This window comes from Pipra filicauda, unplaced genomic scaffold (assembly GCF_003945595.2).
Source record: "Pipra filicauda isolate LSUMZ 115617 unplaced genomic scaffold, ASM394559v2 scaffold313_size859762_pilon, whole genome shotgun sequence".
Lineage (NCBI taxonomy): Eukaryota > Metazoa > Chordata > Aves > Passeriformes > Pipridae > Pipra > Pipra filicauda.
In genome coordinates, this window is record NW_024104436.1 from 343627 (window position 1) to 415715 (window position 72089).

Here is a 72089-nt window from a genome sequence, read left to right on the forward strand (position 1 = left end):
TAACCTAGGAGACACTTCTCCTTCAGGTGACGGTCCAATGAGTTTAGGGGTATCCAAGAAATGGTGAAAAATCTTTGGGTGAAATACAGTAAGGGGCAGAAAGAATAATACAGGCGCTTCATCAAAGAAATGCACATGTTGTATGACTGTAGATTAAAATAAGAGACATCTAATGCCTGACATATGATTGTTTTATGAAATGCTAATAAGTAACCTGCCGGGCATAAAGGTTACCAGAAGTCAGAATATCACATTCTGAATCTGCAGGCTGGATCTGCAGGTAGAACTGTCAATTTAGTGTCAGAGGCAACACTTGCTCAGAGCCCTGCTTTTGTAGTCTTTACAACATCAATACAAATATCAGTGGCAACTGCACTTAATGTTGTCACTGTGTCTAAAGCCAGCACTTAGTCTAATATTTTTATCATGATGTCTCCAGAACCAGTCAGGCCCTGCACTCTTGTGTTTCCTTCTGAACAACAGAATTTAAAATTCCTACTGTCCTAACTCTGATCACTCCCTTTGATTCACCTTCCCTTTCATCTTTCTATGGCTGCTTGGGCTAAAACCACTGAATGATAAAGTCTAACATTTATATATAGCAGAACATACAATAAGTTCTACTAGAAGTCCACAAAAGTCTGCCAGAGTGATTATATCCTTTTGGACCTTCCTGTTTGCTGTTTGGGCTCTTTTTGTTCTGCATATACAGCACAGCACACAGGGGTCCTGATCCATAGCGAAGGCTACTGCAGACTACAGAGGCCCCAAACAGCTCTCCTGCTTGCTTCCCCCTTGAGCAGAGCCTGCCAACACTGCCCAAGGCAAAGACAGAGCAGGATGTGGTGGTGCAATAGGGCGTCATTTTGTATTTTTAGAAAAACAGCAGAAAACCCAGAGGATGATAAAGCAAGCAATAAGGAAACCAGGCAGCGCCCAAATGGGCACTGATACCACAATCTGTTTGTTTCCTGAAGGGGAGGGACTCCTCCTGGCAGGCTGCCAAGACAAAGTTGTGAGCACACGTATAAGAGCAAGTGCTGGCATAGAAGAAAAATACACAGCTGCACTGCTGCCCAGGCAGAAGGTTTGGACTACCCCAGTCTAGCTCGGCAGGAACTATCTCACCAAGCTCTGTGTTCCTCCACAGTGCTCAGATGCTTCCAGTGTCGCAAGATCAGATGTTTCCAATTTTTCTTTCTGTGGTGGCTACTTAGAAGTTCTTCTGCTGACTGGAGAAAGCCAAATACTGGAAGCCCTTTCCTGTCATATGACTGGACCTACTGCTGCAAATGAAGGGCTTGCCAGAAAGCTGGAATTCTGCAGCATGTGCAGTGTGACACTCCACCCAGCCTTGCTGCTGGAGGCAGGGTTGTTACCCTGGCATGCAGGTGACATTAGTAGCGACCAGTCAAGGGGAGCAGAGTTGAATCATTATAGGAGAGGTTGCAAGCCATGTGTTGCTATTGCCTTTCATAGCATTGTAGCTCTCAGAGTGTCTTTTCAGAGGTGTTCTGGTCTTACAACATGGGTGAGAACACAGCCCTCAGGAAGGCTGACACAGGGCCAGACTGCTGTTGTTAGCAAAATAATTCTTCCAGATGGCAAACCTCTCTCAGTGTTTTCCCAGGATAAAGACCACTGTGAGCCAAGGTACAAGCAAGGTGAACTATCTCAGCAGGCTGTGGGCAGCTTTCTGGCTATAAACTGCCCACCATATTTGACTGTTCAAGCACCTCAACTTCTGCAGAATTTACCTTGCAGCAGAGAAGCTGTCCTGCCCTTCTGCTTTCCACCATGTGATTTGCCATGCAGGCAGGTGTTTTGTAAGCCCTGTAGCAGTGCCCTATGTTACCTGTGCGCTTGACAACCCAGCTCTAGTCCTGCAAACATGGAAACTTGTGTTTAGCCTGTCAAATTCCTGGAGATTAATCAGGCATATAAATGTTGGCTGGATCAGTAAATAGTTTTCCAGTTCTTTCAAATTCACTTATGGTAACACATTGCTTTTCTTTGTTTTTCTTTTACTTTTTAAAAACAGAACATTTAATCCAAGGGTCACATACAGTCATTATCTTTAAACACTCTGTAAACATAAGTGCTGACAAGAGCCTAGGTCAGCAAGTATCTCTCAGTGAAAACCACCAAGCATGCAGACAGCGTGTACTGCAAACAGAGTCAAGAGGACCTAATAATATGCATAAGTCTTTTCTTAGATGGGACCAATCATTCCTAATTAGTTTTTCACCCTGATCTCAAATCAAACTTGTATGAAATAACAAAAAAGCCCCGAACAGAAGAGCAGTGTTGTATCTGTGACTGGGAGAACATGAATAATAATACAATTGAAAATGTTCTTGTCAGTGTTTAGCTTAACTGCTTTGAAAGAAATCTGTGACAAAAGAAAAGTCACCAGAGTTTTTCATCCCTTGCCTGAACAGAACTGCCTGTGCATACAGAAATTCAGAGGTTTTGTTACATTTGGTTTACACTACGTTTTGTAGCATTGCCAAATGGAGCAATGTTCAGTACTTTGAAAATTAAATCAAGAAACAGTGGCTTCATTTCAAATAAGCGCTCTGGTTATGGTTAGGTTTGAGTCCAGATCTCTTTTCATTTACACTGTTAGACATTTGGGTCTGTGAGGCCAGCACCTGTGGTTTCACCATATCACAGCCCTCTAGGGCAGGTTTGCTGTGAGGGGCTCCCAGGGCTGTCAGCTCCCCATCAGCACTATCTTGAGTGACATTTGCTTCTTATTATGAGATGAGACAGATTTTGGGTTGGTTGGAAAAGAACTAGTCCTTCTCTTTGTGGTGGAAAGAGAGGTGCAAGTCCTTGAAACCTAAATGCTCACTAATCAGACACCAAAAAATTAAATCTCCGCAGCAATTATTTTAATCCAAGTTCGTAATTTTTACACGATCCCATGCACAATTTTAGGAGCCCCAAGTCATGACTTTTGGACACATTTACAGATGCAGATACTAATAAACAAAATACCAGTGTTTTGGGAATAATTCCAGGGATACACTGAGGAACATCTGGTCTTGAGTTTTGGTGTGTTGCCTCCATTTTGCTGTTACATATGGAATGAATGAAACTAGATAAAGTATTTAAGGCAGAAATTCCCAAACTCTCCATTTCAATGTCTCTGTTTAACCTTTGCCTCTATTTGTGGATCCAGAAGCTGACACCGCATTTAACAGGTGTGTTAAAGGGTGAATTGCTTCATTTTTATTAATATAAATGAGAGAAGTTTGTCACCTCTATATAGGTGCTAAAAAAATGTCTCCTATGAGAACATCATGTAACTACTCTAATTGATTGTTTACAGTTTGTTTTATTTCATGGCTACAAATACTCTGCTCTTAAAAATATTTGACTTTAAGTATATAAGAGCCTTCTCCTCTAAGTGCTTAAAAATTTTATCTGTCAAAACCCACATTCTGATTAAAATTCTCTGTTAGAAACATATTTTTGCTCTTTATCAGTCAATGCAAAATAATATAATTGGTATGCATGTGTTTCTTTTTTGAATGACCTAACACACTGCTTCCATGTTGCTAACTGTATGAACGTCTGTTTACTGTATGCCTAATGTGACAGAAGTTTTGATTAATCGAAATTCTTAGCATCCTCTTGTATTAAATGCATATTTAGATAAAGAGATGCTGTTTTGATGGACATAAAGTATTTATCTTTTTTAACCTGGCTGGAACTTGCTGAAATAGAGTTCTATTTTTTCAATAAAATGTCACATGCAAGTTATGAAAGTCCCACCCAGTGTGAATTACATATAGGTGCTGTAGAAACACTGCCAAATTTTAGCCTCCCTAAGTTTTCAGAAGCTGAAGTGTTAATTAAGCAGAGGTGGATAAATATGCAGATTTGATGAAGATATTTTTGTCATGAGAATGTGTCTCCTGTTTCTAAAATCTGCAGGCATACTGCAAACAAAAACAAGACAGTGACTGTGCTATTTGGTGTTGTTACCAATATAAAGCAAAAGCAATTATTATGTGTGGAAAACTGTAATGGAAATCTATATCAACAACAGAGATAGAAATTACATCTGAAAAAGAGCATAAAAATAAAAAAAAAAAGCAGGGATGCCATCTTCCCACAATACTGAGCAAATAAGAGCTATGTGTGCAGAAGGGCCTCTCTTGAAATAAAAGTGTGGGACTCCATACAAAAGACCAGTATACTGTGCAAGGAGTCATAGAATCATAGAATCATAGAATCGATTGGGTTGGAAAAGACCTCCAAGATCATCGAGTCCAACCCTTGGTCCAAATCCAGTCCATTTACTAGATCATGGCACTCAGTGCCACATCCAATCTGCATTTAAAAATCTCCAGGGATGGTGAATCCACCACCTCTCTGGGCAGCCCATTCCAATGCCTGATTACTCTCTCTGTAAAGAATTTTCTCCTGATATCCAACTTAAATTTCCCCTGGCGGAGCTTAAGCCTGTGCCCCCTTGTCCTATTGCTGAGTGCCTGAGAGAAGAGACCAAGCCCCACCTGGCTAGAACTTCCCTTCAGGTAGTTATAGACGGCGATGAGGTCACCTCTGAGCCTCCTCTTCTCCAGGCTAAACAACCCCAGCTCCCTCAGCCTCTCCCCATAGGACTTATGCTCCAGTCCCTTCACCAGCCTTGTTGCTCTTCTCTGGACCCGCTCCAGCACCTCAATATCCTTTCTGAACTGAGGGGCCCAGAACTGAACACAATACTCAATGTGTGGCCTCACCAACGCAGAGTACAGGGGAAGGATCACTTCCCTGCTCCTGCTGGCCACGCTATTTTTGATACAGGACAAGATCCCATTGGCCTTCTTGGCCACCTGGGCACACTGTTGGCTCATGTTGCGCTTCCTGTCAATTAGTACCCCCAGGTCCCTTTCTGCCTGGCTGCTTTCCAGCCACTCTGTGCCCAGCCTGTAGCGCTGCAGGGGGTTGTTGTGGCCAAAGTGCAGGACCCGGCACTTGGCTTTATTGAACTTCATCCCATTGGAATCAGCCCATCTCTCAAGTCTATCCAGATCCCTCTGCATCTCCTGAGACACATGCCTTTCTCATATACTTTCCTGAGGCAAAGAGAGTTTTCTCTTGTGAATCTAGACCCAGTTGTCTTACACTACTCGAGTACTAATTTAGGCTTATCAAGTGGAGCAAGTGCGTGTTAGGTACATATATGCCTGAAGTGATGCTTTGTTTCAAAGGGATGCAGTGCTGCACCGACATCTTAATGACAATTCACTATAAAAATCCTTTTTCTACATTTTGCCATTTTTTCATCCTTTCATTTTGTGATCCTGTCTTTGTAAAAGCTGATTTAGCTGCCTCTTGCAAATTACTTTGAAAGTGAGAGATGGGGGAAAGAGATTACTTAGTCTGCATAGTATACTAAAATAAGAGAGTAAGATGCTTTTCTCCTCTGGAATAGGGCTTCAGGAGACTGTTATCAGAGATCGTAAAATGAAGCTTGAGTGATCTCAGAGATAAGAAGCACTGTTTCTTATCTCTTGTATTTTTGTAAAACCTCTACTAGAAGGATCTAATACATCATATATATCAACCTTTTGGGCACAGAAAGGATTCCAAACTGTTTCTGAATATCCACTGTAAGCATTTGGCCATTTGTTATTTTCAAGGGCACCTGAAAATAGCTCTGAAAGAAAAATCTATGTAGGGAGTGGATAACAGCTGAGCTCAGCAGCAAATTCTTCAGGTCTGTGTGCTAAAATCTAGAATTTTTAGGAACAGACATAGCACTGATGTGAACATGCTAGCATTGAATTATGACTTATTTCTTACCAATGAACTTGCCTTTGAAAATTTTAGTCTTGAACTCCATTTCTGTCTTGTGAATCAGCTAAGAATCATATGCTGGACTGTTAGCTTTTAAAAACAAAGGGGATTTCATGACTATGGACAATAATCACATTCAGAAATAATTATTGCAAAATTAATTACTATTTATTCTGCCAGACATTGGGGGGGGGGGTGTGAGGATTTTTTTGCAAAGCTGGCATACCCATAGATAGAATATTCGCGTTTCTTTGGCGGTTACTGGCCTTCTATATAGTGATATGATTGTGTTTCTCCCTGGCTGACCAGTGGGTTCCTTGTTAATTTCTTATCTGGTCTTTTAGGAGATGTCATTGATTTTGTCTCAGTTCATGTCTGATTTGGCCCAATAATGAGAATTTTATTTGTGACTTCCATGAGGAAAGGAACAGATAGATAAACGAAAATCTTCTTGACTTAGGATGAAAAAACCCCTTTGTCTTGGCAAATACTCTTTTATGCTTTAAACTGAGGTATTTAAATTATATTTTTAAGTCAGCTTCCATGGACCATTATAAAGCATCACATTCTACTGTTTTTTGGGGTTTGGTTTTTTTTTATTTTTTTCATTTAAAAGAAATATTCAAGTCAAATTTTCCACTATCACTGCTAGGAGGAAGACAAATTGCTTTTCCTCTTAAGTTCTTGCAGTTGATTCTGTTCCTTGCTGTGTTGCCGTGATTAAATAATGTTATGTGGAACCAGCTCAGAGCTCAGAGGAGTTTGGGGTTTTGTGCTGAGAAGCTCCCACAGTAAGCATGGAGTTCCCAGGCAGCCAGAAAAAGGAAGAGGGGAATGGTATAGAAAGCTCTTTATCACATTTTCTCGTTGCTAACAAGGAGTGCAAGGAGGGACTGTCTGCATGAATTATGATAAGGCTCTGGTAGGAAAAGCATGCAAGGGTCCCTGCACTGCTTCTTGCATAAACTTGGTGTTACTAGCAGAATCTAGCCTGTAGAAAGGGGTTTCTAAATCTTTTTGCAGAAAATCTCTCCCAGAGTATTTTAACTACCTATTGATCAACTGCCAGAAAATGACAACTCGCTATCACTGCTGCTAACTAAAGATTAGGATAGGGGACATGGCATATTGGTTCTTTGGTGTTTATTCCACTACGAAGAACAAAAATCATGAATGGTGTGAAGTGGGGAATTGATTCTTCGATGTTTATCCTGATACAAGGAACAAACCATCAACAGCTAGACTGGGCAAGAGCCAGGCTCAAAGCAAACAGAAGCAGGTTCTTCAAATCACATGTGGCTGAGAAGTGGAACACAGGATGCTTTGGGTGCCAGGGGCTTATGTGGGTTCAAAGGTGCGTGGGACAGGTTTATAGAAGACAAATGTGTTAAGGATTGCAACCATGTCTGTCTCAGGCAGACTATGATCTGCAAGTGCTGGAAGATGGGAGAGTTTGGGAGGGGGATTTACCATATGAGTTTCCTATGTTCTTTCAGATGCTGTCAGAGACAGGATCCTGAACAAGGTGAATCTTTCCTTTGACCTGATACAGCTCTTTTTTATGTTCTTGTTAGGCACATCCTTTTTTAAAATAGTAATGCTATCTCACTGCTTCCTACTTTGGCTTCTCTATTATCTCACCCATCAGCTATTTCTTGTCTTTCTGACTGCCAGCAAGGAAGAACATTCATTATACGTCCAGATGGTACCTTGCACAGTTGGGGTCAGACTGGTGTGATCAAGTGCTTTCACAATGTAAGTGTCACTAAGAAATACTGTAGAAGTAGGGGGGGTTGTACGTTTTTTCTCTTTTTTTGGCTTCTGGGTTTTGTTATAATTGTCATTTGGCTTCTGTATCCCAAGCCAAATTTGTTAACCCTTTTTATTAAGAATAAAATGTTCCCAGTGCCAAGTAGTGAGCAACTTTGAGGATTGTGAAATCATGATAGCTTTTACTAATAAATTCTTGATTCCCCCCCAATATCAATGAAAATAATTTAATATCTTGATATATCGGGCTTTGTTTCCTGATATGTAAAACCAAACAACCCCCAGCTGACCCAAGAGTGCTTTTTTTTTGTGTTAGAGTGGGGCTTGGACTACTGAATTTTTAAAGCAGAATGATCCCTGCAGGTTTACTGGGAAATTGAGTTGTAACTCTCTGTCCTTAAGCGATCACAACTGCTATCTATGCAGCGCTATGACATTTGAGCAAGTCAGTGAAAACTACAAGCTGAGGTTGCTAGCTATAAAACAACAGTGCTGTAGCAAGACTGTAACAGTCCAGGGAGAAACATAATACAAGGTAACCTGAGAACACTGAAATTAGAACATGAAAACACTGGAACTGAGAATCTACCATGAACAAGGTGGTTGCATTGTTTAACTCTGACCACAGATTTGTAGTGCAACTCTTAAAGAGGGCAGGTTTGGTCTACATGGAATTCCTGTTGTAAGTTTAATTAGGAAAAAATTTATCTCAGGATGCTAACTACTGATGAAGAACTGACCATTTTTTCAGGACATCTGTGGTTTTGAGAACATCCATATGTAAAAGACACTCTTCAAAAGAAGTCATGGTAATTAGAATAATATAGAATCATAGAGTATCCTGAGATGGAAGGGACCCACAAGGATTATCAAAGTCCAGCTCTTATACTTACATGGGCTGAGATCCAAGCCTTTGGAAGCAAATGTTTTGTTAGAAAAAAATGATGAGTGAATAAAATTTCTATATGGATACTTAGATAAAAAAGGATTGGGAAAAGTATATATTATTGCGCTAATAAGGGCTGTTCCCTAATACCAGGAAGTAACTATGGGGTTTAAAAATTCTTTTCCATAGACCTACATACCAGCTTGATGGACAGATTGTTTGGATTCCAAACACTCAGACTAGCAAAAATGTCCAAAACCAGAAAATCACTGGAATTTCAGATTTGGATAATTCCATTAACCAATCTGTTTTCCAAGCCGGGTAAAGTTTAGGGAGACAATAACAATTCTCACTACACCTTCTGAAATACTTGGATCCATACATCTCCCAGTCTTCCTCAGAGGAGATGAATTACGCAGAGTGTGTGATGGCAGACACTGAGAGTTTGCTGGTGCAGGGAACACACTGCTCCTTTCCTTTGATATAAAGTGTTCATTTAATTAACTTGCTTATGTGACTATATTTTGCTACCAGTTATTTTCAGTAATAAAGTGAAATGCTCTGTTTGTGTAAAACAAGTAAAGTTGAAACTAAAGCATGTCTTCTCATTTGAAGTAGGAGGCACCTACAATAGAGCTGTCAAGAGAGGGGCTGACTCATTACAGTCCCAGACAGTATATAGAGGAATACATCACATTTCCTTTGTCTTAAATCTCCTGGAAGTGCTACTAACTTCAGCTTTGGATGGGTGTGCTGGAAGTTTCTTGCCTTATTGAACTTCATGCAGCCCTTAGTTTGTGCGCACAGGGTGCTTGGCTTGTGCATGATGCACAAGAGGAGTGAGAGTGCTTAGAAGTTACAGTATCTTTCTCTCATCCTTAATACTACTGCAGGTTCCTGAATCAGTCTTATATCTTATCCTTGTGGCCAGGGCAATGGCTTGGGGTCAAGGCATCTCCAGGGGATTTTTGCCTCCTAGCTGCCTCTTCTAATGTGTGAGGACATGGCTCGGTTTCTGTGCTCACCACAACTACTTCCTCCAAGGTAAATTATATATTAAAAACGTGTTTATAGATACTTCAAGATGTGGCAAGTCTATGGTCAGTGTGGGTTGCTGGGATTTTTTGTTTGTTTTTATATTAGAAAACCACGTGATCTTAAGCAGCAGGTCTTTCAGCCTTGCTTTCAGAGCACCCTTTCTTCCTTCCTAACTCTGCCATTAAAAATTCACTTTGGGCTGATACTTGACGCTTGAAAGCTTGGCCTGAGGGTTTATTTTTCTATGTGCGAATTTCAGAAAACTGGCCATCAAAAAGAGGTCGCTGTGAACCTTTGTGTGCAAAATGCACACAATTGTTCTTGCTGTCTACTTGGAGGCTGGAGGTGGTGAAGTTGTGTGGCCATGCCTGTTAGTTCTGTCTTATTAAATTGTAAACTGATTGTTCAGATTCAGGCAATTTGTCAGAAAGGTATAGACAAAGACCCTGAAAATACTGACTTTCTACAAATGACATGAAAATAGGTGGCAAGCCAGAGGAGGGAGACCCTACAAATGCCCACCCTATTCCGAGGTGGACATCAGGGAGCCATATAGGTGTGCCTCCTCAGGGCAAAAATCCATAGGAGACTGGATGCTATTGACTCTGCTGCTTATGGAATTGCTTGGTTTTAACATGTGCTTTTTGGCAAGTCTGTAAGAGAGTTGTGATGTCTTTTTTTCCCCTTCTCTGAATAGACTGCAAGATCAGGCAGCAACACTTTATATCTGGTCCTTTTGTAGTGGACAATTATCAGTCATGTGCACTACTAAAGCATCTTTGTAAACCGTTGAACAAATTCATTGTAGCAGTAATATCTATCCATCCAGAGTATTTGTAGTTGTATCTGAACGTATCTGTTGGGTTTCAGCTCACTGGTCATTTAAGAGGACAGAGTAAGAGTATGCAAACCATCAAGGTTTTGAAGTATTTTACTTCTATGTCTGAAAGACAAGTTTGGGTTAGCAGAAAGTCAAATTCTTTTTGGTAAATTATGCAAATGTTCAATGAAAATGAACTTATATTGCACTTTTCTTGGTGCTGTTGATATTAATTGGGAAAAACAAATCTGCAGCCCCAACCCAGTGGGTCTCCAGTTTCGCCGTCCTGTTTCTTATAAGAAGAGAAATACTGAAACCAACCAACAAATATTTGCTTAAAATAGTGACTGGGATGTTATTGATAGCAGATGTAGGGTTCCCAGCCGGGACCTGTGGTCACGCTGGTGTTTCTCGTGGTGAATGAGGGGTGTCTCAAAGCTCCCATGAAACGCGTGAGCCAAGGAGCATCTCCACTGCCCAGGGTGGGCTCTGGGCGGGGATCGTTAGAAGTCCTGCAGGCTTGTGCTGCAATGAGCCATATCTCCCGCCTAACAGCTCCAGGCCGGCCGGACGAGGGGAAAGCCGGGGAGGCGGGGGGTGGTCTTTCTCGGGGACGAACAGGGGGTGTGGTGAGGGGATGCGGTGAGGGCATGCGGTGAGGGGCCGGGGCTGGTGCCGGGTGGCGGCGCCCGGGGCCGGCGGTTTCCCGGGCGATGGGTGGGGAATGGAGGAGGAGGAGGAGGAGGAGGAGGAGGAGGGGTCCCCGCGGCTTTATCTCCCACCCGGCTCCGCCCGCCGCCGGCTGCCTCCCGTCGCCGCACCGCACCGGCAGCGCACCGCACCGGCACCGCTCTGCTCCGCTCCCTGCGCACCGGCGGGCGCAGCGCCGGGCAGGGCAGCGCCCATGGGCTGCGGCAACTCCACGGCCGGCGGCGCGGGCGGGCGAGGTAGGGCGGCGGCGGCGGCGGTGGGAGGCGGGCGGGCGGCGCCGGCCGGGCAGGGCTGGGTGGGTGGGTGGGCAGCGGCGGGAGCATCCCCGCCTTGGGCAGCCCTGCGGGTCGGGAGGCTGCGGGTCGGGGGGCCGCGGCGGGCACACACCCACCCGCCGTGGGGCTACAGACGCTGTTTTGGGGGATGCCCGTCCGAGCCGCGGGTATCGCTGCCCGCCCTCTTGCAAGAGCATCTTCCTTTCCCGAACCTGATCCCTTTGCCCAGGGGACAGAGGATGATATGGCCTGCCGGGGGCACCGGCGGTTTTCTGGTGCCCAGTTGTCGCTAGAATCAGCACCTCCGACAGGAGCTGCCCAAGGCACAGAGAGCCCAGGCCGGGAACTGGACATAAGGATCCCGCTGAGGGTGTAAGCTCCATCCTCTTTGCTTCCCTATAAGGCCACGAATGCCACTTCTGAAATGAATTTGTGCCACATCTTCTCCTTGCTTGTCGGAGAAGTTGGAGGATATTCCATGATAGAGGTTTCATGCATATTAATATGTACGGCTGGCTGTTTCGTCCAGCCGGCCCCCTTATTTGTTCATTGTTGTTTTCAAAAGAGATAAGATCGGGGAAGATGGTGCTGTTGTGCTCTTCCTCCCCCCAGTCCCGGCAGAAAAGGAAAGTACATGGAAACTGATAAGTGGACCTTTGCCATGTAATTATAATATGAACATTTCTCAATCATTTTTCATCCTAAATGCACTTGACAAACATTGCCACCTGTTCCAGTATTAAGTCATTCAAATACACAGCAAAACAGTGGCCAGACCAGTTAGAATTACTGTGTCTGCATCTCTTACTGCTTTGACTTACTTTATCCAGAGCTTCAGTGGTGCCTTGGGTGGTGCTAGTCCTGACTTGGTCATGCCTGTGAATGATGATACCTTCTCCAAGTTGTACATATGTATACCTGTTAAACTCTGCACTTCATGCTCACAGAAGAATGGCTTTTCTGCCTTTATTGCTTACTTGATTTCTATTAAACAATTATAAATTAGGTTTTAGGTATCATGTGTATCTATCAGAGGCTTCTCTCATCCATAAAGAATGCACTATATGAATTTGCTTGAACTTTGTGCTCTTATTGGAGCTGTCCTGTTTGCACACATGAATTATCTCCCATTAGTTGATTCCTGCATTGTGGTGAGTGGAAGTTCTTTCTGTATGTGACAAGTCTAGCTTCATACCACTGGGGTGATCCTTGTTCACATCCCATTTCTGCTTCCTTGGTGAAAGCACCAGTGCAAGCTTCAGAGAAGTTCAGAGGAAAATTGTGAGTTCATTATTAGTCCCTTTGTGATAGTTTCTAAAGTAATGTTGATCTGGCCACCCTGTGGGACTTGTACCAGGATACAAATGGGTAAATGTCAAATAGACTTACTCTGACAGTGGTGTTATTTAGCAAAATATTTTGAACAAAAAGTTTGTTTAAATGTGTCCTGTTGCATTAAAGGCAGATATTTTCAGGTTTTGGCTTGTAGATTAATAAAGTATTTTCACTGAAGGTACGACCCCTTCAATAGTTAAACTTACACTGTCATTCATAAAATATTTGAACTGCTCTTTAGAAATAGCCTGCAGAACTCCAATGGCTTAGTGCACGTGAAAAAATAATGCCATGTAAAACACATCATTAGTATATGGGAATTATTCCTGTTGCACTGGTAGACTTTTCCAAAGCAAATGCAGCTCTGAAGGGTCCAGTTCTCTTCTCACTTTCACCACTGCCAGTCAGAAAGTACTCCATGCAGTCTATGGTCTTAAAACAACAAACAACTGGTAATAAAAATAAGATGTCAGATGTCTACTATTTATTTGCTTTATTTAGCATTCCTTACAAAGTGTGTCTAATAAAAATTATTTTATATAGGGGAAGGAGAAGATGTACCATTTTTATTTTGAATCCTTGAGCTTTTAATGAAAGTGCAACTCAGTATGTTACCAAAAGGTATGAATACTGTGTAAATGCAAATTAATTTTGTGGCATGCACAGCATGACTACATCTTTAGTGCTAAAGTTATGACTATTCTACAGTCAGTAATGTCAAAGCTACAGGTACATAACATGTAATTAACCTGTAACACTCTGTCATATCATAAGACTAAGGACAATATTGTAGTGTACTTCACAGAATACATTAAATGTGTTACGCCAGTCCCCATTTCTTACTTTGGTAAAATTCCTGTTGTAGCCTAGCTTGATTTTTCTTAAGTAGATGTATATAGTGATAGTTCATCTAATCATATTATCTTCTGTTGCGTGGCTAGAATGACATCAGAGAAGCTATCAGCCCTATGGTCTGTAAGATCTAAACTAATAGACATGATCTAGAATAACATTTCTGTCTGTGGTGCAGTACTCCAGAACACCAACATAACTCACAGAGTTTACATGTTCTTCCCAGAGCATCAGACAGTGGCAAAAAGCTCCTGAATTGAGAAATGGCAACTTCAGTTATCCAAGTAAACTGATGTATACACATCCTTCTTAAATCACCTGGCTAGTTTATGTGCTAACTATGGATTATACTTAGTTTTTTTTTAATTTTCCAACTTGCTATTTTCATTATGTTTTGTTGCCTCACTTTACATATCCTTCTTTCATGTTATTTCCTGGTGTTTTAGAAGCTCAAAAATAGCTTTCACACGAAGTTTAAACAGATTTATTAACTTCAAGTTTGGTGGAATGCCCAGGAAATTGTTCTGCCATTCTATTGATCAGGTCAAATCTGTGTACAGAACTCCCACCTGATGAGTTGAAGTAATCAATTTGAAGTAAATTGATATAATTCTGTCCTGAGTTAATGTGGGGTATAAATAGAATAAATTTATTGATGTTAGGACTTGATTCTGTATTGCTGACTTTTGGAGCATATCAGAAAAGAGCCTACAGTAGAAAATTCATTTCTAATCTTAACAGTTGCATAGATGTACGTGTAATTTTTTTTTTGGGGGGGGGTTATTTGCTTTTTGTAACGATTTGAATTACATACAAGAAAATTTTGTTCATTAAAAAATAATGGGAAAATGTTTCATAATCTGCTCTAAAGTCAGATATTGGCATTTTTTTGTATCCATGGTTTTTTTTCATATGAGTGGTTGCCTCTTATACTTTTTGTTTCTTCTAAAGCTTTTTTCTTTCACCTCCATTCATGATGCATTTCTCAGCCCAGAGGAATATCGTCTGTGGCTGTCAATGTCTTTCAACCACCTTTTGCACTTGGCCTGCATTTACTGAAATCCCGCAGTGTCACAAACAGCAGCTGCTGTTGTTTGGAAAGTTCAGAACTCTCTCTCACCAAATGGAAGATGCTTTGGAATACGTTCTTGTTCTTCTTGATTTGTGACTGTTTAAATACTGTGGGGTCTTTTGAGGGATCACAGCTCTACTACTCTAGGCAGAATGTTTTTCTTCTGTAATCACTTGAGCTTAGAGCAATACGTGGCTGAATGGGCCTCGTTTATTCTGCAGGCTGTACTCCTCCTTCTGCAGCTCTAAAATTCCAAAATACATCCACGGTCCTGCTTTGTAGATGGTGTGAGCAGAGAGGTCATTGAGGACAATTCAGTACTGCCTATTTTTTTGTAGATGCAGCTTCCTGGCTGCTCTTCAATCTGTTGCTGAGGTTAGGCAGGTTTTGGGAAACCAAATGAACAAAAGCCTATCAAGACAAGGTTTGTAGGGTCAAGTACTGCCTTTTTTTAGGCCAAGCTGATACAGTGGGAAAAAATGGACAGGCTTTCAAATATGTGAGGCTTTTCTCAAGTCATATATCTAAAACATTATGTCTCTGAGAGCACTGAGTCCTGCTGCTGTGGAACAGCTATACAGTGTTTGTGGATTGATAGTAAACAAGATTCTTTGGCTGAACTTCTGGCAGAAGGAACCTGAGTAGCTGTAAAATTATGTGTTGCTCACTAAACATGCAAGAGTTAGACAAATATGTCAGTGAAGTAATGGGGTGAGGGTGAACAGATTGAACTTTATAAACAAACGTGTCTGTATAAACTGAGATGTTATTGGGTTCCTTGTGAAGTAATATCTGTGTATAAGTAGGGTTCAGACTCCTTAGTGAAGAAAACCTTTAAGTTTTTACACAGATATTTTTTTATGGGCCACCTCCATAAAATTATGTTCATTTGCAAGCTCAGAACTCTTGCAGGAAGAAAACTCTTTTCTGAACTGGAAATACTTTCAAATGTATAGTCAAACACTTCAGTGGTATTTGAGTGAATTTGAACCAAACACTTGTTTCACTTTTGCTAGTGAAAATGAGAAATAACACCTCTGAAATCAGTGGAATCCCGTCAATGAAAGTGAGGATAACCTGTTTTGTTGTGCTTATAAAAAAGTAGAAAACAATGTATTTCTTATTATATGTAAAAGTGATCTCTTAAAAGTGGATTTGTTTTTGTTGTACTTGGTTCTCGGTGTTTTCGTGTGAAATGCATTTCAAAATGCTGCAGTGATTTTTTTTCAGCAGTGGTACCCTCACTCACGTTCAAAGGAAGCAAATGCTGCCACGTGCGAATGCAAGTGGCACATTTCCGAACACAGGTTCATAACTGTATAGGTCTGTCCAAAGCCCAGGTTGATGGGTCTGAGTGACATCTGCTGTCCCCAGAGTGAGAATGTACGTTACCGTAATGCATTGAAGACAGGTATGGCACTGAACATGGGCACGGCACTGGGCATGGGCAGTGCCTGGTGATTGACTGGAACTTGAGTATCACCTTTGGGAAACGTAGCAGTACTGTAGGCACACAGTTCTTCTCACTCATCTTAAGGTTTCAGTTTGTGTATTAAACACTTTTGGTATGCTTCCTGTAAGGAAGACATTAGTTTTTCAAGTGGGGATCTAAGTGCTGAGATTTTAGACTCGGAAAAGTCTTGGCAAAGGACTATGAACTTTTTTGGAGAAACTGAGTTTAACGCAGTGAGCTTAGATTAAGAAAATAAGAAAGTCATGGTTCTGGTGCAGAACAGGCACAGCACAGGAATAGCTTCTTCTGGAAAAAATTAAAAATCCTGCTAGCTCCAGCTATGGAGTTAGGCTTCTCAAAACCCATGTTGTCTGAAGTGTTGCTGATACCAAGGCTCTGTCTAGATGTGCAGGGGGGTGCCCTGAAGGTACATAGCTGAGCTGACTCTAGATGAAGTAGCCGTGGTAGCAGAAAATGCCTCCCTGCATCAGCTGAGATTGAGCTTGCATGGAGCATTGCAAGGCCAACTTTCCACCTGGACACAATTAATTTGAAAGGTTTCCATGTAGTGCTTTATAGACGTGCCTGTAAAGCCAGAAAGTCTCAGAAGGCTGCCTGGTAGAATAAAGTTTTAAAGCAAGGACCTGAGCTCATTGTGAATAGAGATCCTCTCTCCAAATTAATTAAGAGTTTCTGCTGATACATGTAGCTGTACTGAGATTTTACTGACTCTAGAAGCAAGACTAATGGAAGAAATGTGTACAGTCTTATACAAGTCTAGTCTATGTTGTTACTGGGAAAAGGAGGGATAGTCAGGTCATAGGAAATGAGAATGATATTATGTTCAGGAGTCAGCTGTAAAAGGCGATGTTTCCTGCCATTCAAGCAATCCGTTCAGGTAGACAGAGCTGGAAAGCCTTGCAGGACTGCTTCTTCTTCTTTCCTTTTAAAATAAGAATGCAGAAGACATATCCTTACACATCAGAGAGAAAAAAGATTTTGCTATTTATGTATATTTTTCAGCCCAGGAAAAATAAAAGTGTTTCAAGAAATGAAGTACCATGGCTGAAAAAAAACCCAACTTACTTCCAAAACTCATAAAATCTTTTGTATTGACAACTGGAGTTTCTTCAGAGTGAGCTCGGATCACCTATTGCTAAGTAGGAAAGGAGAAGTGAAAGGGTTTTCTAATGTCTGCCCTAGCTTGTGTAATTAATAGAAGGGATAATTTGCTGGTTACTCAGATGAATTATATACCAGAAAGGGCAACATGGCATTAATGACTTGGGAGGAACAGGAAAGAGTTTGTGCTTCAGTGAATGTTTCTCTCCCAGCAAGAAGCATCTGAGCTACCAAAAAAAAAAAAAGATAACTCACTGAGACCAGGCAGCCATGTGGTAGCTTTTTCTTTTTTTTTTATAAAACTTTGTTTATCTGGCAGGAAGAACAAAGCATCATTTTACACGTGTAATGCCAACTCTACAAATGGCAGAATAAGCAGGCATTTGGGAGTAACCACTTGGTTAATTGTGTCAACTTTGTAGCAGACCAAACCATCAGAAGACTAAGCAAAGCATATAAAATTCAGAAAGATTAGTTTTGTCTTATGTTGCTCTCATCTTGAGTGACTGTACCTGAGCACTGGTCCACTGCAGGATAATTTTCACACACTGAGATCTAAGCGTGATAGACTTAAGGGATAGTATGGATAAGCATTAAGGATAAACTGAACAATCATGAGAAATGTACTCTTTGACAATAGCAAAGTTCTGTTGCTCTTTCTGCATTGTTTAAGACAAAGAGAAATGCTTACTGTGCTGTTGTTTGCTTTAGAGGATTATGCCATTATCTGGTAAACATGTACTTTTTTTTTTCCTAGGTGCTACAGGGACTACTAAAGATGTGTAAGTACTTACTCTACTCTTCTCTTTCAAGTATGTTACCCTGGATTTATTTTCAGTCCTACTAGCCTTATACTTTAGTCATACATGATTCATCTGGCTCCTAACATATAATCAACACAAGCAGATGTTTACTGTCTTTAGTGACAGCTTCCATCTCCGCAAAACAACTCCTTGTCTTGTTTACTTTTCTACTGATTTCTTCCCTTGTTATTTCTCTAAAAAAAATGTCTTTTGTCTGCTTCTGTTGAGATAGTTGTTTAGCAAGGTGGTTGCTTCAGACCGCTTTTCGTCATCATGTGCCAGTACACCTTTTTCCCAAGGCCTTGTAATCGTGTGAAGCAACCACAGGAATTTCTACCAGACCCAGTGAGAGATTTAAAGAGCTACTGAGACAAATTTCTCCTTTTTGCATGAGACCCAGTAATCCATCCAATTTCCTTTTCAAAGTACCCACCTTCTCTAGATGTTCTCTGTATTAAAGATAGTATCTATCCTCTTGACACTGGGTAGCAGAGGGAGCCCTACCCATCCTGTTTTTCTCTAAATGTGCAAGGTCTGATCTTTATTGTCCTATTGCCTCGTGCCAACTTCAGGTTTTCAGAAAGGCAGCAGTGAAAAATCAACTTTTCTCAGCCCATTTTTCATTTGCTGATGCAGAACCATACAGGAACAGCTTTATTCAGCCATAAATTTATTTTTCTATCGAAGGAAACATTAAAGAACTCCTCCCGAGGTCTTGTGTTCTCTTTCATATAATTAGTATTTTCCACTAGAGTTTGCAACTGAGGGACCTGGGAAAGATTATGCAATAGGAACATTCTTCTGTTTTATTTACTTCGCTTAGAATAAGTACTCTAATTAGACAGAGGAATCCTGGTGTAGAAATGAGGGCTGTTGAGTCAGATAAACAAGTGGAGAGAAGAGCTTAACAACAGGCTTATCCTTGCTATTAGAGAGCATGGCAGAGAACTAACAGTGGGTGTCACTTGGCTGGTGAACACTGTTGTCAGAGATCCTCTTGAGATCTGTGTTACCTATGCAGTCTGTTTTCTGGGTTTGCAGCGCCAGACAATAAATAAATGACAGAAGGAAGTCTTGTGAGGAGCATCTTCTTGATGCAGCCTGCACCATCCATGCCCTCAGCACTTCTAAATATATAAACCTACTAATTTTATTTATATTAGGGCCTTTTTTATTGTTCAAGTTGGATGATTTAAGGACTGACTTAGAACTGCATCTCTCTCTTTGCTATCGATAGTTTTAAATTCCGAAATCACAAGCACTGTTAAATTATGAATTTAGTAGGCATGTTTCTGTGTTTTTAAGGTATAGGGATGTAGAGAACTGTGTTTTTATGTGTGTAAGCGTTTATAGGGCCAGGCTTCAGGGGTTAAAATGAGAGCATCCTACTTATTAGTGTGAGATCGTCTGTCATGCTTCAAATTAGTATTGAGATAACTTAGAAAAAAAATAATTACTAGTGCAGTTTTCAACAAAGTGAAAGGGTCAGTCCTGGAGCCATTACTCTCAGAACTCAGAAATTTCACAGAGTATTCTGAGTTGGAAGGGACCCATGTGGATTATCAAAGCCCAACTCAAGTAGCTGGCCCATACAGGAGCTGAACCCACAACCTTGGTCATTAGCAACATGCTCTAAGCAACTGAGCTAATCTCAGGGTTATCATTCAGATTAAGATTAGTAGAGCCAGCCAAACAACCCATGTGAGTAATAGTGTGGTTGAACCTTCTTGTCAGACATTAGAAACACAGATTTGCTAATCAGGAATGGTAGTGATGACCCAAAAGCCTTAAATTCTAATATTTAACAGCAGATTTTTGTGAAGGAAGAAAAATACCAGAAAAATTATTTTGGTTTCATAGTAATGACCAAGCAGATGTATATTAACTAACATTATAGATCCACAAAAGGTTTTATTTTACATCTTTTTACTGTCATCAGCTAAAAATGAAAAGTTTCTCTTTAAAAAAACTTATTTTTTTTTGCCATCGAATTTCAGTCATATCGATTCCGATTCAGAAAGGCATTTAGGTGTGTCCTTACTTACAGCATGCTTTTTGATACAGAATCTAGTTAAGAGATTTCTCATTTCATGACTGTGACTCATTGCCAAGGCACCAGTGTCTCTTGGAGTGAGCAGCCAGGTGGAAGGCGGGAGGGCTGGATCCTGCTCTGAGCCGTCCTGAGTGACTGTGGGGAAGCTGCTTTGCCCTCTGGGCCTTGAGTTTCTCCACCAATAGGATGGGGATGATGATATGATCTTCATATGGAAAGTTCTGCGAGGCTGAGGGCTGTGTGGCGACAAGAAGGACGTAGAGTCTGAGAATGTGTTTCCACTGCGTGCTCCAACCCAGAATCTGTCATCCAGCTCCAGCCTGTGCTCCTGCCCCACTAATAAGGAAAAGTACATTGCTGCTAACTGGAAGAGCTCAGATATAGCGAGGGTAAAGTATACGCCAGAAAGTATTGCAATGCCTGTGGTATTCAGAGTGTGGGTAAGTCTAAGGGAAGATTAGTAACAGTAGGAAGAAAAGGACACAGAAGTTCAAGCTTGTTTCAAAATATTTGGAGGAAATCCATCAAATACAAATGACAGGCCCTTTTTCCCAAGAAACAATGAGAATCTTAGGAGTAGTTGTGTGTCACTTGTGCAAAGTTTAGTGAATCATTGCTGGTGGGACTACTGAGCATAGCTAGAAAGAGTCTGTATAATGCTCAGCACAAACAGAGCCATAAAAGCTGAGGTAAGAAGAATATGGATGGAATGAATTAACGTGAATGCCTGTCATTTGATATTTAAAATATTGGGTGAGAAATGGCAGCTTCTTTTGCCATCAAGTGGACATAGGATTGATGAATGTAAAAGCTGACAATTGAACCAAGCGTGGTTTTCAGACTTTGGGTGACAGGAAGCCTCTTGGGATAGACAAAACCCTACCAAAAGAAACACTTATTCAGCCAAAAATACAATGCCATTATGTGGATTTGCTGTTAAATCTGGCTACAGGACTCTGCCCACACTACCTGCTGAAAGCTGTGCTCTTGGTTCTTCTGCAGAACAAGTCAACAACATCTGAGGGAAGAGGCAGCAATACAGCAGCAGATCAGCATGAAGCACATTGGACTATTAAGTTCCTTTTGCTGTCTGTTCCTGGTGCGGAAAAGCTTATCCTAGCTTGCTCTCCCTGGAGAACGGTTGGAATTCCATATCCTATATGCTCTCTGTGAGTCCAGTAGATGTGGCAATGGGAACACTGCCAAAACTAAGGGAGCTTCTTCCCATTCTCTTTTCCATGTGGTCCAGTGTTGCCATTGTAGCTCTGTTCCCCGGAGCCATCTGTGTTCACCCAGCCTGGGCACAGAAGCAGTGGCTCAGCAGACATTTGAACATGTGAAATTAGTTGGCTCCTTTCAAGACAGGCCCTTGAGCCACAGTGTGTGAAGACAAGAGGTGTGTGAATATGTGTCATAAATAAACAGGAGCAGCACTCCTTCTCATGCTGCTTGGAAAGGAGTCCCCAGAAAGGTGTGGAAAATGATTTCTTCCTTAAGTGCCATCAAGAGATTTTTTTCTTTCTTTTCCTTTTCACACTTCCACATTCCTTCTGTCTCTGCTCACCTCCTCTTTCCTGGCAGGACTACAACAGTTTGCACCCGATCATTACCCAGCCCAAGAGCTATGGTCTGTACAAACCCACATAATTTTTTTCTGTTGCACATTTGAAGGAAAAGGTATTGCAAAAATAGACTTTGATTTATAGTTATTAAGAGGAAAGGAAGAAAGCAAACTGTTTAAAAAACTCTGTCTTTTAAATCACAGACCTGGATAATTTGTTTTGGTGAGAGACTGACAATAATGGTCAGTGATACCCCATTACAAAACATTTCTAGAACAGAAGAAAATAGCCCTGTTGCCTAGTAGAATTTTTTTTTAAAACATTAATTTCCTGTTGGACAATATTGATTATTATTCTTACAAGTCTCTTTTAGAGGAATTGTGTATGAAGTTGTCAGTGCTTTTAAAGGATTCTTTTCCCTGGACAGTAGTTAATCTGGATTATAGAAAATGTTCCCAGCTGTATGAGAAAATCAATCCTGTGACACATTCAGTTGGTTCAACAGAAATAATTGTGATCTTTTGGCACTCAAAATCCCTTCCTTGAAGTAGTATTTGCTTGTTTATTTGTTTTTTTTTTAACCTAAAAATACATCCTCATTTCTACCCATTAATATACACATGCTTTCCATTTTCTTCAGGAGAAACTGGACCACGGTAGGACAGAGCAGTTTCACAGCCTTCAAGGAAAGTTGTCTCTGCATTCTTCTGGCTGTGTGTGTGAGGACTCTGTGGTGACTTAGGCTACCTCGTGGGGTCACAGGAGATGTGAGATGCCTTCTGAAATGGCACTGGCCCTCCTGTCATTCTTCTCTGGAAGAGCTAGAGAATGATGAGTTTATTGCTCAGTCTCTCTTGAGTGGTGAGATGTAGACAAAGACAGCAGATGAGGATGCCCAGTGCTATGCCTTGCACGAATATCATTTAGCAAAATGGCAGCATAATTAGATTTACCTGAAACCTCTACTATTAAAAAGACCTGTGTACCCTTATTCACTGTGCTGATGCAAAAAGGATAGTCGTTAATGTTCTGCCACTTAGAAAGAAAGTAGATGTAAGAAGATTTCCACCTTGTAGCAGTATTTTTAAGGCATTTGCTACTCTCTCAGAAGAGTGCTGAATGAGTTTTAAGGGTGTTTTCTTGCATTTAAGACTTCATCTTGCTATGAGCTCCCTGCACTTCAGACCAAAATCCCTTCGACCTCATGGGTCCATAGGGGCATACAGCCCCAACGATTAAACAGTAGGCACGTGAACCTTTTAGGATAAATAAATTACAGTAAGAAAATTGTATATTATTGTTCAAGATCATAGTTCAGAAATGCCTACAGTATGGATTTAGCCGTAATGCTGGGTAAAGGCCAGCTCTCAGTTTTATTGCCTGGGAGCAAATCAGAAATGCATGGATCAGCTCATGATGGGGGAGTAACTTTGCTTTGCTCCCATGGTCCAGGCAATTAATCCTTTAATGGGAATATTCAATGGATGAACAGCCTGTGCATGAGCACTTCCACAGCAGAGCCCTCCTTGGGTCGTGGTGCACCTTCACTCTTTGCAGCCTTCCCTGAGGCACCACTGTGGCCATATTTCTTGGCTCCCTGAGCTCCTGCAGTGCATGATTCCTTCTTGGGCAGTTGTCATAGTTGCCCCCAGCTGTAGGGAAGGAGTGAAGGATGTCTATGGACTGAAAGGCACTCAAGTTATCTTGCCTCTATTTTTATTGCTAGGTTGGTAGGTTACAGACCAAGCTGAAGTGCAGCTGCTGCCCCAACCATACCCAGCCATGCAAGCAGAGCTCAAAATCCAAATATTTAATAAAGGTGGGTGAGTGATTTTGGTAAAGACTGAGGTTGAGGCACAGACTGAGACTGCAGCACAGGCACTATAACCTGAGGGAGTAAGAACAATGTTTTTATATTTTCCATACTACATTTGCCTTCACATCAGTGCTGATTACTTTACCCTCTGCTCTGGTTCAGCTACACTGGGCAGTATTTCAGTGGGGAGAAATAATGCCCACCTCAGTGACTCCCTGTCTATCTACAGACTGACCCATGATTTTATTCTGAAGATAAAAGAGAAGTAATTGCCCATTTATGAGGGATTGATACCAGTGATTTGGTTTGCAAACAACGGACTTCAGGAATTGCAGTACTGCATTTTATAGAGAGGCCCTGTAGCAGCTCTTGGCACAGCTGCTGTGAAAGTTTCTCTCTCTTCATCCTCACTCCCATTGCTGCAGGGATACCCAGGGCCTTCCAGTCCTCTTTTGGGGGAATAGGATGCCAGGCTTGCTCCTGCTAAGTGTGGAGCAGTGTGGGGACTCGTTGAGGAAAAGTGTTGATTTACCTGTTTCAGCTCCCAAATCTATTTTCAGGCATCACTGGTAGGGGTCATGAAAAGTAAGCTGCATCTATTCTCAATCCCTTCTTTCTTCTGTACATTCGACTGTAAAATTGTCACTCTTTTTATACCTGTGTGAGTACTTTATTGAATAGTAGATGACCTGGGGTCAGTAATGACCCCCTTCTTCCCTTACTCCAGATGGCCATAGAGCACCTGAAAGAAACAATCTGCTAATGTACTTTGTATCTTTTGATGTTGCAGAGCAGAAGAATCTGTATCAGATGATGACAAAAGGAGGTAGGTAGTCGACTGGGGCTGGCTTTGTTTGCGACAGGCTGCACTGAGTTTTGCCACCAGATGTAGGTCTTTCCTTCCTTCCTTCCTGGTTCCCACCAACACCAACTAAGCAGAGAAAAAGAAGACAAGAGAGGAGGAAATATCACACAGAGCCTGGTATTGATAAGTCTGCCCACCCTGTTACTGAGTTGTGGAGATGGGAACTTTGTGGCAGAAAGAGCACGTTATCTCACAGCAGTAGGTGATGGATAAGTGCTGGATAAGGGCCAGAGGCCTCTGCCTTCACACCAACCCTGCCACAGGAAATGCCATTTGCATTTGTGGGAGATCTCTGCAGGGCTGGAAGTTGAAGGAAGTATGACCCTATCATCAAACAAATTAGAAATCAACTCAGACCCCCAGGAGCTGAAGCAGATGTGATTAATTTGGCATCTAATGGGGCAGAGCAGTGTAGTGGGAGCCTCTGCAAGTAACTCCAGGCACAGCAGAGGCTCTTGAGGACTCAGAGTTTTATCTCCCTGCATCAGTTAGTCCCTGCTTTTCATACAGGCCTCAGAGCCAGACAGTATGCTCTGTGAGGCTTTGAAGGGGAGAGGGCTATGAAACTGCTTAACACCCGTGTGGTTCTTCCTGCTAACAGTTTTCTGCAAGTGTGACCCTAAGCAGGGGGAAGCAGATCCTATTTATTAATGAGGTCAAAATGCTGTTTAATTGGTGTGTGTTTTTTGAAGTGAGATGCTTTGGTGGTCCCAATGTCAAACATCACTGTGAGATAAGCTCTGTCCTCAGCTGGATATATTCAGTGTCTAGAAGAAGCTGGGCATGTGGGGGTTATTGTCACAAGACAGCTGGAATATAATGATAAATAAATAATTTTTCACTCAATTTTTTCGAGTGAAAAAAATAGCTCCTTTCACATGTTTGGATCCCAATTAAGAATAAGAGCTGGCCTCAAGGATTTTTGGGGTTTTTGCTTGGCACCGTATTAGCAAGGATGTGGCACTTAATATGCACTTCTCCCACGTCTGTGGAAAAGGAGGGCTCCTCTGTGGGTGCTCACGCAGAGTGCTCATTTCTTTGACCATCCATGGTCTTTGTGATGCTGCTGCGTGATGTTGACATTATAGGGAGAAGTGTGATGATTAAACTATGATGTCTCTTTAATTGTTTCTTAAACCAGGAACTATGGAGGTGTCTATGTTGGCCTGCCGTCGGAAGCAGCTGCCATGGTTTCCAGTCAGACGAAAGCTGCACCGAAAGGTATTGCAAGGTTGTGTATTGCATTTCTCCTGCTTTCTATGGTTAATTTTATCTAGTATGTCCTTTAAAAATCAATTATTATTTCAGACAGACTGGCTAGCCTTGGAACCTCTTAAGGCAGCAGGCTTATTTGTAATTGTCACAGTGATTGTTTCCATTTATTTTAATTTTAACACGCTTTTGCAGAAGGATCCTAGAGCAGATGCTGACAGTGTGGTACATTGTCTTCTGAACAGCTTCTCCACACTCTGAGTGCTCTGTGAATTGAATGAAAACAAAACCCTGTAAGGACTAGGAAGCTATGATAGATGCACTTGCAGGGCCTCAGCGCTATTTTTGGTTTTGAAGGTATTTACTTGCATTGTGGTGAATTCCAGTAATAACAGTTAGTAAGTGCTTGCTTTCAGGTTTATTTCTGTTCTTACATGAAAGCCAGCAGAAACTGTTTCTTTTCCATGTTATATTTTTGAAGAGTGGGAAGAAGCATTACGTTTATGGGTACTTAATAGAAAAGTCATAAACATGTGATTATGAAATAATGTAATATTCTTTTGATTTAATACAGCAAAATGCTGCTGTCACATGCATGCAGCACAGTGTTTAGTCACTGACTTCTAAAATTTGCTACAAAACAAGAAAATGAAAAACAGTAGCATTATTAACCAAAATAATAGTAGCAGGTTTTAGAACAGTACTATCTTTGTTGAAAGGTTTTTTTTTAAATGGTATTCTAAATTAGTGATGTGTTACAATGTTTTAACCATCTTTGTCTTTTGTTTTCTAATTAAGATTAGAAGGAAATAAAGACATCAAGATGCAAACAGCTGGAGGTACAGTACGTCTTAATTAACATTATGTGCTTGGCATGTATTTGTTGAACAGAAACAAGGTAGCAATGCTCTCTACACTGCTCTCTGGTGAAGTACATCAGCAGTGCTTAGACCAGTATCTGCACAGACAAAGCTTTTTCCAGGAATGAGTAATTTGCTGTTAGAAAACATCTCCTCTCTTTTGGGGAGGACTTTGAGGACCAAAGTGTGTCACTCCAGTACTCCATGTACTGGAGCTTTCCTCTTGCTATGGGAGAATCTGTGGGGGCTTCATTTTCCACCAGCTAAAATAGGGCATTGAAGATTTATGGGCTCTGCTCCTGATTTAAGAGTTTTGAATAAATAACTAAAAAAAAGTCCTTTGTAAGTTCATGTCTGCAGAAAAAAAAAACAATCTAAGTTTCCGTTCAGAATTTGAACTAAGTAAACATTGACGATTTTTGATAGGGAACTGTTTTGATGTCTGGCCAGTGAGGAGCAGGAAATTATAAAGCTGCCAGCAATTTCCATAAGAAGCAGAACCCTTTTCTAATTTAGGTGAAGAGCCAGAAACAGTTTTGGCTGGTGTCAGTGCTGGACGCAGGCCTAGTAGAGTGGAACACACATATAGTGTTGTCTTTAATCCTATGAATGGTTAAAACTCCATGGGCTCTTCTGGCAGCAGTCTTAAACAGGAAGACCTTCAGTTGGTCTTCACAGCTGATTTCAGTAACCTGGCTGAGATGTCTAAGCTAGTAACACTATCACTCTTGACTAGGTCAAGGCTGAAGCACCTTCTTCAGGTTGCAGCTTTCCATCTGTGGCTTATAAACAGAGTCTGGATTAGGTCTTTGTCTAGGTGCTTTAGTTAAATGCCTGAGGTCAGGTAGAATCAATCACTTGATATTTTTTGCTATTTAGAATAGTTGAAAATGCACTTTGCCTTTATTCATGCAATATCAGGGCTTGGCTGCTGACTCAAGTCTTACACAGATGATCAGCTTTAAATCTAAAAAGGGTCCTCTGAGCTCCACAAGTTTATGTGCATGTGTGTCTGCAGGTCATAGACTGCAAATCTCTCAGCTTCTAGTGACAACTTAGTTCTCTGGTTTATGCATAGTGTTCCTGTATTGCTTTACCAATATTGCTTTACCAGTCTACCTAAATCTGTTCCTTTCTTTCTTTTTTTTTTTTTTTTGACAGTCTGCTAAGACCAGATGCCAGTGCTTTAGAGAGAGCTGTCTTTGTGCTGAAGATTTTTATATTTACGTAGCCTTCTGGAGAGCAAGAGAGATCAGAGCACCAAAAAATCTAAACTGTTGCAAGTTCCAACTACGGGTAAAGCTTAAAGTACAGCGTTGCATCAGTTTCCTATGATGGTTGCATTATGGAAACCTCCTCCTGTTCTCCAGTGAAAAAGGAAATTGGTGAACTCATGGTGGATGTTTCTGCACAAGAGCTAACTTTGATGATCTGCAACTTATTTCTCTGTGGCCATATTGCAGATTTCATCAGCTATCAGCTACGCTTCATATATTTTCTCCAACAATTTTTGATAGATTTTATATAGAAAACCATCACTACTGTCCACTCAATAGTTCCTATGGTAGGTTCCTGTAAATTAATTGTTAATTTAATTCAGAGTAATATATTTCACATGTTTGCATCTTTTTGGTAATATTGCAAATTTTAATACTTATGCTGTGAAAACTTAAGAATAGGATGAAATAAGCATAAGATCATCAGGTTCTTTATAATTACTGCTGTCACTTTTTTACAGTGAGACAATATTAATGTTTAGTTTTTGCCATTTAAAAAGATATTGCTCAAGGAAATTTATTTCAATAAGAACAATGTACTTCATCATAATATTTACATGTCTGTTTATGTTTTTCTTCAGCTATATCTCTTTTATAAAACACTACATGTAAAAAAATTACTAATGAACTGAATTATTATGTTATGTGTTCTATTTCATGTAATATTATAAGATACGTCCTTGCATAAGGATGAAGTGATAATATTTTCAGAGGTGGCAGGACTAAACTCCAGTACTATAACCTCCTGAATTTCAGAGGATTTTTGCTCACTATTAGATTTTTGTATCCCTGACTCATCCATAAGCATCTCCAGTATGGCAAATTGAAACAGAATGAGTGTTATTATTACTTTAGCAAATTTTTTAGGTTTTAAAGTTCATTAAGTTAATAGCAACTGTAAGTTTTCCAGTACAATCCAGTACAACAGATTGTACATTTCCATATGGCTGAACAAGTATTTAAATTATTAAAGCCTTTTGCATAGTTCTTTAGTAAAATTTTTTAATGAGACATGATATACCATACACTTGAAACAAACAAATAAACAAAAAAGCCCAACTCACACCACATTAATGTATTACTGTAGATCAATGACCACTTTTAAAATTAAAAGAAAAAGAGCCAACCGGAAAATTTGGACATGAAGAAGTAAACCACTGTGAACCGTGAAATTCCTGCCCATTTAACTGATACCTGTCATGACCAATGAACAAGGTTTGACTATAATATCCAGTAACTTGCAGCTTTGACTTTTAAATAGAGGTAGTTTGATGTGAGGCTTGCAAAAAGAGATATTTAAAAATATTCCTTGCTTTTCCATTTTTTAAGTATTTATGACATTATTTATTGCTATTCTCTAGAAATCTGCTACTTGGGTTATCAACGATTTCAGGCTTCCAGCTCCTGAAGACAAATATGCATCTCATTCTTGACCCCTTCAACCTCAAATCAAGATGAAATAAGCTTGAAGATTAAGATGTGGTGTTAAAATATCTCAGTGTGAATGAATGTCTGTTGATTTTTATCTGCTGAGTCTTGTTCTTGCAAGCCAAGCTGATGAGAACTCAAGTAGCACTGAGTAATAAACATGCAGGCTTGCTTCTCACCTGCTTACCATAGTATAAGGGTATAGTTTCCATTTCACGTGTTCCACAAATGGTCTAAATGGTTTGCACAGCACAAGTTTATTTAGTACAAAGCAATTAGGCCCACGCCTGACCTGATCACGATTGCCTTTCCCAAAGCAGAAAAAACACCAGTCGTCCCAGGATACGTCATCGTTCAGCTAGTGCTCGAAAAGCCAACAACAGATGCCGGTAATCAACCCAGTTGTTTGTCCACTTCTATCCTTCAGTTGCTGGGAAGAATCATCAGAAAGGTGGACAGGGCTGAACTCGAACATCACTTGTTCTGCTCCTGACATCCGAACCCCCATGCGTGGGCAGAGGAAAGAAAGAGGTGATTGCTAATGAATAGCTCCCACCAGTTGGTGGTGGGACAGTTGCAAAGGGTATTTTACTTGGTTTACGTCATTGCTTGTTTTTCCTGTGCAGAGCTAAAGAGAAGCTTGGAGCACTTTGCAGAATTGGTCTTTTAATGTTTCATCCTCTGAATGTGTGGGAGGTACGGTGGTTTCTTAATGTTTTTGTTCCTCTGCATCATTTACTCTCAAAAGCTTACTGATAAACTGACAAGTGTTCAGCATCATGGACTGGAGTCTCTAAAATAGATACACATTTATTTATGCTACGCAGGCCTGTACCCATCAAACTAAATAGCCAGGGCCATGCCCTTGTCTCTGATTTGCAGACTCTTGTTTTCCCAAGGACAAGATCTAGAAACTGCTTGACAGGACACTGTATTCTGTCTTGGCTGAATCCCACTTAGGAAACTGATTTTCTGCTCATCAAAATTCCTCTCTGGTGAGCAGCCTTTGTTAATAAAAGCACATGATCTTTCATGGAGAAATGGGTGTATCTGCTTTTTAAAACTTACAACCTGTAGATATTTCTGTTATGAGGAGAAACCCTATATGCCAGCTTCCAGCTGTGCATTTGATGGCATCTTTGGAGAATATTTAGGCGCTCAAACGATGGTTCAGTGTGAGAATTAAAAACAGAACACAAGGAGCCATTGAATGACAGAGTTATTATTAAGGAATATAGTATTTATGAAGAAGAGACATTTAAATGTTGGGGCTGTAACACCATTTCCTTTGCTGTTGTCACTCTGTCTCCAGCCAGAGCTGGGGAGCCAGTGAAAATAGTTCAGCAAAGAGTGGATTAGGGCTTTATGATCTCAGAATATCTGATCTGAGACTCTTTGACAGCCCAGAAATATGCTTGAATTCACATAACTCTGAGAAGTGACTCTTGAAAAATTCTGGAGTATGAAAGCATAGGATTGAAACTACAGTTTGTGATTAGCTGAAAAACAATCAAAATATCTTGGATTGCAAATTTGGTCTAGTACAAACTATTTCACCTCGAAGACAGCTGCTCTTTTGAATGATGCTGATAAGACAGTGCATTTATTTTGCTTTCTTCTTAATGCAGGACCTGGAGCTTTGTTGTAAGGGCCCATCTTCTCAGTGTCTGGTTAGTCCAGACAGAGGCACTGCCCATCTTGTGTGTGCCATCCACATGCTAGTGTAGTTCAGAGGATGTGACATAGATCTAAACCTCTGTGTTGCTCAAGGGTTAAATCTGTCGCTAAGAGGGTTGCAGAAGACCTGGTAAATGCTGTTGTAAGCTCAGTTAGGACTTCATTCACTAGAAATGAAATCCTTTCATTGCAAAGAGTCCAAACAAGGCTGATGCTGCAGAAATTCATAAAGGTGAAATTTGTCTCTAATGAACACAAGGTACTAATTTACTTGATTTCATGCTGCCTGTCTAGCAGAGGAGTCTGTGCTATATTGGACTATGGCTGAAATGGCATCACTATTCCCTGTCACCCACGCAAGTCTAGCAATTCTCAATAATCGTGCTTCCCAAGCAGTCGGTGAGTCACTCCTGATCTGTTTCCTGCAAAGTAGACCTCTGTTTCGTTCCCATGGTGATCAGAAGTGACAATTATTACGGGCTGCTACTACAGTTTCTCAGTTGTGTGTGCCCACTAAAAGAAGCTCTTACCTGGTTACAGTCCCTTGGTGTTTTGCAGTACATCGTTATTGCTTCCTGTTGACAGCAATTTAAACACTTCAGGTGAATTGGCTTTGTGGAGAACATGCCGAAGGAGGGGGATTTGTGGAGTATTTTTGTTTTGCAATGTATTTAGAACAAGACCAAGAAAGTAATGGCTCTGTAAACTTTCCATAGAACAATGGTGTGCCAGTATTGCAGGAAACCTTTTGAGGCTGGGCAGAATGATCCAACCCTTGTTTTAAGAACAAACATGCACAGAACTTAGATTTATCATAATAGGAGCCATTTAATTTTACACAATCTGACAATTTTTGCTGTAACTCTAGGTTTTGCAAACAAGAGTGTTTCCCAGGCAACAGAAACCTGTCACCCATCTGTGGGACTTTCTGTATGCTGGTCACTATCTGCTCACTATTAAAATACCTACAGCTGAAGGTAGGACTCTGCTTGTGAAATGGATTGTTCTGTGAAATGCGATGAAACTCTCATTAGAATAACTGTACTGAGAAAAGAATTAGAAAGATACCATTGAATGAAACCTGGATAAAAGGGGACTTCCTATGCCAGAAAGGAGGAAGCACATAGAGAAGGAGAATTATGATATTATGCAGTGAAGACAGATGTAGAAAGAGGTTAGGAACAGAAAATGACGTAAAAAAGGAAATACTTTAATTAAGTATCTGCTCCATTTCTCTGTGATTCTAATCTCTGGAAAACAGAGAAAGAAGTAGACCGCTGCCAAATTGTTTTAAGACTGAAGAGAAAGGGGGATTGGCTTATCAGTTCATTCCAACCCTCAGAAGCCTGAGACTGCAAACCTTTGGGGAAATAACTTGTCTCATTTTTATTTGCTTCATGCCTAGTGTAATGAGCCCATGAACCTTATAGGTCCTTTTGGGTGTTACCAGTATATATAAATATCCTGCCGTCTCTTTCAAAATTTCTGTTGATGTTCCCTTAGTTTGCCTCTCTATTGCAGACTGAGAAAATACACAATATGTAAAAATAATTACCAGGGTTAATACAAGAAAAGATTACAGAACATGTGAAAAGGAAGCAAGAGCTTAATCTGAAAAACAGGATCGAGTTAGAACCTAAGCTTTGGTTTAGTTATGCCGTGTATTTTAGATTTTTTGTATAATTAATGAATCACTGTGCAAGTGGTTAGTTTTGTCACAGCACCCTTTTTGGTACTCTGGGAATTATCAGTCCGCTCACAGAAATTTTTTTTCTAGTCTTTGATTCCTATGTTATAGGAGATGGCAGTAATGTGAAATACTAAATTCCGCACTTTGCCTTTGTTGCCCACTTTTTACGTTGGCCAAATCTCCGTGTTGTCTGTAGGACGGATTCAGCTCCATAAAAGCTGAGCTCATTGGATTCTTACCGTGAGGCTGTAATTCAGAACAACATGTTAATTAGAGGCGGGTCATATTTGCTAACTGTTTTGTGGGGGACTGTTGGAAAATGTAAGACTTTGTTGCAGTTAGGGAGGTAGTCAGACTTTGGAGAGAGTCCACACTGTATCACTACCAAACTTTACTTGACAGTATGCAAACATAACACTACACACATAAATAAACAAAATCAGGGAGGTAACACACACCTTTAGGCTTACATCTAATATCATATTTATGGTTATATAGCACTGGACACTGACTGTAACTTTGAGCTGTGAATATTTACCTACAGCTAGGTTTGCATTCCCCAAATGATATTGCTGTAAGGAAGCCTTGGAAGGGCTTCCTAGTACCTGGTTTGTTTGTAGGACCCTCACATGCTTTTGGGAAATCAACAAATAGATTTTCTCTAAAATTAAAATATTTAATCAGATCTTAATGGATAAATAGTATCAACTTGATCAAACTCCAAATATCTCCTTATTATAACAATGTACTTCGTCTTTGAAGTCTCACATGAAACCAGTTGCCTCCTTCTTTTTCCTGTTACAAGTTGTGGATTACTTTAATAAATAAATTCTTTTAGTTTTACAAAGTAACTGCTTCGAATCATCAGATAAAACCAAAACAGTTTTGGCAGGGAACTAATTTGTAATAAGGAGACTGTGCCAGCCTGGGGAAACAGAGGTTCTATAAATTTCAAATTATTTGTAATAGCATGAATAATGGTTGGAGAACTTTCACAGCACTCTTAAAGAGTCTTTGTTTAAGACATCATAACTTGTATAAGGATTGCTTCTTGAGAAACCCAAGATTTCCAGTGAAAAGAGCCCTGAAAATCACTACTTGGGAAATAAGTTTTGATTTATGATAATATTTTTTCAAGAGAAGTGTTATATTTTTCTCTTTGAGTTTCGAGAGGAAGCCAAATTCTCTTTTGAGCCAGTAAGGTAAACAATCTATCTCTCCTTCCCTGCAAACAATTGCAGACAATTCTCATTCAGAGGTACAAGAAAAAAGACAAATGGTATTGGCTAGCTCTATCATGGGGACATATATGTTTATACACTTGAAATTAATTCAAATCTTTAACAAATTAAAATAGATTAGACTAGATTTCATGCTTTATCCTTTGAAGTATTTTCATTAAATCATGGTATTATTTTTTCCCATTGGTTGAAGGAATCCCTGGCAAAACTATTTCTTCTGTATTTTTTGTAAGAATGTGTAATTCATTATAGTTTTCAACACTTCTTGCACTATTTCCCATTTTTATCTTGAGTTCACCTTCTGGCATAAAACTCTGCCACAGCCTGGGTTTTACCTTTGCTCAGGTGAGCACTCCAAGTGGATGCCACTGGAGAACATTTTACCCTGAACGCTGTTTTTTTCAGCTTCAGTTGAAACATGGGCAGTGCTGCCTGATCATTCTCTAGGAGGAGTGTTTACTGCACGTGTGACTGTATCATCTGGAGACTTGGACTGAGATGGTTTTAGGAATCTTCATTACCCATGAGGGTATTGAAAGCTCATCTTGCCTCCTGCATGACACCTCCTTGTCATGGTTTAACCCCAACCAGCAGCTGAACCCCACACAGCTGCTCACTCAGTCCTCCCCAGTGGAATGGAGAGTTGGAAGAGAAAAAGAGAAAAAATTCGTGTGTTAAGGTAAAGAAAAATCCACACACATAAGCAAAGGAAAATAAGGAATTCATTCACCACTTCCCATGGACAGGCAGGTGTTCAGCCATCTCCAGGAAAGCAGGGCTCTGTCACCAGTAACAGCCACTTGGGAAGACAAATGCAATCACTCTGAAAGTGTCTCTCTTTTGTTCATCTTCCCCCAGCTTTATATTCTGAGCTTTATATGCTGATATGGAACACCCCTTGACTTGGTGGGGGTCAGCTGTCCTGGCTGTGTCCCCTCCCAACTTCCTGTGAATCCTCAGTCCACTTGCTGGCAGGGTGGGGTGAGAGGCAGAAAAGGCCTTAACTCTGTGTAAGCACCGCTCAGCAGTAATGAAAACATCCCTGCATTACTGGCACTGTGTCCAGCACAAATCCAAAACACAGCCCTATTCCAACTACTCTGAAGAAAATAAGCTCTTATCCCAGCCAAACCCAGCACACTCCTTCAAATACACCTGTGGACAAGCAGCACTGTGTTACAAAGCTGGAAGGCACAAGATGGTGGGAAAGTGCCTCCATCACAGTTCAGTTTGTGCAGTGATGTGCAAAACAAGAGTAAACATTATTGATACATTAGTTGGATAGTTGACTTTGCCACATTTCAGAGTCTCTTTAGAGTGACTTTCAGTGATGACAAAAGGAGCAAGAACATAAGGAATCGAGTCCTGTCATACAATATCATAAATGCCTGTATTAGACATTACAAATGATTAGCAGCATCCTGTGTACTGTCATTGCATTTGACACAAAGTAATTGCAGTCTTGTAATAATTTCACCTGCACACCTCTGTAGATAGTAAGGGAAATTACTCTCAGTAGACAGTGGCTGATCATTTGACCCGTAGATTTTCTTGCCTAGATCATGGAGTCCGGCTGATATTCAGAGAGTGTATCTCTTCGTGATCTGGACACCCCCACTTTGCAACCTGCTGGTTTTGCAGTGCACCTCTGTGGTGTCTGCCAGTGTAAATAGACAATGTGGTTTGAAGAAACAGCTGGTTGATTGGTGGGGCAGAAGGACACCTCCATAACATACTCCCTCTGTTCATCCCACTGTCCTTTTGTTGCTCTCGGGGAGGTATGGCAGCTTCACACCCCCCAAGGGAGCAGCCATGTGCTAGTGACCCTCCCCAGGCCAGCTGTACCACGCCATACCCACCCCAGACAACGGGCCAGTACGAACAGCACTGCTGAGCTGGAGAGGCTGGTTTGGGCTTTGGCTGGCTGAAGTCTGAAGTAGTGCTGGGAGTTGTTTTTCTGCATCCCTTGCTCTCTTAGCAGCAGACCCCAAGTAACTGCACTGGGTTTCCTTTTATGTGCCTCCTGAACAAGCCTTATGTTCAGAGCTGTGCTGGTGACAATCAAATTAATCATCATCCCGTCAGCAGCTGCACTTTGTTGGGCTCTCCCAGCAGTCTTAGAATCTCATACCAGGCTGTAGGCTGAATAAATCCTTGTCCAAAGTTGGTCAGCAAACCGTGCCTGGCCTCAAGAAACAACTTTGATTAGGGACAGCAAATTTTTTGCTATTATTCATGATTGTTTTCTTCAAATGTGTTTTTGTGGGAAAGAGTCCTACAGACCTGAATGGCAATGCTGGCTCCTTGAAGCCTGAAACTTTGGCATACTTTACAGAAAAGATGTTCTGATGAGAGAGAATCCCAAAGCAGGGGATTTAGGATTTAAAAAACAAAACCCCTCCAAAATGTGTAAGGAATCCTATGTAATAAACCTTGATATGCCTCTGCTGCTCTCATTTCTGTAACAATCAATCACTGCAAAGCTCATGGTTATTTATTTTTCACTTTAGGGTTTCATTTTAATAGATAGACTCAAATGCTGGTATTAAAATGAGGGGTTATTTCATTTTACAAAATACTTAGCAATGACAGTGCTAACAGTACCTCTTGTCACTTTGGCATTGCCTGTGACAAAATTATAGTTTATGGACATAACTTAAAAATCAAATTATTTTAAATAACTTTGCTTCTAAAGGAGCTTTTAGGTCAAGTCTGAAAGCTCATATAGAGTATATAAAAACATTGTCTCTGGGCTACTTCAGATTGTCCTCTAAGCCATAAAAATATGTCTCTGAGTTTTTTTTCTATAATGAAAGTCATGCTGTTGTCCATTTGATTCATTAGAGCTCTGGTCTAGCCTCTTTACAGATGCTGCTATTATTCTGCAATGAAAAAAGGCAAACAGCCATTTCTGGGTGCTCTGTAAAGTCTGAAAAGCAAGATAGCTTAAAATAAATGTTTGTACCCTGCTATGTTCTTATGATCTCCAATGCACTTTGGGCACTACTAAACTATAAATAAGATCAAAATATTCATTCTCTCATGCTCAAAAAAATGTGAAGAATGACAAAATGAAGCTTCTTGATATATTTGTATTATGACATATTTTGACAATGTGATCAATATTGGGGTTTTTTTCCATGGGATACATGCTACAATAGACTAACCTAATTAGATATCTATGAAAAAGTATATTTTCTCTTGAAATTTTGCAAATACTTTTTTATTCATTTTATCATTGCTTTGTCATTGCTTTGGGCCAATTTGTTTCCCAGGAATGTGCTTTCCTTGCCTGTACAAGTTTGACAATAAAAATGCGTTTTTTTCTGTCCTTCTCTGATTTTTGAACTACTGACAGCTGGTTCTTTGTTATCCAAAGATGGTGTTATTACCAAGGGCAACATCTGCTAAAGATTGTCAGTTGCCATCTAAAATTCAGAATGAAAATGTCAAGTCTCCAGCTTGATGTATTTCAAATTTTTTGTTTTGCCTTTACTGTAATTTACTGAGAACTCGAATGTTTTCATCATGATGCTGAATGGGTTAAAATAAACATAAAAACAACAAGAAGGGTGGTACCCTTACTGCTTCACAAAAACTAGTGTAGGTACATCAAGGTATGAAAGACATTTGAAAAGAAAGCCCAGCACTTGCCTTTGGGTGGACAGTCACTCTTTGGGAGTGTGATGTGAAAATGTAAAGTTTTCCTAACCACCCAGATGACAAGCCTGTAAAAACAATTAATCACTCATTTATTCTCTCTGTGTCTTTAATTTTATTTTTGTTGTTGTCGCTATCATTACTTAAAGGTAGGAAAAAACTCAAAGTACACAACAACCATTTTTCAGCAGGTTCTTTGTTGGTTGTCTGGTTGGTTTTGATTTTTACTGTTTATCTTATTTCAGAGCTAAAAATAGCCATGAGGGGCTGGGAATCAGAAACTCCAGCCTTCCTTATGCCACAGGCTTGTTAGTCTTGGCTGAATCACTTAGGTGGAATCCTTCAAAAACAGTTTTTAGACTTGATTGCTCGAGCAAAGGGCTTTTGTTTGAATGCCATCTTGATACTCCTTCTCCGGGGAAAGCTGAGCAGAGTTTGTAGCACTGTGCACATTTCTGAGGCTCTTGGAGCCACCTTTGAGGCTGGGTGACATGGTGAGGAGACCACACTTGGCCAGCAGGCAGCCTAGCAAAGGGCTGGATCTTTCTCTCGGCCCTCTCTCTCCTTTCTGCTGCTTCAAAGAAGTTTCTCTGCCTGAGAAACACAGCCCCAGTGTATTTTACATCAGCTGGAGAATAAAATTTAGCACCTCTTATGAGTGCGAAAAAGGAAGGTGAGGGTGAGGGGTTTGGCGGTGAGCAAAAAAGCAGGAGTGTGTTAATGATGTTGATGAATTACTGTTTGTTGAAATGCTACTCCCTGCGTTTCTTCAGTGGAAATTACTCCTTCCTAGATGGAGAAGCAATCAGTAGCTTGACTTCATTACAAATGCCAAAAAACATTACTCACGTTAGCAAAACAGCTTTTTGTTCTGTCCTTTTATCTCTTTAAAAGCCTCAGAACCTGTTACTGTTTCAGTAACAGCTTGGAAATGAGTTGGTTTTTTTGTTTTCCATTTTGGGTTTTGGGTTTTTTTGCTAAGTAGGAAAAGCAAATAATCCCTGATTTCATTCCCTGTTAAAATACATCAGTATAGATCCTTCTGTGAATTCTCAATCACATTTGCAGCTCTGTTGAGGTCAGAGCAGCAGGCACAGCAAACCCTGTGAGCTGACCAGCAGCTCTGCACATGGAGGGGTGCTGAGGTGGTGGGTCGACGCATTTTTGGCTTGGGGGGATGTCTGTGTCTGTGTTTCTTTTCATTTGACATCATTAATTCCATCAGCACCCACTTTCAGGGTTGAACAGCTGCCAGTGCACCTGTACAGAAAGCCCTGGCAGCAGCTTGCATGTTTTTTCTATGGATTTTAGCAAAAATCCAAACATGGCAAGGACTTCAAGTGAGCTTTTCACACACTGAGATCTGACTGAGTAAACAGCTGTTTTATGTCTCACTTGAGACTGTCACTTTTTTCCATATTAGATGTACTTCCCGGTGATACCTGTGTCTGAGCACAGGAGTCTCTTCTGACTCTAAGGGCAAGTATTAAACTTATTGCTGCTCCCAAACTGTTTGGACAGACCCAACAGGTCTGCAGAGGTCCAAACCTGAGAAAAAAATCCAGTGTCAAAAAAATCCAGACTTAACCTTGTTTTGCCCAAGAAAATGTATGAATTTTGGGACCAAATTTGTTCAGAAGAAAAGATTGCATTTGGACAAAAGGCATTTACTCTCGACTGTGACCAGGGAAAGGACGCATGGCAGAGGTATTTCAGTGTTTCCCTTATGTCCAGCCTGCAATCACTTTGGTCCTCAATGTAGCATTAGAGGTTTTCTGTGCATTGCTCATACACTCCACTGGATAAAATTGCAAGGGAGTCACCAGCTCTTGCTTCTCTCAAGGGACCTGAAGACACGTGGCCAAGTGGTGGGGCTGGACTGGGCACAGGGAGCAGAGCTGTGTCCAAGGCTCCAACTCCTCTAGTGGAGCAGGTGCAGCCACAGAGGTGGCAAAGACAGGAGAGATCCTAGCATGTTCCCACACTATGTTGTGGAACACTGTCAGACTCCAACAGGGGACCATGTCTTGCTGAACACCGGTTGAGCAGTAGGAACCAAGACATTTTCATGAAGTCAACTGTGGTGAACAGCCCCGTCAATGCCATTACTGCCTGGAAAGATTTCTTTTCCAGAGGTACTTTAAGGGGGAGTTTGTCAGCGGGTGTCACAGTGTGAAGATCAGGGAGAACAAAGCCTGCTCTGTCCTCTCCTAAGCTGTCCAATAAGAAAGGTGGTGAAAAACACCACTTGAGGAGATAGAGAGCACATGGAGGAAGAAAGGTGACAAACAAACACCAGAGAACATCAACAGGTTCCAAGGTATGTGGCTGAGTTCACGTCTGTGAGGGGAAATGGGAACATCAGGGGCATGATGTGGCCAGCTGAGTTTGTAGAAGGGAACCAGAGATCTGCAGCAGGGTGCTGGGTGCAGATACCAGGGAGAAAGTGTGGGGCAGACATTGTGTTACAAACAAGTTAAGCAGCAGTTGCCTCAGGATATTTGCAGGCTCTGCAACTTCTTCCTTTGACATTGACCATTGCCAGAAAAATCTTGGACTCTCTTTCTACAGGGGACATATTTCAGGTGCATGGAGCAGGGGACTTAAGGAATGACACCTTGACTGACAATATAGTGGCAGAGTGTCTTTCTGGCCAGGGAAAGGGAATCAGACACAGGGAAGTAGGGTCTTCCCTTGTAGCACAGGGACTGGCTGCAGGCAGGTTTTCTGTGCAGCAAAAGCAGAGGTAAGAGCAAGAGTCACAAGATATGGAAATTTTATATTCTTCTGGACTTGGCCCATGTGATGCCACATCCTGGGAATGATTGGAGAAAATGTGAAACAATGAAATCTCCAGGGGTGTCTCCTGAAACCAGAAATCAGGGGAAAGCTCAATAGTTTTGCTGAGAACTGCAGAGATCATGGAGGCCTGAGATGTCTGTTGAAAGGACAACAACATCTAATTCAGTGACCAGGCCCAGCTGTAACCACCTCCCTGACAGCAGTTAATGGTGGGCACCCGGGAGACTGATTCCCCTGAAAGCACTGCTGATGCTCAGGGCTGAGGACAGCAGAGTGAGAAAGGTCTAGGGGTCTCTGCCTGGCCTCAGGACACTACTGAAGTGCTAAAACATTGAAACCCAATAGGTATTGGGGGCAGCTGGAGGAGGTGGCCCAAAGGGAGCAGAAATCCAGGTGGAAGGAAGTTGGAGACTTGGTCCTCCTTGTGGTGAGAGCCAAGAGTGGATGAAGACTCTTAGAAAAAGGAAATAAAGCCCTTTGGGCAAGAAAGAAGGGTTGGACCATTTGTCTCCTGTGTGTGGGAGGCAAACCAGCAGCACACTGGAGCTGCTGTGTTAAAGGGTGACTATTTCTGCATGATGAAATCTGCTTTTGATCTCTCCTACTGAGCATGCAGTGGCTGGAAGGGGATTGGACACGTGTGTGTGTTTGTAGGAATGCTTTGTGTTCCGTTGCCTCTTAAACACAAACGTTACTTTACTTAAACATAACAAGGGGTCATGCCAGCCTCGGTACGCCGTGCTGACCCCAAAAAGCCGAACAGCCGCAGCTGCGCGGGCCCCACATGCCCGAGCCGCGGTTCCCCAGCAGAGAGCAGCGTTGCTCCAGCAGAGAGCGGTGCCTGCGCCTTCCCGGCTGCTGGAAGCGGCTCCTGCAGCTCTGCAGAGCTGCTCTGACCAAGGGACAGCTGAGGGGGAACTGACCACATGGAGCATCGATTTTCTCAAGGCAGCCGAGGAATGACCAGGGTCAAAAACTGTATTGTATCGAGACTATTTAATGAAAGAAAAAACAATCTATAGCTTGGATGAAAAGGTTTTGATCTCTGTGCCAGGGAGGTGAAAGGTAAAGCCACTTAGTCATGAAGGTCAGAGCTTTTTATCGTGGTTTTTTTTTTTTTTTTATTCTAGGGTCACCCTTAGCATGAGAAAAATTAGAGTTCATTTTATCACGTGCTTTCCATCCGAAGATTTAAAACTTCTGGTCCAGCAAGCAGTGAGATGTGCCAGTGTCAGTGCCTTGGCCTGACCATCAGAGGTGAAGGTCACCTGCAAATGTAAGTGATCCCAGCTGGGGTCTGGGTCACTGACACTGGCATCCTTTGCTCTCTCCTTTTCTGTGTCCTGTGGGAGGTAACCCAACAAAGGGGGAGCACGATTCCAAAGGCTGTGCAGCCTTTGGAAGCACTTGAGACTATGTGGTTAGTCAAGAGCAAGTCTGAGGTGGACCTGGTGGAAGCCAGCTGCTGATCCCACACGCTGTGAGCTGGCAAAGTTACTTTTCTCAAGGGCCCAGTGAGAAATGCTTGGTGTACAGTCAATGTTTCCTTTACAGTCCCTGATTCCCTCTCCTCCACAGGCTGAAAGTCCAGGGGGGTGGAGTCGGTTTTTTTTACTGGGGAGAGCAAAGCAAGAGCTGTGTCCTAGGGCAGGGCTGGTCCCTTTGGAGCAGCCCAGCACCATCAGAGGGGGCTCAGCCTGAAGGGCTGTGTGTGCAGCTGCTGTCCTGGAGAACAGCAGAGCCGGTGGTGGGACATGTGGCACAGCCCTGTGAATCACTTTCATCAGTGGGGACAGCAAAAGAATCACTTAAAAGCCCTGCATCCCCTACTCAGCCCACTAGGGCTGCACCCCTCAGTGAGGACCAGCCTGCACAGGGTCACCCTTGGTGTCCAGCTCATCCCCACTCACTTCTGTGACTCCCTGGCAGGCTGCTGTTCCTGGTCTGCCTGTGTCCCACTGATGTTTGTGAGGTGCATCTTCCTGCAGGCTTGTTGGGGCTTCTCTGCTGATGTTTCCCTGTTTGTTTGTTTTTTCAGTCTCTGAAATCCCTGGGCTAATGCTACTTGGTGAAATAGGAACCTTCTGCCAGTGGGGAAGGGATAAAAATAATGTTGTTGTTTTCCTCTTGGTGTCCATGGACTTGAGTGTTTCTTAGGAATCAGTCGTGTTCCAAAGAGGCACTTTGATTTCTGGGCTCTGCAGTCCTTGGCACAACCCAGTGCTGGATCAGGCTGCAGTGTTTGCATGGGAGCTAACACTTTTATTGCTTTGTCTTACCTTGGAGTAGCACTTCCTTAGGAAAAGTCCTGGCATGCCAGAACTGGTGGGTTCATTAGTCAGGCCAGCAGTGAGACAGCAGAGCACCAAGAAAAACCCACATGCTTCTGAGCGTGTTGGATTTGTGTCAGACCTCTTTGTGCCTGCTGGGACATAGAGAGGTTAATATTGGGGTGATACTTTCAGAGGAATAAAAAAAGAATTCTTGGAAAGGATTCTTTCTGCATCAGCACAGACTAAGTGCAGAGTATGTCACTGGTCTTGATCTACTTTACAGCTATTGAAGGGAATGGATGACCAGGCTTACAGAGCTTCACTGCATGTGTTTCAGTGCAGGGAGAGCTGTGTCACAGCAAAGCCTTCCCAAGCACTTCAGATACGTTTCTGGATCCTGTGCTACCAGTCACAAGTTTTATTCCAGTTGCTCTTTGAAGTGATTTATGTATAGTGAGTGCTACACATCCCGGGGCACTTTGAAGACCTGCCATTACTCACTCCCATCACTCCATCTGTCCTAATGCTGTGCAGAGCTTGACTTAAAGGGCTTTTCCAATGCACCAAGAAACCCAGAAGTGCAACACAAACAACCTGCTGGAGGAAAATGCCATGGACTCGGTTGTCCTGCAGGGCTGAGACAAAGAGAGAAGAACAGGTGTTAGCTGTGCTGCCCAGTGATGTAGTGGGGCATGTTTAGATACCTTTGGTTATGTGTACCTGTGTAGGATGGATAAAATCAGGCAGATGGCTAAACGAGCCCTTTTTCTGAAGGAGAGTGAGTGAAATGTGGTAACCCATCTTAAAGGCCAAGACTGGGAGAAAAATGAAATTTTCCCATTTGTTAAAATGTGCTTGCTGTGGAACTTGTTTCACATTGCTGTAGTCCTACTGGGATGGCTGGGAATACAGTGAGAGGTGAACTGGTCCTGCATTTCTCTGGGGAGCAGAGTAGTGCAGGGGGATGCCTAGTCTCCTTTGAGTTTCTGCTTCTGTGGTTCTTTGCTTTCTAACAAGACGTAAAACCTGCTTGGAGGATTTCCCCTGTCTGGGACATTAGTAATGGCTGTATCCCATGTAGAAGTTTGCTTTCTAAAGAAGGAAGGGCTTCTGCTACAGCTTCAGAGGGACAAAAGGGAAGGAGGATTAAGAAGGTCTTTCCCATCTCTTAATCTATGATCTGATCCCCACAGACTCTTGGTCATAAAAGGCATTTTTCCTTGAAATTATGAAATATGAAGATTAAATGTGCTTTTTTATACAGGAGTCTTGAGGGAAATAACAAAGGCTCTGTGCCTAGTGACTGAGCCTGTACCATGTAAGCTTCTCCACTCTTTGAAATCTCATTGAGATAATAGTTCTAGTGTCATGACAGTGGTAATTTCTCTGCTGACAGGCTGTACACTCCAGCAGTAGCTCAGTTTTAACTACTGGAATGAGGAATTCCTGCTGAGATCCAGCAGCCATGCCCCAGGCTACGTCCCTACATCTTCCTGCCTTTTGGCTGCTGTGCTGTTCTCCCTCTGCCAATGCTCTGATTGTATGAAGGGAGTACTTTTAGTCTTGAAATAGTTGAGACCTGTTGCAAAGCCCAGTAAATTTGTTGCAGCTATTTTTATGGATTTCAGTAGGCTTGGCTCTACATGAAACTTGGAAACAACCTTGGGTAAACAGGCCAGGCTAATATTCTACAGGCTAATCATAAATGCTTGAAGGACAAGATAAGGTGTGAAACAGCAAGTGTGTAAAAAATCCACAATTGTTATTTTTAAAAGATTTATCTGAAATTGTCACAGCTATCTTGTGTATGTGGGCTTTATACTAAAACTCAGAAACAAGTGCCAGCTTTCATCTCTGAGAGACCTTTGGCTCATATGCCAAGATCTGTGCTATAGCTGGCATACTTTTGTTTACTCATGTTTCTGTAGCACTCTTTCTATCAAAAGTAACTGCTAGATTTCTGAAAAAGGCAACCTGAGCCATTAGAGTGGGTGAACCTTGTGAATAAATCGCCCCTAGAAACCATATTCATGGCAACCAGGAAATGCATATAAGTAGGTACTAATTAATGGGCCTAATTTGTTGCCACAAAGGGAACATCACAGCTCTTTGTGCTCTGACACAAGTTAAATGTTAATGAGTCCCCAGAGGTGTTGGAATTTGACTTTCAATTACTGTAACCACATGCATGGCTCAGCCACTGTGCATAAACCCAAGTAGACCTCACTCAAAAGTGACACTTTTATTGGGGCAGTAGGTCTTATTCCTATGGACAGATATAATCTTGAGATAGATCCATCAATCCATCAAACCTGTAGGCACATCAGCAGTTTGAGGACACAGTGTTGGTGGGTGGGTTTATCAGCTATTAGGCACTCAACTTCTGAGTATTAGTATATTGGCTGTAACACTTCAAAGACAGTCTAGGATATAGAAACCTGGCACTGAAATTTTTAGAGTCACTAGGGAATATCAGCAACTGGATTGTTTTCAATTGCTTTTGGACACTCTTGGAAACCTATAAAAAGATGGAATTTTGGCTTTGATTTCAAGGCACTAAACGTGTTTAGAAAAGTTGCTTTACTTAGAGATTGACATGCTCTAAAAGAAAAGGCATGGCTGGCTAATTGGTGAAATCACAGTGGTGCCAGCCTGGAGGATTAAGGAAATACTCTCCTGTTTTAGTAGATGGCAGCACACAGAGAGCTATTGGGTCTTCTTTTAGCCTGGGGAGAGAGGTTAGAATTGCTTTGTCTTCTTGGAATGTGCTGTGCATCCTCAGGGATAACATAGGATAAAATAGAAGCAAAGAGAGAAAAGGGAACTGCACTGAATAAATACTAGTGTGGCATGCTGTATGGTGCACATCCATAATCAAAGGTTTCTACGTAGGGTACAAACTTCGGGCTCTTAAAAGGGGATGTTGCAGTGGTCTGCTGGCTCGACTCACAGGGATGGCATGTTTATCTTTAGTGTGTTTCAATGATTCTGTAATTTTAATGCTATTAGACCATTCCTGTGGTTTGCTCTGTTCTATGGAACCTGAACAGTGTTTTCAAAGTCACTTTGGCATCTCTTGCACTCGGATGAGAGGAGCTATTCCAGTTGGATGAGAGAATTGATGGAGGGCTGAAAACCAAAACATACCAGAAAAAACTGCCGGGCAGAGAACACAGTGGGGATCACATTAAAGCCAATATGCTCCAGCTTCAGGGTTAATACTATTACCAGGGGTAAGGAATCCTCAAGGCTGTTCATTTTGAATGCCTGTCTTCTCTGTGCAACACAGGACTTGGAACAAAGCTGTAACATGTAGGCATAAAAGAGAAGGAGCTTGAAGCAGAATCTCTTGAACTGACCCATCCATGTGTGTGTAGGAGAACGAGATGATATAGATATACTTGGTGCAACTATTTGCATACTTGCATGCAGGGCTTTATTTTGTGTTTCCAGGAGAGACCTGGTTGAGGCTGACTTTAAGAGCTGGCAAGGGATGGAGCACTTTGGCTCCAGTTCAGGAAAGCATAATGTTCAGCACTCAGGAGGATTTATTTGCATCCTTAAAGTCAAGCACATTTGAGTGCCCTCTTGGCCCACAGCCCACTTGTGTAGCACCTTGCAGAACCAAGTTTAGAACGGTGGAGGGGGCAGAGAAGTCTTAGCTAATGGCATTGCGTCCAGTGCCTGAAAATAGATGTGGTGCATTGGCCTTAAGCCCTCTCCTTCTGTTGCTGTTGTTGTTGTTCTTCTTCTTCTGGAAAGTTTCCAAACTGATTGGGAAAAGTCCTTGCAGGACTGAACCCCGTATCTCGTAGGCTTGTGCAAAGCTCTTGCTGACTTCATTGTGGCAGGGTTTGGTGGTTGGCCTTTAGAGTCCAATCAGAAAGGCATGTCTATCCTGTGACAAGAGAAAGGCTTTGGTGGCTGTAACTCTCCGTTGCCAGCTCAGCAAATGTATCTTCACTGAAGTGGTAGATGCTCAGCTGCTTTGTGGGCTCTTCCACTGCTGATTCTCGCAGGGTCAGGGAGCAGCTGGCACAGGGCACTGCCCAGGCATCTGCAACCAGGTGCTGTGGCAAGGCAGAGCCCTGGGCCGTCTTCCTCATATCCCCCGCCTTCCCCGTACAGTGCCACGCCACCCATCCACAGGCAGATGTGGCAGGGCTTGGACTCGGGTGTGCTGTGGCAGCTCTTTTACTGGTAAGCTGAAAACATTCCAACCTCTGCCAGTGACAGGCAGTTATGTTCTTGGTCCTGCGATCTTATGAATCGGAAGCCAAAACATCACCGTTCCTCTTATGGCTGAGCAGGCATGAGGTGCAGTGGGATTTTTGTTCTCGTTCTTTTAGTCTAGGAGGCGTTTGCTTTCTTTGGTACAACACAACTGCTGTCTTCTCTGTGGCATGTTATGCCTGGCAAGAGTGTGAATGGTGGAACTGAGGCTTGGAGCACCTTCTCGCTTCACAGTGGGAAGGCTGAATTACTGCTAAAAGGAGAGCCTTTGTTCTTATATTAGTGTATTTTTGTCAGCTGTAGCCAACCACAGCCTGTTTTCTTAGACACTTTACATGTGGAAAAACTCTGCATTCTGGATATGCTTTCACATAACTTTTATGTAGCCCTGTGCAAGAGTTGATAACCCAACGAGGAAATGGCTCCTACTTGCGGTTGGTGTTTCTAGAAGGCCATTTGCTGGTGCCTGTTTTAATGTAATTTTCCCATTTTCCAAGGGTGTTAAATAGAAAACTAATGTGATCTAGAACTGAAAAGCTCAAGCTTTGATGTTTTTGATCATCAGGCAGAGAGTATGGCTTTGAGAGATGAACTCTATTTCAGCCAATTTCTCCTCTGACTTGAGTGAGCTCCCTGCCTTCTCATTCTCTGTGTGTTTGCCTTCAGATAGTTAGTTGGTGAAGTGTTTGATCCCACAGCACTTCAGAACAATTTTTAACTTCACGTTGGTCTACCTCAGAAAGAAAACTGTACTCTTGCTGTGGAAGCTTTAAGTAATCTGCTTTCCATGCAAATTTTTGCAGACTGTATTTTGAAAGCAACAGAAAAACTAACTCTATTCTGCAAGTCACTAACCCCAGCATGCCCTTTAAATAGCTACAAATTCTTTTCTTCCAAGAATTAACCACTACATAGTAATGTACCCCTATCTCCTTTCCCTCTCCTATAAATTCTTGTGTTCAGACACTATTTAATTCAAAATCATCTCTTGTATCTCATTTCCTTCACATATATCTTTCTGATTACTTATTTTCTGAACTGGAGAAATATTTGAAATCTACAATAAATTAAACACCTTTTATTGACTCTTTTCCTGTATATTCCCAGGAGAGTAAAGTAGGACAGAATGTATTCAAAAATGTTCAAAAAAGTCCCTTGCTTGTCCAACTTAGCAAGAAAAGTGGCTGCTATTAAACTGTTCCCTGATGATGATGGCAGCTAGCAGGCATTTCTGACAGCTTTTTTACTACTGTTCAGTGTAAAGATCAGGGGGGATCTCAAAGTACTTTGAGCTCACACCACTGAAATCGTGTCAGCCAGAGTAAGAGGCTCATTACCAGGACTATCAAATAACCCCACATATTCACTTGATGCAGGACCTGAACTTCTAAGAATATTTCTATTCAAACTCATCCATCACAGATGCTTTCCCATCCCAGGACAAGTAGCAGGACTATCTTTACTTCCAGAAGACTGAACTCCAGGACTAGGAGAAGTACCACAAATTCAATTGCACAGAAGTTCTTCACAAGTGAAACCACATCTGTGAGTAGATTGAATGCACTGTAAGAAGCTCAAACAAACAGCACTTCACTGGTGGTAAAGGGAGTGGCTACTCTGCTGGAAACTTTTCTCTCAGCAACAGGAGAGTTTTCAAAGGATCACTGATTTACCTGCTGTTTTTCAGGTACACAGCACTGGATGAGAGCAGAGTTGGAGAGGAAAACACCGTTTGTACAGTGAGAAGCTGCCCATTGGTTTCTTATCTTTCATGATCCCATTGACATGGCATCAACTTTTCTGAATATCTGGAGGTAAAGGTAAACCAGTGATTTTCACCCAGACAGAAGAGAGCTTTCCAAAGCCCATGGGGATGACCTTATGCAGCTTTAGCTTAGTGTGCACTGGGTAAAGCAAGGACACTGTTTACACCAGGCACACTGTCTATAGCCAGGAGACTGCTGGGGGGTCAGAGAAGCATCCCCTCAACTGCAGGTGCCCCAGGCTACTCTGGGCAGTTCTAAAGCGCATTGCAGCAGCCTCTCCTGGCCCTGGAAATGGAGATGCTCATCCTAAACTCGACAGCCATGCTGACTTTATCTTCCCTTCATGCAGCACGGAGAATAACATAAACTTGGTGAAGAGTAGAAAACCTTGGAGAATGAGTGAGGTAGAAAAATAAAACCTCACAGCTGTGCTTCCTCCTCACCAGTCTGATTTTGCCTCAAACCCTGTGCAACGAATCCCAGGCTGTTCTTATCCCCTCACAAAGCTCTGGGTGCTGGCAAGAGGACAGAGTGACAGCCATGATATAACGACAAGAGTGAATTCCATTTCTGGAAAAGGAATAGGGGATAATACTTGAATTTGAATACACATGAGTTTTTCTCCATACTAGTGCATGTCCATGGAATAACTTCCCTCGTTTCTGCTGTAAGCTTATGTTGTTTGAGCCACTCCTGATTTCCTGTACCAAAGTGGCAAGATAGAGTTTTCTCTACAGATCTGGTAGATCAACTTTTCTAGGTTCCTCCTTATTATGGTTATATAAACTGCTGAAAAATATAAATTAATCTCTTTTCAGCAACTCACAGCCACTCAGCTTTTGACAGAAATAGGAAATCACAGCTAGAAAATCTAAATCCTGCCTTTGTTTCCTAGGCTTGAAACTACAGATTAATTTGACAGATGTCTGAGCCTCATTAATATTGCTATTGTCTGACTCTGAATAATGAGCCTGATGATCACTCTGCTCTTCTGAGACATGAACACTTTAATAGTGCACTCATTACTCTAAAAAAACCGAAAATGTGGGTTTTTTCACACGGTCATGAAAAATGCATTTGCAAGGGAAATTTGTAATGTTTCCAATGTTGTTAAAATACTGTAGAAAAAAATCTGGAAAATACTTAAAATCTGTTGCTAAGGAATTGACATGGCTGGGAATGCTTTCATCTTCTTTTGCAGGCTCTCTGCAAGACAAAGCTGGTTTGACTTCCCAAAAACCCAGTGGAACTGCACCTACGCCAGGCTGGCTGGACCGGGGGGAATTCCTGGGGGAACAGGGTCACAGCCGGTGCACTTCCATGTTGTGGTGGTGATCTGGCTCCTACAATGGTTTTGCAAAACCAGAAGCTTTTAGGCACAATCTCAAGAATCCCTAAGGCTTCTCTCCAAAGCTCTGAGAGGCTTGCTGGCCTGTGGCACTGTTTTCATGGACGAGCCATCATTTTGCCCCTAAAGTTCACGGGCAGCTTATTCAGACCCATAGGCCCAGCATTCATAGAGTAGATTTTCAAAACCAGCTGAGCAAATGGTCTCTTTGCACAATGTATTTGCACAGCCCAGCCCATGGGGCAGCCCTGCAGCTTGAGGTGCTGATGCTTCTTTGTGTTTTGAATCCACTGGATCCAAAACTAGAGCGGGAGGAGGCGAAACTGGTGACCACTTAAGGGTTTTCAAAGAGGCCTTTTAGGAGGAAAAATGAACTGTAGCCTTTTAGCCGGAATCACTGCTTCAATCTAACGTCTGCACATATTCCAGCAGCTCTCCCAGGCTGGGATGGGCTTTCCCCTTTCCACAACTAGCCCTTTGTTCAGAATGGAACCTCTCAGCCTGATTTGGGAATGCAGACCCACCTCATTGGCCTTTTCACATCTTCCTGCATGCAATCCTCTTCTTTCCACCCATTCCAGGCAGACACAACCCGAAGCAGGTCTGGATCCAGCAGCTCCTTAGTCTCCTCTGTTCTGCTGACCCCAAACCACTTCTACTTTAAAACCTCACAACTGGGGGAACTCCAAAAAACAATTGCAAAATGGAGTTCTGTCTTCAAGATCAGTTCAGGACTTTACTGAGGGAAAGGAAGTACAACTGGAAGAGAAATAGGAGAATTACTGCATCTGAATGCACACAAGATCTGTTCAGGGAGCCTGTTTTGGTTTGGGAATAAGGCCAGTTCAATAAGTCTACTTGAAGTTCCCAAAAGATCTCAGGAGGACAAATAAAAGATGATTGATAGAAGGCTTTCTGGGTTTTCTGTGCATCAAGATCCCAAGGCACAACTCCTGCTCTCCTGGTGCTCCCTTCTCCTCCGCTTTTGGTTAAGATGACAAGAATCATTCGAAGAACTGAAAGTCAGGGAGAAAAAATCATCTCTCAGGTCCGGTTAAATAGTTTTGTCATGTTTTTCATTCCAATCAGATCCCATGGGAATTTCCAGGCTAAGATTGCCACTTCTGCCACCCAGGCTACTGACTGATGTTTCTTTTTCCAGATTGGCCAAAATTCCCACTCTTTTCCCACATTTTTGTCCTGAAGAGGATTCCATTAATATCTCCCCTCCTTTTGTTGGCAGTCTGTTCCAAAACGCAAAATCCTTATTTCCTCAGCAGGGGTATAATATCTTCTCTTATTAAAAACACCGAAACACAAGCTTACCCAGAGGTGTGTTTTATTTGACATGAAGAGATGCAGTAAAAATGCTTCCCTGGGACAGCTAGTGTTTCAGCCATCCTGCAAGGATTTGGCAAATGTTCTGCTGGACTCTGTTTGGGATTTTCTTAACCCCTTTCAAAAATGGCATTTTCCACTATTTCCAAGTGTAGATGGATGGAAATTTCCAAGTCTTTTGTCTGGAGTTATAGCAGAGGCAAAGAGAAAGCCTGAATCTCTTTTGGTTAATCAGAGGGGAATGGAGTGAAGAAGGATGATTAAAAGCCTTGTTTCTAAAACTGGCTCCAGCAGTGTCTTATGAACAGGCAGTGAATTTGGCCTTCTGAGGCAGTGACCACCAAAGTGTTGCTTCCCATCACCACACATGGAAAGGACGCAGACCTGTTGGAGCAGTTTCAGAAGAGAGCCACCCAGATGATCTGAGAGGTGGAGCACCTGTCCAATTAGGAAGGGCTGAAGGATTTGGGATTGTTTAGCTGTAGAAGAGAAAGTTTTAGGGGGACCTTATTGTGGCATTTCAGAACTTCAAGAGAGCCTGTAAGAAAGATGGAGACAGAATTTTTAGCAGGGCCTGTTGTGGTCGAACAAGGAGGAATGAGGGTAGATTTAGATTAGACACAAGGAAGAAGTTTTTTATCATGAGGGTGGTAAAACACTGGAACAGAGTGCCCAGAGAAGTGGTAGATGCCCCATCTGGGGAAACATTCATGATCAGACTGGATGGAGATCTGACCAATGTGATCTTGTGGCAGGTGTCCCTGCTCATTGCAGGGGGGTTCGACTAAATGGCTTTTACAAGTCCCTTCCAACCCAAACTATTTTCTAGTTCTCTGATTCTATGATTGATTGCTAAATTAACTGAAATTTAGAAATGAAATGTAAAAGAACCAAAAACGAAGGGAAAGAAAAGGTTTTCATTGACCTACAGGAAGTTTATTTAATCTGCTTTTTGTTTCAAAAAATGAAATAGCGTTCACCCCGGAACTCCACTCAAGCCTCCTTATCTGGCTGGGGTGCTTTGCAAATTTCCATTCTGCACAGTGGGAGAAGGAATCACTGAGCGTTATGAGTTTTTTGCAGCCTGAATGGCTGCTTAAGTCTCCACCAGGAAATACATGTGTGTCCCTTAAAGAAGAAAGGCCACCCTCAGGAGATGCTCCAAACTTGTCCTATTTCATTCTCATCATTACACAGAACAGAAACTGAAGACACACACAGTCTTCTATCAAATAAAGCAAAAGTATTCCCTGACCGCATACATGGAAAGGTTGTGAATAAGTGAGGAAAATACTCACTGAAGCAGTGGTGGCACACAATGCTTCACTGCAGGACTTCTAGCTGAGCATATAAAGAAATGCCATCACATGCCCACAATCACAGAAGTAACCAGACAGAGCTAAAGCTGAAACCATTCTCACTGAAGCAGTGGTGGCACACAATGCTTCACTGCAGGACTTCTAGCTGAGCATATAAAGAAATGCCATCACATGCCCACAATCACAGAAGTAACCAGACAGAGCTAAAGCTGAAACCATTCCCAGCCAAGAACTTGTTGGCATTCTGAGACACATTGCTCAAGCTATTCTCACAGGACCACTGACTTGCAAGCAGAGCATATTTTTTGACTGATTCCTTTCTTTACCAGATCTTACTAATCATAGGCAAAAGCTTTCCTTCTCAAAATTGGGTTGAGGAAAAACAAATGCAAAAGGGGGCATTAAAACTTGAAGTATCTTGTAACGTGAACTTAACAGCTTGTAGCAGCAAACAGACTTGCAAATGAACATCAGTAGTAGCGGCTTTGTGGTTGTCTGACATAACAGGTGGCCAAGTGCAGACCAGCAGGTGGAGGTAATGGAATGTCTTCACTGGAGGAGGGGTACAATGATCATAGGATGTATCCATCAGTGGTCTCTTTGCTGCTCACATCTTGAGCACTTGAGTCTGCTGTGCACTACCTTAAACCACACCCGTGTTTACATGCAGCCTGCAGGGCACATCGCTGGACTTCCAGTCAGCACACTTATTAATCAGATAACATGATAAAAGACAGGTTACTTAAAGCTTGCACAGCGAGAGTACAGTTTCCTTTCTGAGGTAGACCAACGTGAAGTTAAAAATTGTTCTGAAGTGCTGTGGGATCAAACACTTCACCAGCTAATTCTCTGCAGTGCAAATACACAGAGAATGAGAAGGCAGGGAGCTCACTCAAGTCAGAGGAGAAATTGGCTGAAACAGAGTTCACCTCTCAAAGCCATACTCTCTGCCTGATGATCAAAAACATCAAAGCTTGAGCTTTTCAGTTCTAGATCACATTAGTTTTCTATTTAACACCTTGGAAAATGGGAAAATTACATTAAAACAGGCACCAGCACACGGCCTTCTAGAAACACCAACCGCAAGTAGGAGCCATTTCCTCGTTGGGTTATCAACTCTTGCACAGGGCTACATAAAAGTTATGTGAAAGCATATCCAGAATGCAGAGTTTTTCCACATGTAAAGTGTCTAAGAAAACAGGCTGTGGTTGGCTACAGCTGACAAAAATACACTAATATAAGAACAAAGGCTCTCCTTTTAGCAGTAATTCAGCCTTCCCACTGTGAAGCGAGAAGGTGCTCCAAGCCTCAGTTCCACCATTCACACTCTTGCCAGGCATAACATGCCACAGAGAAGACAGCAGTTGTGTTGTACCAAAGAAAGCAAACGCCTCCTAGACTAAAAGAACGAGAACAAAAATCCCACTGCACCTCATGCCTGCTCAGCCATAAGAGGAACGGTGATGTTTTGGCTTCCGATTCATAAGATCGCAGGACCAAGAACATAACTGCCTGTCACTGGCAGAGGTTGGAATGTTTTCAGCTTACCAGTAAAAGAGCTGCCACAGCACACCCGAGTCCAAGCCCTGCCACATCTGCCTGTGGATGGGTGGCGTGGCACTGTACGGGGAAGGCAGGGGGAGATGAGGAAGACGGCCCAGGGCTCTGCCTTGCCACAGCACCTGGTTGCAGATGCCTGGGCAGTGCCCTGTGCCAGCTGCTCCCTGACCCTGCGAGAATCAGCAGTGGAAGAGCCCACAAAGCAGCTGAGCATCTACCACTTCAGTGAAGATACATTTGCTGAGCTGGCAACGGAGAGTTACAGCCACCAAAGCCTTTCTCTTGTCACAGGATAGACATGCCTTTCTGATTGGACTCTAAAGGCCAACCACCAAACCCTGCCACAATGAAGTCAGCAAGAGCTTTGCACAAGCCTACGAGATACGGGGTTCAGTCCTGCAAGGACTTTTCCCAATCAGTTTGGAAACTTTCCAGAAGAAGAAGAACAACAACAACAGCAACAGAAGGAGAGGGCTTAAGGCCAATGCACCACATCTATTTTCAGGCACTGGACGCAATGCCATTAGCTAAGACTTCTCTGCCCCCTCCACCGTTCTAAACTTGGTTCTGCAAGGTGCTACACAAGTGGGCTGTGGGCCAAGAGGGCACTCAAATGTGCTTGACTTTAAGGATGCAAATAAATCCTCCTGAGTGCTGAACATTATGCTTTCCTGAACTGGAGCCAAAGTGCTCCATCCCTTGCCAGCTCTTAAAGTCAGCCTCAACCAGGTCTCTCCTGGAAACACAAAATAAAGCCCTGCATGCAAGTATGCAAATAGTTGCACCAAGTATATCTATATCATCTTGTTCTCCTACACACACATGAATGGGTCAGTTCAAGAGATTCTGCTTCAAGCTCCTTCTCTTTTATGCCTACATGTTACAGCTTTGTTCCAAGTCCTGTGTTGCACAGAGAAGACAGGCATTCAAAATGAACAGCCTTGAGGATTCCTTACCCCTGGTAATAGTATTAACCCTGAAGCTGGAGCATATTGTCTTTAATGTGATCCCCACTGTGTTCTCTGCCCGGCAGTTTTTTCTGGTATGTTTTGGTTTTCAGCCCTCCATCAATTCTCTCATCCAACTGGAATAGCTCCTCTCATCCGAGTGCAAGAGATGCCAAAGTGACTTTGAAAACACTGTTCAGGTTCCATAGAACAGAGCAAACCACAGGAATGGTCTAATAGCATTAAAATTACAGAATCATTGAAACACACTAAAGATAAACATGCCATCCCTGTGAGTCGAGCCAGCAGACCACTGCAACATCCCCTTTTAAGAGCCCGAAGTTTGTACCCTACGTAGAAACCTTTGATTATGGATGTGCACCATACAGCATGCCACACTAGTATTTATTCAGTGCAGTTCCCTTTTCTCTCTTTGCTTCTATTTTATCCTATGTTATCCCTGAGGATGCACAGCACATTCCAAGAAGACAAAGCAATTCTAACCTCTCTCCCCAGGCTAAAAGAAGACCCAATAGCTCTCTGTGTGCTGCCATCTACTAAAACAGGAGAGTATTTCCTTAATCCTCCAGGCTGGCACCACTGTGATTTCACCAATTAGCCAGCCATGCCTTTTCTTTTAGAGCATGTCAATCTCTAAGTAAAGCAACTTTTCTAAACACGTTTAGTGCCTTGAAATCAAAGCCAAAATTCCATCTTTTTATAGGTTTCCAAGAGTGTCCAAAAGCAATTGAAAACAATCCAGTTGCCGATATTCCCCGATATTCCCGATGACTTTAAAAATTTCAGTGCCAGTTTCCTGTGTCTAACAGCTGATGAACCCACCCACTCCTTCTGTATCCTCAAACCTGTTGTGCCTACAAGTCTAAAACTGGTTTGAGGGGGTCTATCTCAAGGTTATTTCTGTCCACTGGATCAAGATCTTTATGCCCTAATACATTTTTCCTGTCTGCACATCAGACATCTAACAGCATTACTGAAGGGCTCGGTGAAGAAACTGTGAAAAGGTCGATGCACTGGCTTGGAAGTTAAAAGGAATCATGAGGCACCAGATTCTGTGAGGAAGGAGATGTTACAGTTCCATGAAACTATGCTTTTTAGGTAATTCCAGAGAAATTATCTGAGAAGTAGTTTGTACTTATCATGTGACTACAAAGCAAGATCTACTGACATCAATAACAACTTTTCCATCTGTTACAGTGCAGTTTTGAATCACATCCATGATGAAAGGGGAAGCCATGGAAGAAGGAGAGGAATTCTTTGGAGAAGGATTTTTTTTTTTTGGCTATCAGAAGAGGTATTCCTGGGTTTTGGTGTATTCCCTTATGTACCTCAGATCACGTCATTCAATGCTGCTGCCAGTTAGAGAAGTATTTCCACTTGCTACACCAGATTGAGAGTGGCTTAACAGTATGTATCACTTTTCACATATGAGCAGCTGCAGTTTCAGCAAGGAAGTTCCAAATACGTGGTGTTTCACTACATGTTTTGCAATGTGTTGCATATTCAATACATTTGAAGATTTAGACAGCGGGGCATCATTATAAAAAGGTCAGCTTTGCCCAGAAGAAAATGTGACCCTGGTTATTGAAGCCTCTGCAAAGCTTACTTAAACCTGTCTCTGTTCCCTCATATCAGCTAAGGTTCACTTTTTAGGACACATTTTATCCTGTATTTTGTCTGTTAAGGCTGCACTACCAAGGCTGTTTTAGAGTTTTGCCATAAAAAGACTGCCATCCTTCAAGAGCCTACTTGTTCCTGCTTGGTCTGGACCCCTTGAAGAAACTGTTTTCTTGTCACAAATATTTTTATATGGGCAACACTATATATACTATACAGATGTAAGAAGACAGATGCTTGAGGAATTAAGGTATTTTCTTTCTTCTTTCTGCAATGGATTCCTTTTCAAAACAAACAGAGGCATTCACCAAATAAGTTGCATCACATCTTACTATTCCTTTAAAGTACATTAATAATATTTGAATAGTTTTAAAATATAATAACAATAAAAATATTCAATCTGAATAACTAATTTTAATTTTATGGACAATTATTCAGAATAGCTTGCTAGATGTTGAAGTCCTTTTTCTGCACACACCATTAGTCCAAGTTTCACCAAACCCACAGGATTTGCTCTTTTTTGTCATCCAAAGAGATTGTTGTGGGTCAGACAGCCCAGACTTTCACCCTCCTTTGTTGGAAAATGCTTATGGACAGACAGCTCAGTCTTCTGATAGCAGAGACAGCTAGCTAGTAGATGACATATAGACTATGGTATAAGGAACTTCTTCTTCAACACAACTCACAGGGGTGAGCAATTGCTGTCATCTATGATGCTGCAATTCCAGCATACACAACTTTCCACATAGATTTTCAGTGAAACCAAATACTAACTTCTATATTCAGTGACAACATAAGTGCATGGGGTTGTTTGTCATTTAATCCATTTTCCAGAAGGTCTTCCACAGAAGTGTTAAAGGTAGAAGGAAACTCCTCTGCAGTTCTTTATTCCACGTCCTTGCAGAACAAGCATGTTTACCCATATTAAACCCAGATCTGATCTTACAGATGAGTATCTCTAATGATGGTGATATCACCACCTTACTCAGCAGACTCTACTCACGTCCAGTGTTGGGTTTGGGTTTTAAGTTATGCAGTGACAGAAACATGCATGCACAAAGACACAGGTACCTTTCTCCTACTCCAGCCATGGCACTGCTTTCACTACATCTTAGTGAAATGTAAAAATAAATGCAGACAATAAATTCAAGCTCATGCAGGACTGCATTTTAAAAAATCTATAAGCTAGTTAGGTTTATTTTAATGCTGGAGGTGTATATTTAAAGCATTTTAATACCAAACACTTCCTATGTCAACGTTTCTTTTGAAAGGGTAGCAGGCAGTTCAGACAGGATCAGCTCACTTCCACATTGCTCAGTCCTAGAAGATGAACCCAATGGAGTAAGAAAACATTGCTTAGAAGACCACCTATATTCATGATGTTTGCACCAGGGAGAACAGAAAAAACTCGAGTATGCAGAGGCATCAGTAGCAACTGAGCCACGCTTTTTAGCACGTCTGACTCCAAAAGCAATTCCACTCTACCTGTTTTGAAGCTGTTTTGAAAGATTTCAAAGCCCCCATGGAGAGAGACCTGCAAGGCTGGCTGGCCAAGCTGCTCTTCTCTATTGTTTCCCCAAACTGGTGAAGTGCTGAGCTCATACAGGGATGCTTGCAGGAGCTATGTATGAGCTACCTGAAAAGAGAGGGAAGCTGTGTGTGCATCACTTCACTTTCAGTGTGCACTGCCTCACTTTCAACACTCAGCTCACTTAGCAAAGTGGTTGACATCTGCCCCTTCAGTAAGACTAAGACAAGTTGCTCTGAGACTGATCCAGCAGAGAAATCATTCCAGAGCTTCACCTCTCCCTCTTTAGGGACCACTCTGCCCCTACCATTTTAAGATTCCAGAGGGATTAACTTGCTTGAAGACAGGCTATGTATGTTTTTCTCTTCAGAAAAGATACACAGTAAATTGAAGAGTTGTAAAATTAGCATTATATTCAACCAATCTTTTTAGTTTTGTAACTTTTCTTCATATATATATATATTTACAGGCATGCATGTCTTGCTTCTGTCTTCTTACCAATAAGAGAAAACTCCGAGGTTTCTTTATTTAAAATCTACTGGGTTTAATTATGAAAGCTTTTAACCCTGAAAGTATTTAAAAGACATGTAGATATGGCACTTAGGGACATGGCTTAGTGATCGACTTGGCAGTGCTGAGTTAACTATTGGACTTGATCTTGGAGGTCTTTTCCATCCTAAATGACTATGATTATCTTTCCTGCTCTGCATTCTCTTCTCTCCCAGTATGTCAACTTTTCATTCATTCAATTTGTGCTTGTAGATGACCAGCATCAAAATAACTCCTGCCTGTAGTTTCTCTCCAAAAAAACCAGTCCAGGGATCTGAACACATTGAATGTACTGGCAACTGTTTTCTTGCCCAATGCCCAATGCCCAGCTTCAGGAAAGCCACAGTGATCATGCACACATCTCCACATCTACGTGGACCAACTGTTAAACAATCAATCCCATGTATGTCACAGCCTTTTGGGCAGCCTTCCAGTCTGACAACTCAAGGGGATCCATTTCAAAACAAAAAACAAAGGGAAGACGTAGATGGGTATTAAGGACTTTGAAACAAAACCCATGCAGCAACCAACAGGTCACAGGATCTGTGACCTATATTCTCTCTCAGTCCTTGCCAGCAAGGGAACATGCATGTATGCTCTAAGAATACCTTGTGTCCGGGAAGCCTGAAGACGCAAGTAGGAGTCTCAAAGTCAGATGAATACAACAGCTTCAAGGAAGAGCTAATGAATCCAAACATGGGATAAAGAAAGAAATCCTACAGTCACATTCCAGGTACAGCTAAAATGCTAGTACTTGAAAACCTGGAAAATATGAAGAGAATTTGAAAGAAAAGGTATCATTTTATTATGGCTGTGGTATTTCTAATATTCAGACAGGGAAAGAGTCATATGGGAGGACTGTGGCTGATTAACTGAGCCACCTCTCTAGGATGTATATGTCTTCCTTATCTGTGCCCCAACTCAGGCTGGGGTCTATCATTCAGGTCTATTCCTATTCCCAAACCTATAATCACTGAATAACCAGACAAAACCCAGAGCCTCATCAGTGCTCCTTCCCTTTCTTTTGAGGTACCCCATAGCCCAGATGTGCCTCTCCAGGAACCAGGGAGGATTGTCAGAAGTACCAGCAAGAATTAGCAAACCAGCCAATCTCAAGGTAAAGAGGAGAATCTGTAAAGAGGAAAGAGGCAATTGGTGAGTTATGTGCCTGCAAATGAGTTTAGGGGAGATATTAATGTTTGGTTTTATTCTAGCCCTCTCTTCCTCCCCCATAGCTTCAAGTCTGGAAACAACACACTACAGAAGAAAAATTTGGCTGCCACTGGACTGTCTACAGTGCCAGACTTCACACCTCACGTGTGTTTCTGAGATCTCACATACCTGATGTCCACAAAGGAATGAAGAGGATGTCCATGTCTAGTGGCTTGGAGAGACCCACGCCTTGCACCAGACTTTGGGTGCTTTGTTTTCACTGTGCAGCTAGATCCTTCAAGTTGAGTAGTTTCTGGGCCAGCTTCCGGGAGTTGCCATGTCATATCGGTTTTGGGGACACGGGTGTTGACACAGCCCTTGAACAGAGAGAGCTTCAGGCAGACACCAGCAGCCTATTTAGAAGGTCCTGCCAACAGGAGTGAAGAAGTGCCAGACATTGCAATTTCTTGCAAAGCAAGTTCCCCGTGCACTAATTATGAATAAGAGTGTCGTGCAAAGACCTGATCTGAGACAGCAACAATGTCTCGGATCTCATTTTTGAGAGAGGTCTGGACAATTTAACACAGAGTTCCACTCTTTGGCTTGAGGATGCACCTATTGCCTGCAGGGACCCAGCAGATGGGGGTAGATGCCTTTGTTTGCACAGGCTGGGTAAATCTATACTATAAAACACAGCACTGTCCAGACATGCCAGTCTGGGGCTACAGCACTGGATTCACGGAATGGAAATCTTTGTGCCATGCTGCTCAGCCCAGCTGATTTGAGATTAACTTGTGCAGCCCTGGCCCAGAGGGCTCAACATTGCACTCTCCACCCCTATGATAGCTCACACAAAACCAGCTGCAACAGTTCTGCTCCTGGGGTGTCATAACACAAAGTCTCAGGATGCCTTTACCCCTGTGCAGGTAACTCACAATAAACAAGGTATTTTCAGAGATATGGTGGGACTCTCACTCCTCTGCTGCACGGGTCTCTAACAGTAAAATTCTGTCAGTGACATTTTAGAGCACCAACGTCTTGTCACAACAGGCAAGTAAAGGCAGCAAGATTTACAAGCCTTGAGCATTGCTTGGGTATGTGCACAGTGGCTGAGCTATGCATGTGGTTACAGGAATTGGAACCCAAATTCCAACACCTCTGGGGACTCATTAACATTTAACTTGTGTCAGAGCACAAAGAGCTGTGATGTTCCCTTTGTGGCAACAAATAGGTCCATTAATTAGTCCCTACCAATACACATTCCCGGGTGCCATGACCACTGCTTCTACTGGCAATTTATGCGCAGCAAAGGTTCACCCATTCTAATTGCTCAGGTTGTCTTTTTCAGAAATTTAACAGTTGCTTTTGATAGAAACATTACTACAGAAAAATAAGTAAATAATAGAAAAAAAATATACCAGCTAAAGCACAGATCCTGGAGTATGAGTGAAAGGTCATGGAAGTCAGTGACCCCTACAGTTTTCTTCCATGAGTTTTAGATCATGTTCCTTAAGAACAAATTTTTGTTCCAGTTTCATCCTTTTAGAGAGTTTGCTCAGTTATTTCATGTATGCTAATTCAATGTTCATAATGATTCTCTAGCCCTTGCTTGCATGGAACAGCTCAGTCCCATGAATCAAAATGGTTTTCTTGAGCAAGTGCTCTTTCATACACAGGCTACACACTGATATCTACACAAATCCAGGAGAAGGGAAGAAGCCATTTCTAATACACTTCCCCCTAAAACTACATCCAATTAGAGCACATTGGTGCCAGTATTTCAGATCTTGTTATAGTCCATATCTCCCTCCATCTCCCACTGCTTTTAAAACTGCTTCCCTGTTTTCAATTTCTTGCAGGTGCTTGCAAGCTCAAGGGGAGGAACTGTGAGCTGATTTTTCCTTATGTTTCAGAATGTTTTACCCTTCAAAGGTTGACAGAGCTCTGTCTACTGCGGCAGATCTACTACTGATATACTACTACAGAGCTAGTACACGTGCAGAGGAGAAGGAATGTTTTTCAGATGTTCCTCTGCCCCAGTAGCACAGCAGCCTCAAAAACAATTAGCTCTATGGACAGAGAAGTGAAGTCAGACCCAGTACAACTTTGCTGCCTTATGCAAAGTAGTAGTTCATTTGATGAGGAGTGGGTCTGGTCTGCAGGTTGTACAATGCTGCAATAGTGTAATTTAAAAAAGCTTGGTGGAGGCCAGTTCAACCTGGAAAATAGGCTGCAAATGCAATAAGTATGACTGAACCTCCACAAACACATAAGAATTATTCTATCTCCAACCCTCAATAAAACTCCCCAAACTAAATTAGATCATACTGATTCAAAAAATTTTGGGGCCTATTAATCAAGCCTTAATTTAATATCAGCAAAATGACATCACTCACTGGCATGCTAATGAATAAATTTCCCAAGGTTTTATGCTACACACTCTTTCCTGACCCTGAATCTCTTCCATTCAGCATACTGCAGGTTTTTAAAGACCTCTTCATACAAAATATAATATATACATGAGTGAAAAATAATGCACTTTCTTCACTGAAAGAACCCCACAACATTAGACAGAAGTTAAGAAGCTTTTAGAAAGCGAAGATTTTATTCCAAGTTGCTGTTGAAATGCAGGGTGGCCCTCCTTTACCAAGGTTCTGGCATTTTAGCTCCAATGAAGTGTGCTCACACAATACAGGACTGGCCATGCAAAGCCACGCTGTTGGTTCAGCCTCCCATCGCTGAAGGAGACAAGGACCAGCTGCTTCCAGGAAATGTCATACGGCTTGTAATGACTTTTTAATTTTATGGACATTCAGGACAAGTTTCAAGCTAATTTAGGAGCCTACTTGTCAGTGACCCCTGAGAAGAGCACACCAAGGCAGACCCTCTAAAGCCACTGTGGCTCAGCTTGGAGACTGTCCACTTCCATGTGCAGCAGCTCTGGACCTCTCAGAAGCAGAGACAACAACAGAATCCATCACCTCAAGGATGGGGCCAGGAGTTTTGTACATAGCAGCAGGGAACGCTACCAGGGGAAAAGAAAGAGTGTGATGGAAAGTCAAAGGGACTGGAAGAAGCAAGGGCAAGATCTGCTGCTGTGAAAGATCCTTTGTGTCCTGGCCAAGCAGTGCTGCACCACAGTCACTTCCATCTTCACCTTAGCATCAGGCTCAGCTCTCCAGGAATGTTTGGAATTAGCAAAGGAGGCCATAGAGTAGCTTCTACTCTTGGCAGCTACCTTGCCTATGCATCAGGCTGAGATGCCACAAGTTGAAATCTGAAATTTGCTTCTTGTTCCCCAGTTTCAGTGGAAAACCCGCATATCTATTTCACCAAAGTTAAAAGAAGGCTGAGGTAGCTTGAATAATTTTTGATAAAGCTTTTAAAAATAATAGTTGTTAATTTGTTACATACTTGCTGTTTCACACCTAATCTTGTTCTTCAGGCAGCTATGATAAGCCTGTAGAATATTAGCTTGGCTTCTTTACCCATAGTTACTTCCAGTTTCATGTCGAGGAAGAGCAGTGTTGCTGACGGCTTGAGCCAAACCTATTGGAATCCATGAAAAAAAAGCTGCATCAACTTTAATGGGATGTGCAACAGGTCTCAACTATTTCAAGACTAAATGTGCTCCATTCCTACAATCAGAACATTGGCAGAGGGAGAACAGCACAGCAGCCAAAAGGCAGGAAGATGTAGGGACGTAGCCTGGGGCATGGCTGCTGGATCTCAGCAGGAATTCCTCATTCCAGTAGTTAAAACTGAGCTACTGCTGGAGTGTAGAGCCTGTCAGCAGAGAAATTACCACTGTCATGACACTAGAACTATTATCTCAATGAAATTTTAAAGAGAGGAGTAGCTTACACGGTACAGGCTCAGTCACTAGGCACAATCATGGCTAGGCTTCGTGAACGAAGATTTGGGAAGGCTCTATCCACATTTGTTACAGGCACGCTGGTGGCTTATGAGGCCAATCACTAGGCACAGAGCCTTTGTTATTTCCCTCAAGACTGCTGTAGAACAAACAAATTAAATTGCCAGGAAAAACCTAAAAGTACCTTTTAAGACCAAGAGTCTTTGGGGATCATATCACACATATGTCATCAGAGGGGGAAAGACCTTCTTAATCCTCCTTCCCTTTTGTCCTTCTGAAGCTGTAGCAGAAGCTCTTCCTTCTTTAGAAAGCAAACTTCTACATGGGATACAGCCATTACTAATGTCCCAGACAGGGGAAATCCTCCAAGCAGGTTTTACATCTTGTTAGAAAGCAAAGAACCACAGAAGCACAAACTCAAAGGAGACTAGGCATCCCCCTGCACTACTCTGCTCCCCAGAGAAATGCAGGACCAGTTCACCTCTCACTGTATTCCCAGCCATCCCAGTAGGACTACAGCAATGTGAAACAAGTTCCACAGCAAGCACATTTTAACAAATGGGAAAATTTCATTTTTCTCCCAGTCTTGGCCTTTAAGATGGGTTACCACATTTCACTCACTCTCCTTCAGAAAAAGGGCTCGTTTAGCCATCTGCCTGATTTTATCCATCCTACACAGGTACACATAACCAAAGGTATCTAAACATGCCCCACCACATCACTGGGCAGCACAGCTAACACCTGTTCTCTCTTTGTCTCAGCCCTGCAGGACAACCGAGTCCATGGCATTTTCCTCCAGCAGGTTGTTTGTGTTGCACTTCTGGGTTTCTTGGTGCATTGGAAAAGCCCTTTAAGTCAAGCCCTGCACAGCATTAGGACAGATGGAGTGATGGGAGTGAGTAATGGCAGGTCTTCAAAGTGCCCCGGGATGTGTAGCACTCACTATACATAAATCACTTCAAAGAGCAACTGGAATAAAACTTGTGACTGGCAGCACAGGATCCAGAAACGTATCTGAAGTGCTTGGGAAGGCTTTGCTGTGACACAGCTCTCCCTGCACTGAAACACATGCAGTGAAGCTCTGTAAGCCTGGTCATCCATTCCCTTCAATAGCTGTAAAGTAGATCAAGACCAGTGACATACTCTGCACTTAGTCTGTGCTGATGTAGAAAGAATCCTTTCCCAGAACCCTTTTTTTTATTCCTCTGAAAGTATCACCTTGAATATTTATGTTCCTTCTTTTTCTGTTTTGGAGAGTGCAATCCTCCTGGAGGCATAAATATTTTCCCTAATGCCACTAAATATATAAAAAAACTAAGTGAAATAACAAAGCTTCTTTAAGAGAATAGATGTCAGAAGGGATGGGAAGTGTCAGAAGGAGAAACACACGTTGGCCTACCAAGGAGAGCTGAGTGGAGCAGAGAGATAAGGCTGTCTCAAGATGCCATTACAAACCAAGTCCAAATGAAGAATGAGCCTTAAGTGACTGTTCATGAGAAATGAACTGGCGATGCAAGGTGGCTAATAGTGTGGGGGAGTCTACAGCACTGAGTACAAAACAATTTATATTGATTTGTAACCTCTCAATGGCCCAGCAGGCGCAAGGAGGTCTGACACAAATCCAACGTGCTCACAGGCACGTGGGTTTTTCTTGGTGCTCTGCTGTCTCACTGCTGGCCTGACTAATGAACCCACCAGTTCTGGCATGCCAGGACTTTTCCTAAGGAAGTGCTACTCCAAGGTAAGACAAAGCAATGAAAGTGTTAGCTCCCATGCAAACACTGCAGCCTGATCCAGCACTGGGTTGTGCCAAGGACTGCAGAGCCAAGAAATCAAAGTGCCTCTTTGGAACACGACTGATTCCTAAGAAACACTCAAGTCCATGGACACCAAGAGGAAAACAACAACATTATTTTTATCCCTTCCCCACTGGCAGAAGGTTCCTATTTCACCAAGTAGCATTAGCCCAGGGATTTCAGAGACTGAAAAAACAAACAAAAAGGGAAACATCAGCAGAGAAGCCCCAACAAGCCTGCAGGAAGATACACCTCACAAACATCAGTGGGACACAGGCAGACCAGGAACAGCAGCCTGCCAGGGAGTCACAGAAGTGAGTGGGGATGAGCTGGACACCAAGGGTGACCCTGTGCAGGCTGGTCCTCACTGAGGGGTGCAGCCCCAATGGGCTGAGTAGGGGATGCAGGGCTTTTAAGTGGTTCTTTTGCTGTCCCCACTGATGAAAGTGATTCACAGGGCTGTGCCACATGTCCCACCACCGGCTCTGCTGTTCTCCAGGACAGCAGCTGCACACACAGCCCTTCAGGCTGAGCCCCCTCTGATGGTGCTGGGCTGCTCCAAAGGGACCAGCCCTGCCCTAGGACACAGCTCTTGCTTTGCTCTCCCCAGTAAAAAAAACCGACTCCACCCCCCTGGACTTTCAGCCTGTGGAGGAGAGGGAATCAGGGACTGTAAAGGAAACATTGACTGTACACCAAGCATTTCTCACTGGGCCCTTGAGAAAAGTAACTTTGCCAGCTCACAGCGTGTGGGATCAGCAGCTGGCTTCCACCAGGTCCACCTCAGACTTGCTCTTGACTAACCACATAGTCTCAAGTGCTTCCAAAGGCTGCACAGCCTTTGGAATCGTGCTCCCCCTTTGTTGGGTTACCTCCCACAGGACACAGAAAAGGAGAGAGCAAAGGATGCCAGTGTCAGTGACCCAGACCCCAGCTGGGATCACTTACATTTGCAGGTGACCTTCACCTCTGATGGTCAGGCCAAGGCACTGACACTGGCACATCTCACTGCTTGCTGGACCAGAAGTTTTAAATCTTCGATGGAAAGCACGTGATAAAATGAACTCTAATTTTTCTCATGCTAAGGGTGACCCTAGAATAAAAAAAAAAAAAAAACCACGATAAAAAGCTCTGACCTTCATGACTAAGTGGCTTTACCTTTCACCTCCCTGGCACAGAGATCAAAACCTTTTCATCCAAGCTATAGATTGTTTTTTCTTTCATTAAATAGTCTCGATACAATACAGTTTTTGACCCTGGTCATTCCTCGGCTGCCTTGAGAAAATCGATGCTCCATGTGGTCAGTTCCCTCTCAGCTGTCCCTTGGTCAGAGCCGCTCTGCAGAGCTGCAGGAGCCGCTTCCAGCAGCCGGGAAGGCGCAGGCACCGCTCTCTGCTGGAGCAACGCTGCTCTCTGCTGGGGAACCGCGGCTCGGGCATGTGGGGCCCGCGCAGCTGCGGCTGTTCGGCTTTTTGGGGTCAGCACGGCGTACCGAGGCTGGCATGACCCCTTGTTATGTTTAAGTAAAGTAACGTTTGTGTTTAAGAGGCAACGGAACACAAAGCATTCCTACAAACACACACACGTGTCCAATCCCCTTCCAGCCACTGCATGCTCAGTAGGAGAGATCAAAAGCAGATTTCATCATGCAGAAATAGTCACCCTTTAACACAGCAGATCCAGTGTGCTGCTGGTTTGCCTCCCACACACAGGAGACAAATGGTCCAACCCTTCTTTCTTGCCCAAAGGGCTTTATTTCCTTTTTCTAAGAGTCTTCATCCACTCTTGGCTCTCACCACAAGGAGGACCAAGTCTCCAACTTCCTTCCACCTGGATTTCTGCTCCCTTTGGGCCACCTCCTCCAACTGCCCCCACTACCTATTGGGTTTCAATGTTTTAGCACTTCAGTAGTGTTCTGAGGCCAGGCAGAGACCCCTAGACCTTTCTCACTCTGCTGCTCCTCAGCCCTGAGCATCAGCAGTGCTTTCAGGGGAATCAGTCTCCCGGGTGCCCACCATTAACTGCTGTCAGGGAGGTGGTTACAGCTGGGCCTGGTCACTGAATTAGATGTTGTTGTCCTTTCAACAGACATCCCAGGCCTCCATGATCTCTGCAGTTCTCAGTAAAACTATTGAGCTTTCCCCTGATTTCTGGTTTCAGGAGACATCCCTGGAGATTTCATTGTTTCACATTTTCTCCAATCATTCCCAGGATGTGGCATCACATGGGCCAAGTCCAGAAGAATATAAAATTTCCATATCTTGTGACTCTTGCTCTTACCTCTGCTTTTGCTGCACAGAAAACCTGCCTGCAGCCAGTCCCTGTGCTACAAGGGGGTTTACAGCACCAAGCCCACACTTCCCTGTGTATGATTCCCTTTCCCTGGCCAGAAAGACACTCTGCCACTGTATTCTCAGTCAGCGTGTCATTCCTTAAATCCCCTGCTCCATGCACCTGAAATGTGTTCTCTGTAGAAAGAGAGTCCAAGATTTTTCTGGCAATGGTCAATGTCAAAGGAAGAAGTTGCAGAGCCTGCAAATATCCTGAGGCAACTGCTGCTTAACTTGTTTGTAACACAATATCTGCCCCACACTTTCTCCCTGGTATCTGCACCCAGCACCCTGCTGCAGATCTCTGGTTCCCTTCTACAAACTCAGCTGGCCACATCATGCCCCTGATGTTCCCATTTCTCCTCACAGTTCATGAACTTAGCCACATACCTTGGAACCAGTTGATGTTCTCTGGTGTTTGTTTGTCACCTTTCTTCCTCCATGTGCTCTCTATCTCCTCAAGTGGTGCTTTTCACCCACAACACAACACTTTTCTTATTTGTACCACAGGTGTCTTCCCGGTCAACGGCAAGATCGTGTTCTCTCTCTTCAACAGCTACTAAACTACATCTGAGAGACATCTAAACTAAAAGTGAGAGGAAGAACCTAGCAATTCCTCCCACTTTCCACAAGTCAATGGAAAGATTCACATCCTCTTCAGTGAGAAATGGCAAGAATTTAAACATGACCAGGGGCTCTCAGCAGAAAACCTTGGCTTTGGGACAGACTTCTCTGGCATGTCACTAACATCTGTCCTTTGGGATAGCCATACCATCGTGCAGAGACACCACATGGCAGATCTGCCTACTCCTTTCTCCCTTCATGCACATGACCTCTTACTTGATGAGCTCAGAGCATTAGGAACTCTGTTGGCACTCCAAATAACATTTGTCCCTTGACTGTTCCTGTCTTATCCTCTTGTGCAGGTGGGGATCCATCTCTCTCCTGCCCCTTCACAGCGAGACTCTGCAGCATCACAGGCTGATGATGGGAAGGAACACTTTGGTGGTCACTGCCTCAGAAGGCCAAATTCACTGCCTGTTTGTAAGACACTGCTGGAGCCAGTTTTAGAAACAAGGTTTTTAATCATCCTTCTTCACTCCATTCCCCTCTGATTAACCAAAAGAGACTCAGGCTTTCTCTTTGCCTCTGCTATAACTCCAGACAAAAGACTTGGAAATAGTGGAAAATGCCATTTTTGAAAGGGGTTAAGAAAATCCCAAACAGAGTCCAGCAGAACATTTGCCAAATCCTTGCAGGATGGCTGAAACACTAGCTGTCCCAGGGAAGCATTTTTACTGCATCTCTTCATGTCAAATAAAACACACCTCTGGGTAAGCTTGTGTTTCGGTGTTTTTAATAAGAGAAGATATTATACCCCTGCTGAGGAAATAAGGATTTTGCGTTTTGGAACAGACTGCCAACAAAAGGAGGGGAGATATTAATGGAATCCTCTTCAGGACAAAAATGTGGGAAAAGAGTGGGAATTTTGGCCAATCTGGAAAAAGAAACATCAGTCAGTAGCCTGGGTGGCAGAAGTGGCAATCTTAGCCTGGAAATTCCCATGGGATCGATTGGAATGAAAAACAAGACAAAACTATTTAACTGGGCCTGAGAGATGATTTTTTTCTCCCTGACTTTCTCATTTCTGTCAGTTCTTCGAATGATTCTTGTCATCTTAACCAAAAGCGGAGGAGAAGGGAGCACCAGGAGAGCAGGAATTGTGCCTTGGGATCTTGATGCACAGAAAACCCAGAAAGCCTTCTATCAATCATCTTTTATTTGTCCTCCTGAGATCTTTTGGGAACTTCAAGTAGACTTATTGAACTGGCCTTATTCCCAAACCAAAACAGGCTCCCTGAACAGATCTTGTGTGCATTCAGATGCAGTAATTCTCCTATTTCTCTTCCAGTTGTGCCTCCTTTCCCTCAGTAAAGTCCTGAACTGATCTTGAAGACAGAACTCCATTTTGCAATTGTTTTTGGAGTTCCCCCAGTTGCGAGGTTTTAAAGTAGAAGTGGTTTGGGGTCAGCAGAACAGAGGAGACTAAAGAGCTTCTGGATCCAGACCTGCTTCGGGTTGTGTCTGCCTGGAATGGGTGGAAAGAAGAGGATTGCGTGCAGGAAGATGTGAAAAGGCCAATGAGGTGGGTCTGCATTCCCAAATCAGGCTGAGAGGTTCCATTCTGAACAAAGGGCTAGTTGTGGAAAGGGGAAAGCCCATCCCAGCCTGGGAGAGCTGCTGGAATATGTGCAGACATTAGATTGAAGCAGTGATTCCGGCTAAAAGGCTACAGTTCATTTTTCCTCCTAAAAGGCCTCTTTGAAAACCCTTAAGTGGTCACCAGTTTCGCCTCCTCCCGCTCTAGTTTTGGATCCAGTGGATTCAAAACACAAAGAAGCATCAGCACCTCAAGCTGCAGGGCTGCCCCATGGGCTGGGCTGTGCAAATACATTGTGCAAAGAGACCATTTGCTCAGCTGGTTTTGAAAATCTACTCTATGAATGCTGGGCCTATGGGTCTGAATAAGCTGCCCGTGAACTTTAGGGGCAAAATGATGGCTCATCCATGAAAACAGTGCCACAGGCCAGTAAGCCTCTCAGAGCTTTGGAGAGAAGTCTTAGGGATTCTTGAGATTGTGCCTAAAAGCTTCTGGTTTTGCAAAACCATTGTAGGAGCCAGATCACCACCACAACATGGAAGTGCACCGGCTGTGACCCTGTTCCCCCAGGAATTCCCCCCGGTCCAGCCAGCCTGGCGTAGGTGCAGTTCCACTGGGTTTTTGGGAAGTCAAACCAGCTTTGTCTTGCAGAGAGCCTGCAAAAGAAGATGAAAGCATTCCCAGCCATGTCAATTCCTTAGCAACAGATTTTAAGTATTTTCCAGCTTTTTTTCTACAGTATTTTAACAACATTGGAAACATTACAAATTTCCCTTGCAAATGCATTTTTCATGACCGTGTGAAAAAACCCACATTTTCGTTTTTTTTAGAGTAATGAGTGCACTATTAAAGTGTTCATGTCTCAGAAGAGCAGAGTGATCATCAGGCTCATTATTCAGAGTCAGACAATAGCAATATTAATGAGGCTCAGACATCTGTCAAATTAATCTGTAGTTTCAAGCCTAGGAAACAAAGGCAGGATTTAGATTTTCTAGCTGTGATTTCCTATTTCTGTCAAAAGCTGAGTGGCTGTGAGTTGCTGAAAAGAGATTAATTTATATTTTTCAGCAGTTTATATAACCATAATAAGGAGGAACCTAGAAAAGTTGATCTACCAGATCTGTAGAGAAAACTCTATCTTGCCACTTTGGTACAGGAAATCAGGAGTGGCTCAAACAACATAAGCTTACAGCAGAAATGAGGGAAGTTATTGCATGAACATGCACTAATATGTAGAAAAGATCATGTGTTTTCAGATTCAAGTATTATCCCCTATTCCTTTTCCAAAACCAGGGATTCACTCTTCCCACTGTATCAGAGCTGTCACTCTGTCCTCTTGCCAGCACTCAGCCTGGGCAAGCTTGTGATTCGTTGCACAGGGTTTGAGGCAAAATCAGACTGGTGAGGAGGAAGCACAGCTGTGAGGTTTTATTTTTCTACCTCACTCATTCTCCAAGGTTTTCTACTCTTCACCAAGTTTATGTAATTCTCCGTGCTGCATGAAGGAAAGATAAAGTCAGCATGGCTGTCGAGTTTAGGATGAGCATCTCCATTTCCAGGGCCAGGAGAGGCTGCTGCAATGCACTTTAGAACTGCCCAGAGTAGCCTGGGGCACCTGCAGTTGAGGGGATGCTTCTCTGACCCCCCAGCAGTCTCCTGGCTATAGGCAGTGTGCCTGGTGTAAACAGTGTCCTTGCTTTACCCAGTGCACACTAAGCTAAAGCTGCATAAGGTCATCCCCATGGGCTTTGGAAAGCTTTCTTCTGTCTGGGTGAAAATAATTGGTTTACCTTTACCTCCAGATATTCAGAAAAGTTGATGCCATGTCAATGGGATCATGAAAGATAAGAAACCAATGGGCAGCTTCTCACTGTACAAACGGTGTTTTCCTCTCCAACTCTGCTCTCATCCAGTGCTGTGTACCTGAAAAACAGCAGGTAAATCAGTGATCCTTTGAAAACTCTCCTGTTGCTGAGAGATAAGTTTCCAGCAGAGTAGCCATTCCCTTTACCACCAGTGAAATGCTGTTTGTTTGAGCTTTGTGTCTTTCCAGTGCATTCAATCTACTCACAGATGTGGTTTCACTTGTGAAGAACTTCTGTGAAATTGAGTTTATGGTACTTCTCCTAGTCCTGGAGTTCAGTCTTCTGGAAGTAAAGATAGTCCTGCTACTTGTCCTG

The 72089-nt window shown here is 42.6% G+C and overlaps 1 protein-coding gene across 7 annotated transcripts; it reads left to right on the top strand.

Annotated features, from left to right (window-relative positions):
* The first annotated feature begins 11153 nt into the window (after positions 1-11153).
* CUNH12orf75 (chromosome unknown C12orf75 homolog) lies at positions 11154-36975 on the top strand. Of its 7 annotated transcripts, none has more exons than XR_003539639.2 (7): positions 11154-11278; positions 17909-17933; positions 24176-24211; positions 25392-25481; positions 26261-26301; positions 27484-27886; positions 28961-36975. XR_003539639.2 is itself a non-coding variant. In XM_027715201.2 (6 exons), exons 1-6 carry the CDS (start codon positions 11236-11238, stop codon positions 27489-27491), a joined length of 243 nt encoding a protein of 80 aa, XP_027571002.1. In that variant the 5' UTR covers positions 11154-11235; the 3' UTR covers positions 27492-28219. The 7 variants fall into 7 exon arrangements, 2 of the variants coding, with proteins under 2 accessions (XP_027571002.1, XP_027571003.1); XR_003539642.2 differs by having other exon boundaries at positions 26266-26301; XR_005564391.1 differs by having other exon boundaries at positions 25392-25471.
* The last annotated feature ends 35114 nt before the right edge of the window (positions 36976-72089 follow it).

Coding starts and splice junctions, on each gene's coding strand:
- CUNH12orf75 (XM_027715201.2), top strand. CDS start 11,236: ATGGGCTGCGGCAACTCCACGGCCGGCGGCGCGGGCGGGCGAG. Junction 11,279..17,908: donor CGGCGGCGCGGGCGGGCGAG/GTAGGGCGGCGG, acceptor TTTTTTTCCTAG/GTGCTACAGGGACTACTAAA. Junction 17,934..24,175: donor ACAGGGACTACTAAAGATGT/GTAAGTACTTAC, acceptor TTGATGTTGCAG/AGCAGAAGAATCTGTATCAG.